Below are 57,680 nucleotides of genomic sequence, written 5' to 3' on the forward strand. Positions count from 1 at the left end.
CGTGCCGTCACTTTCTATGCATAGTTGTTAGAATAATATCTGGGGTTTAACGTCCCAAAACCACGATATGATTATGAGGTACGCAGTAGTGGAGGGCTCCGGAAATTTCGACCACCTGGGGTTCCTTGACGTGCACTGACATCACACAGTATAGTACGCGGGCCTCTACCATTTCGCCTCCACCGAAATATGCATGGTTGTTTCTTCTACGCGAGCGTATACGCTGCGCCTGACTCACGGTGCGAGTCATTTTGTGCAGATCCGTTTAGCAGAATCCCCGGAACGACTTAATCAAGTCGACATCAAACGGTGGGGACAGGCGAGAGAGATTGCAGTCCGGAAGCATATGGCAGCAATAACAATGCGCACCTGCTGGCTGTCACTTTAGAAATGGCAACGTAATTGCTTTGGCTCATTATGCTCTATCCTGTCGAGGCACAAGTGTCAAGTTGGAGTGCACATTGATGTATATATAGTCTTCTTCGCACTCCGTGTCAGAGGTCTCGCGCACGCTCAAATCTCGTCCCCACGTGCTGTGTCCCCCACACAGCGCGTTATTTGCACATCGTATTTCCCTACCTACCTGGTTCTCATTTGCACCACTAAGAAAAATGACATGAATAAGAATGTAGATTTTGGCAAAGCTATTAACAAAAATTAATATTTCTGCTCACGCTCCACACGCCACGTAAAGGTATTTGGCCTTTCCTCGAAGAATACAGTCGCTCTCACCCGATACACCGCGCCGTATTCCCACTCGGTTGGATTATGCCAATCATTACGGACATAAGCGGAACGAACGAGTGACCTTCCCGGATCTCGACTGGTCTCGTATTCCGCTCGTGTCTCGTCGACTGAGCCGCTGCCGTAAAAGAGCGTCGCGTGATACGACAGCCTCGACGAGCCGTGCAATGGAACCGCCGACCTAGTAAATGCACCTTCAGGACAGCGATTTTGCTCGCGTTCGGTTACGCTGGTGCTAAAGAGGTAAACATATTTCACTAGATCAGTACATTTCAAGGCGACAAGGGCGCCTCTCGGCATCACCGGCCTCATGAAAGGATTCGCGGTTGTTACGTAATATACGTCTATACGGGCGTTTAAATGCAAACGGAATTTAAATATAGCGGCAAGTTAAAACCATTGGCGTTTATAAAACCTCAATACAAATCGAGTAATAATAGCTATTCGATTCGTCGATATATTACTTCAGAAAAACAAAAAAAACCCCGGCGAGTTGGCATATAGGTCGGCTATTTGGGGGGAACTGTATCGCATTTAGACGTAGCTCAAGATGAGACACAGACGATCGCTAATAGCTCTCGCCTGTTTCTTCTTTTGTGCCGCGTCTTCTCGCTCTACAGTTCAAAATTCGAGTTCAGAATTCGATTCGTATTCGAAATTTCGAATATTGGGGCAGCTCTTGTTTTTACACTTGTAGAGTAAGTTCTCTTTACAATGGACCTATTTCTCTGTGTGTGCCTACTTTCAAGGCAGATCATTTGTTCCTCATTGTGTAGAACTACTGTAATTGTCCCTGTTGTTGTAAGCAGCGGAGCGAAATGGACTATATTTACAGGTACTTTACTGTAGGGACCATGAGATCGTGTCATACTTTGTAGAGTCAAACGTGAAACGAAGGTCAGGAAAGGCAGAACCGACAAGCATCTATAGACGGCTTGCATTGACGTCACTGAAACCGCCATGTTGGTGTACCAGCATGGGGGCACGAAGTTTGCGATGTCACTTTGAAGTTACCAGGACATCACATGCAGGTTCTTTCGTTATCCGTGCACAGAGGCCAATAACGTTCCGGCCTCGTCTTTGTCACATTTTTTTTATTGATGTAATGTAATTGGAGATGTTGGTGCACAAATTAGGCGCCGGCTACTCCTTAGCCCTTGAGTGGACATCGAGCATACAACACAAGAAATAACATACAAACAGTAGTACATGTAAAATAAGCGCACGAGCACACATATCAAACAACACCATCGTAACGTAAAAGAAAATGTCCAAAATGAAATTAATAATGTCACTGATAACGTATCCGGTCTTCACTGAATCGAATCGGCACATACGGGCAACATAGCAATCAACACGTCTGGTCACTATGGGGATGAATACGCACATGTGGGCAACAAAACAGTCGACGCATAATAGACTTCAGCAAACACATATAATACGTATCATATAATGATACATGTAATAAGTAGAACATACATATGATAAGTGACTTAGTGTAATATGAACATAAATTTCTTAATAACTGCCAGAAATTCCGCTGTCTTCTAAAAAGCGTTTTAACGCCTTTAAAGGACGCGTCTGTAAAGCTCTGGTTGGCCACGGGCCCAGAAGTATTTTCATACTGAATTGATTAGAAAACCAGCGCAAAACCACAAGACACACAGGAAGGGGACGCACACAGCGCTGAACTCTCAACAAATTTATTGTGAAAAACCAAATGCATCGCCTATAAATACACATGAACCACTCGCATAATAGTGCGTCACTGGACATAGCGCAGATAAGCCGCGAATAGCACAACCAAGACCGATCACATCAAACGCCTCCGTAGATACTCCATTTCCTTGGGCAATAATGCGATTGACGGGGTGCTGACACAGTTTTCACCCAACTGCGCAATCTTATACGCTTCAACAACTTCACGTGTTAGGCGGTCCCTGTGCTTGCTGACAACAATACATTTCTCAAAAATAGGTGAGCACGTGCATGACCTACAGTGGATGGCTAACCAGCCATCTTGTCCACGTTTTACATTGTTGTCATGCTCTCTCATTCTATCGTTAGCACAACGACCCGTCTGTCCTACATAATATCTACCACATGTGAGAGGAATCTGGTACACAACATTTTCAATACAATCGATATACCTAGTTCTGTGCTTCTTCTGACAACCTTCTTCCCGGTTCATTGAATTGCATGGCCTCGTCAAACGGCAAATACTGTTTAATTTTGCGGGAGCAGAAAACACCACCTTAATGTCTGCTTTTTGCGCGATTCTTTTCAAGTTATGCGATGTTCTGTGTATATATCGAATGACAGCGACTTTTTCTTTTTGCCCTTTTCAGGTTCATGATTTCCTTTATTACATGCTCGAAATTTTTTGCGCATACTCTCTGCGACAGCAACGATTACATGTTCAGGATAGCCTGCGGCTACCAGTCGCTTCACCTGTTGTCCTAACGCTTCTGAGAGATTATGAGGACATGTCCGTTCGAGCGCATTGGTCAAGCTAAGGTTAACAATACCCCGTTTTACCAGCTTTGAGTGTGCCGAGCTGAAAGGGAGAAGGGGTTACTCAGTTGTTTACAGCTACGTAACGATGCCAACAGTAACATGCATGTTACCAACACCAGACGCGGTTAGCCGATATGTAGTTCTTATAATCTTCAATACTGGATAGCGCGAATCCGAACAAGACCAAGAAGGAACACTGATAAGCAGGACAGGCGTTACTCGCAACTAAGCTGCCTAGATATATACACAGCCGAGTGGCACGCGCAGGCGAACTGCACGTACGTTACAGTCACAGTTGCAGTTGTTACAGTTGTTATGCTTATACTTGTCTGTTATGACGGAGAACGCACGCACGCGCAAACCCGTGTGCATGTGTGGAAGGGGATCTTGACAGTTCTTGAAGAAGGTCATCATCACCGTGATCAGTGAGAGCCAGCAGCTGGACTGGACTTGTTATTCCAATCCGTACGTGATCGCGGCTACGAGGGGTCTAAGTGCAGTTAAGTGCGAGGTATAGTACAGTTGGTGGAAATCCTCGTTGCCACTTACGATGAAGTGATCTACGACGCCTCCTGTCCTGGACGTGGCAGCGAGGTCTTTTGATGCCCTGTCAACATCCAAGCCGTCTTTCACGTAGTATAAGGACCAGGCGTTGTTGGATATTGATAAATCAACTTTGAAGTCACCGGTAATGATGAGAGGCCCGGTTCTCTCGGCAGATTTATTGTAGGAAGCATTAATCCCGGTTTTTGAGTGATCCACGTTGTCCACGCTGCGGACCACGTGGACGAGTGGATCGTAGTTGAGCGCCTTCCATGGCTGTTCTGTCTTCAGCTTCCTCGCTTTCCTTGCAACCGCCGTGGTGGTGTAGCGGTTACGGTGCTCGGCTGCTGACCCGAAAATCGCGGGTTCGATCCCGGCCGCGGTGGTCGAATTTCGATGGAGGCAAAATGCTAGATGCCCGTGTACTGTGCAATTTCGGCACACGTTGAGGAACGCCAGATAGTCAAAATTTCCGGATCCCTTCGCTACGGCGTCTCTCATGATTATATCATCGTTTTGGGACATAAAACCCTAAGAATTATTATATTATCACTTTACTTGAGTGTCAATGTGTGTGTTCGCGGTTACTGTGTTGGTTGAGACTCTGTATAACCTGTGGCACATACCCGCAAAACATGAACTCTGGTATGCGGGTATGTGCCACACGTGACTGAGAGAAAGGGTTTCATGATGTACGCGACAGGTATTTTGCGTTATTCATGTCATGGCCCGTGGATCTTGTTCGTCATCCACTGATCCCCTGCTGCGCCAATTTTGGTATATTACAAGTTATGGAGACGACCTGCAGAGCACCCAGACGCAGGCGGCTAGATAGATAGATAGATAGATAGATAGATAGATAGATAGATAGATACGTAGATAGAAACGGCCAAAGTGCCTGAGGTTCGCTAAGAAATGCTTCGCATTTAAAAAAAACGTGCTCTAGCTGCTTTTGGTAGGAATACACCAGGCTGGGCAGCGTTACATAAATTAAAGCTGTCGTGTTGACTCCTCGGCAGGCAACTGCACCCAACGTACACAATGTTTTCGTGTTCAAAACAAGCACGTTCTTTGTCCCACCCTTCTTCCCCGAGTCACCGCCACCGCAGTGCCATAGATCTGTCAAAGCGAGGCACACCCGTTAGAGAGCGAGCCACCGTCCTCGCTGTTCCCTGAAGATGGCTGTCTCGTCGTCTTCGTGTGACCGCCTTCGATCTTTGAAAATGTTACGCCTTAAAGCGAGACCGGACTAAGGACTTCCAAGACAACTGTCTATTAGAGCGCCGAAGTGAACCAGCCGGCGGCCTCTTTAGCGATCCCCGTCGACGTGACGTGTCGGGTGCCCGGAGCGTGATTATACAGATACGTATGATACCCGGGCCTAATACGGGCCTGGCTCAGGCCCGAGCCCGACCCGAGCCCGAAGATCACGGGCCCGAGCCCGGCCCGGGCCCGATCCAACAATCCCTTACCCGGCCCGGCCCGGCCCGCGGGCCGGGCCGGGCCCGGGCTTTCGGGCCGGCCCGGGCCCGTGCAGTGCTCTAGTTGGTACATCCAACAGATGTGATCCCTGTTGATGTGAAACAAAACATCCAGGAAACGAAGTCTCCCGTCATCAGGGAATTTGCATGTAAGCTCCAGGGGGTTAAAGAGGTTTCTAAAAACAGCGAGGGCATTGTCGGCGTTAGTCTTAAATTCGTGAGGGTCACCGTCAATGAAAATTAAAAAATCGTCCACGAACCTAAAAACTTTTACCACTCTTGTGGAATGTAAGGCGTCACATGCGGACCTGTCAAGTTGCGCTAAAACCAAGTCACTTAACACTGGGGCTAGGACACTGGGGCTGCCGACAAGGAGGGTGGCTTTACCGTACTACCTGTAGGAGTGTACAATGGTAAGGCGCAGCAAGCTGTTGACTCTGCATTTGTCCAGCATGATGTTTCCCTGAAAAAATTACGAACTAAAGCTATAGAAATCTGTAGCAATCTGAATCTTGATAATCTGCGTCGTAATATAGCAGGCAGTCCAAAGAACTGCTTGGAAATATTTTTCAGTGCCAAAACACACAAGGTGGATTTACCTTTTAGAGCTATAGTGTCCGAGAATGGCTCTTGGCAGAAATGTGTTGCAGCTTTCTTGCAAAAACATTTGAATATTCTAAATGTCAACGACCCCTTTCTAGTCAGAAGTTCTAAGGAAGTGCTGCAATTTGTGACGAGCTGTGACAAAGGTCTGACGCCTTTCTCAATAGATGTTAAGGACCTGTTTTATTCACTACCGCATGACTTGTTATTACAATGTGTGGAGAATGCCATTCAAGAATTTGGTTCCACAGCGTTTCAGAACACATCGGGCATTGCTGTGAATGCGTTTTTAGAATTGTTGACCTTCTACTTTTTAATTTTCATTGACGGTGACCCTCACGAATTTAAGACTAACGCCGACAATGCCCTCGCTGTTTTTAGAAATCTCTTTAACCCCCTGGAGCTTACATGCGAATTCCCTGATGAGGGGAGACTTCGTTTCCTGGATGTTTTGTTTCACATCAACAGGGATCACATCTGTTGGATGTACCAACCTCGGGGTGAAAAACCCCTTCTCCCTTTCAGCTCGGCACACTCAAAGCTGGTAAAACGGCGTATTGTTAACCTTAGCTTGACCAATGCGCTCGAACGGACATGTCCTCACAATCTCTCAGAAGCGTTAGGACAACAGGTGAAGCGACTGGTAGCCGCAGGCTATCCTGAACATGTAATCGTTGCTGTCGCAGAGAGCATGCGCAAAAAATTTCGAGCATGTAATAAAGAAAATCATGAACCAGAAAAGGGCAAAAAAGAAAAAGTCGCTGTCATTCCGTATATACACAGAACATCGCATAACTTGAAAAGAATCGCGCAAAAAGCAGACATTAAGGTGGTGTTTTCTGCTCCCGCAAAATTAAACAGTATTTGCCGTTTGACGAGGCCATGCAATTCAATGAACCGGGAAGAAGGTTGTCAGAAGAAGCACAGAACTAGGTATATCGATTGTATTGAAAATGTTGTGTACCAGATTCCTCTCACAAGTGGTAGATATTATGTAGGACAGACGGGTCGTTGTGCTAACGATAGAATGAGAGAGCATGACAACAATGTAAAACGTGGACAAGATGGCTGGTTAGCCATCCACTGTAGGTCGTGCACGTGCTCACCTATTTTTGAGAAATGTATTGTTGTCAGCAAGCACAGGGACCGCCTAACACGTGAAGTTGTTGAAGCGTATAAGATTGCGCAGTTGGGTGAAAACTGTGTCAGCACCCCGTCAATCGCATTATTGCCCAAGGAAATGGAGTATCTACGGAGGCGTTTGATGTGATCGGTCTTGGTTGTGCTATTCGCGGCTTATCTGCGCTATGTCCAGTGACGCACTATTATGCGAGTGGTTCATGTGTATTTATAGGCGATGCATTTGGTTTTTCACAATAAATTTGTTGAGAGTTCAGCGCTGTGTGCGTCCCCTTCCTGTGTGTCCTGTGGTTTTGCGCTGGTTTTCTAATCATGTACAACCAACAAGCCCAGCTCTCCGCACTTTTGGAATTCATACTGAACGGTCTGCGGTCTAATGCCATTAGTTCCGATTTAAGACGGCGTCTCGGTGTGTCATGATATGGGCAGTCCAGAACGAGGTGACATACAACTTCATCTACAAATCCACATTCGCATTCGGGAGTCTCAGTTATGCCTATTCTGTGTAAAAAAATGTTTCGTGCATGGGGTGCTAGCCTTAACCGGTGAATAAGTGTTTCCATCATCATCATCATCATCATCAATCATCATCATCATCATCATCATCATCATCATCATCATCATCATCATCAGCCTGTCTACGCCCACGGCAGGGCAAAGGCCTCTCCCATGTTCCGCCAATCAACCCGGTCCTGTGCTTTCTGTTGCCACGTTATACCTACAAACTTCTTAATCTCATCTACCCACCTAATTTTCTGTCTTCCCCTCACGCGTTTGCCCTCTCTTGGAATCCAGTCAGTTACCCTTAATGACCACCAGTTATCCTGCCGACGTGCTACGTGGCCGGCCCATATCCATTTCTTCTTCTTAATTTCAACTATGATATCCTTAACCCCCGTTTGTTCCCTGACCCACTCTGCTCTCTTCCTGTCTCTTAAGGTTACACCTATCATTTTCCTTTCCATCGCTCGCTGCGTCGTCCTCAATTTAAGTTGAACCCTCTTTGTAAGTCTCCAGGTTTCTGCTCCGTAGGTAAGTACCGGTAAGATGCAGCTGTTATATACCTTCCTCTTGAGAGATAGTGGTAGACTACCATTCATGATTTGATAATGCTTGCCGAATGAGCCCCATCCCATCCTTATTCTTCTAGTTATTTCACTCTCATGGTTCGGCTCCGCGGTTACTACCTGTCCTAAGTAGACGTACTCCTTTACAACTTCCAGCGTCTCGCCACCTATCGCGAAGCGCTGTTCTCTGCCAAGATTGTTCCACATTACTTTAGTTTTATGCATATTAATTTTCAGACCTACTCTTCTACTTTCCGTATCCAGTTCAGTAATCATGAGCTGTAATTCGTCTCCCGCGTTACTCATCAATGCAATGTCATCAGCGAAGCGCAGGTTACTGAGATACTCTCCATTAACTCTTATCCCTAATTCTTCCCAATCTAGGGCCCTGAAAACCTCCTGTAAACACGCGGTGAATAGCATTGGAGAGATCGTGTCTCCCTGTCGTACGCCCTTCTTTATTGGGATTCTGTCGCTTTCTTTATGAAGGACTATAGTGGCTGTGGATGCGCTGTAGATTTCTTCCATTATGTTTATATAGGCTTCGTCGATGCCCTGATTCCGCAGTGCTTGCATGACTGCTGATGTCTCCACCGAATCAAATGCCTTCTCGTAATCTATGAAGGCTATGTATAGGGGTTGGTTGTATTCCGCGCATTTCTCTATCACCTGATTGATAGTATGAATATGGTCTATTGTTGAGAAGCCTGTACGAAATCCTGCCTGGTCCCTTGGTTGATTAAACTCTAATGTCGTGTTAATTCTGTTAGCAATTACTTTTGTGAATAGCTTGTAGACAACGGACAGTAAGCTGATGGGCCTGTAATTTTTCAGGTCCTTCACGTCCCCTTTCTTATGGATCAAGATGATGTTGGCATTGTTCCATGATTCTGGTATCCTCCCTGTCGAGAGACACTTCGTATACAGGGTGGCCAGTTTCTCTAACATAATCTCTCCACCGTCTTTCAACAGGTCTGATGTTACCTGATCCTCACCAGCGGCTTTGCCTCTTTGCATTCCCTTTAGGGCTTTCTTTACTTCTCCTGTTAATACTGGTGGGATGTCAGATTCCTCTGGGATATTACTTCTTCTTACGTTATCATCCTGACTGTCTCGGCTGCTGTACAGATCTCTGTAGAACTCTTCCGCTATCTCAAGTGTTTCCATAGTTCTATTTAAAGCTAGCACAATTTTTATATTGAAGCAGGTTAACCGCAGCCGAATTATGCTGCCTTGACGTCATCAAAGCCGTAATGTCGGAGTACCAGTACGTTAAGAAGTTGCGTCCATGAAGTCACGTGCAAGCTATAAATAGTTCCCTCGCACAAAAATACTATCAAAACTATACCAGCTCGCTCAAACGTTCACGTTGCGAACAACCTGTGTTGCCCTAGATAGTCCACGCAGTGCTATCTTGCTTCTGAAAAAAACTTGGGGCATCTACGCTCTAGTAGTACGAAGACTAAGGAAGCGACGGGGCTGGTGGCGTTGTCTTCCTCCTCACTTCCCTTTCCCACCCATTGCTATACTGTACTGTACTATACTATACTATACTATACTATACTATACTTACTATACTATACTATACTATACTATACTATACTATACTATACTATACTATACTGTACTGTACTGTACTATACTATACTATACTATACTATACTATACTATACTATACTATACTATACTATACTATACTATACTATACAGCTCCACTAAAGTGAAACCTGGGGAAGTGCGAAGCACAGGTGTTTCCCATAGGGACACGTCAATAGCAATGAGAGGACAGCGTCCTCTCACTGCTACAGACAGCGTCGCACACAGCGTCCAGCGTCCATCGCAGAAACAGAGGTTTTCCTGAGCGAACGCGCCGTCTTATTTGCCACTTGCTTTACCGTGACGGGCTATACGACGACAGGAGGCGCCGAGGGCCCAAGCGCATAAGGTGCATTTTGTTTTCTACGCTTATGCTCCCCATTCGTTATGAATCATCATGCGTCCGAGAATGGCAGCAACGTTGACGGCGCAGCTGGCCTGCATCACTGGAGATAACAGCGCGAGCGTAGAGTTTCTGAGCATGGAGGAATACTGTGCGTACCTGGAAGAGGCCGTGGTCCGCACTGCCGTCCCAGTTCATGCGACCGACTGCGCTGCTGTTGAAGAGGCTCTCGTGCTCGGCGATGCATACCCCTGTGAGAAATGTTTCGAGATGATTCAATGGCGCCGCTATGTTGGACGAGCAATGTTTGCTCGATGTCACGTGGCATTTCTTTTTGCATTTCGCGGGCATCTGTACTAAGCAGAAAAACACTAATACTTATAGATATGAAGTTAGAAACGTTCTAATCGGACGTTTTGTAAACCGATGTACAACTTACTCATTGGAATTTTTTGCCCAGCTTCGTTGCTTCAAAAGTTAGTTAACCAAAGGGGTCTAATTAAGCAAGTTATCAGAACACAAATATAGTCTGACTTACTCCAGGCAAGAGTCAGCAGCATGCATTTGGTCACGTCGTCATTGAGTACGTTGGCATATTTTTAAACTCTGGCTAAAGATGGCTGGGGCACCCTCTATATCTCACCGTCGTAACGTTCCCAAAGCTGCCACTGGCCGGTATATAACGCAAGGATTATTCTGCTCTGTTCGTCTTTACGATATTCCATTCCATCTCTACCATCCACCACTCTAAACCGCTCTATTATGGTAATAACACACGGGAGTGGCTCCACTCGAGCACGCAAAGAAGCGCGAAAGGATAAGATGTTGGACTGGAGTCTTGTTTATACAAGACGACGGAAATTATTTGGTTGACAAAACCGCGCATAGAACAAAAGTGCTACGTGCACGAGTTTACGTATTGTCTTGCAATATACCGTTATTCTATAGTATTACAAGTTTGTTTTATTCTTCACACGTCGCCCTCACAGATACGTTGTAGGGACTGTTCAAAAACGACATGCGCACCCACCAATATCCGGTAGTGACACCCCACTTCTACGGCATGGCCACTTCGACACAATGGTGTCTTCGCCTGCTGGAGGTAACAACGAATCCGCCGAAAGTATTGCAGCGTTTATTCGATGTGACCACGTTTGAGAATCGCTCCTTCTGCAACTGGACTCTTTTATTATTAAAACGGGGCTTTGTTCTCACCACCATCCCGGCTATCGGCCATCGCGCATTTCCTCCGCAGCACTCGTGCATCGTGCGGAGATGAAAACAGGTGAATAAGGGTGTGAAAACAGAGAAAAACAAGAAGCGTGGACTCACACTGTGGTATCTGGTCTTCGGGGAATCCGTGCACGTAAAGAAGCTCCCGAGCCAGCTCGCATTTCTCGAACACCTTCGCCCAGGAGCAGGGAAGTGCCACCAGGGCGGCCAGGAGTGCGGCGTGGAACAGCATCTGCAAGCACTAGATGGCGACGAGCGAAGTCATGGAAAATCGCGATCAGTTACAACCGTACGCGCGTGTTTTATGAGCACGCAGGACGGAGCGCCTGTTAAACAGGTACAGACCGCGAGGGGAACGTGTGCGACGTCTTAATAAGCGCGGTGCAGGATCGGTCTTCCACGACTCATTGGTAGTCCGTGAAGGGCGCAACTCCACGCGGTCACCCCGGTAGCTGCGTGCCCAGACGACCTTATACGAGTCGCAGCCGCGAGGAGGGAAACAACACTGGACGCTGCACGCCGCGTCACTGGGGACGCCGGTGCGGCACGTCATGCGATGGTACGGCCTGCGTGCACTCGCCGAGTCAGTGCTCGGGAGTACGCGGATAAACTCGGCTTATCCTCGTTTGAACTTGTTTCTACAGAAGCTGGTTGGGACACGTTGATGTATCTGTCTTGTCGTGCGCCAAATATATGTATATCGACGCAGGAGGCCTCGAGTAAGTGACTAAGAAACGGGGAGTCCCCTGTGCGTGATCTGTGAGACAGCATATTCCCGTGGATGCGATGAATGGAGAAGTGACGGCCAAGGCGTTTGCCTGTATAGCGGGAGCACCCTGATGACCTTTGCTGGACAGGGAACAACATAATTAACCATTAATTTGCGTCACCGAGCTAAGGAATTATATCCTGCGTTCGCGATGACCGACTACGCAGATCACCAGCAGCAGTGGCTCAATGGCCGACACTGACTGAGCACGAGGTCTCGGGATCGGTTCCCAGCGGCGACGACCGCATTTTGATGGATCAAGATTGCTAAGGTGTCAATATGCGAATATATTAAAGAGGAGGTCGATATCAATGTGGCGTTCTCTATTATGGCGCTTCCCGAACAGCAGGCTACGCTACAGATGTTAAAGTGAAACGCGCTACTGAGCTTAAACGAGTAACAGAAATGCTTGTGTGATTTACACAGCTCATTCTTGGGGTTAAGTGGCATCTAGGACTTTAGAAGCATGTTGCGCTTCGTCTTCGCATAGCCTTTGGTATGTTAAACCCCAAATATCGCAGGTATTTCTAGCTCCACATTCCACAATTCTTACTTACACATGCCGCTGTTGCGCGGCCTTAATCATGCATGATTAAACGCCACGCAGGCGATTAAGTTTCAAGAGTCGCTGAACCTCATTCACTGTCGAAACTCGGGACACTTCCAGATGCATTTTTTTTCTGCCATAGAGTAGAAGTTACAAATATTACGAAAGCGAGAAAGTATAATTAAGCTAAACCGCGCCTACGACGGCAATGAACAGTCAAAAGACAAACCAACTGTTCACCCATGCAGGCTCTGAGTTTGCCAACTTTTGTCGTGTACACGCATGCGTGACTTAATTTGAAATTAAGTTTTTTGTTCTGAAGCTCTGCAATGGTCTTTGCATGCGTTACCATGCCACACTCAACTGGCGGGGGTGTCAGTTCTCGTATACTCTAAAGTGTGCCGAGACGAAGGAGGCTTAAAAATGGGGAGGTATGACCCTATCGAAATTTACATGTAGTCGCGACGAGGAACACATGCCGTACAATCAGTCACCTGGGTCTGGCCTCCGAGGGTATATAGTCTCGCAGACGATAGAAGACCCTCCCTACTGAGCACAACTCGAGAAACTGTGGCACCTTTTCTGGACTTTCGTCACTATATCGGGTTTCTTGCGGTGCAGCAAGCTCAGCTAGGCTGAGTCACTTCACCGCGAATGAAGCTGTCGCAAGTGTACACAGCGGTGAGCACCGCTGTATCTTTATTTCGACAAGTCGCTGTCAGTAAACCCCTACCTTGCGTGACAGACGCTTGTGTGGAAAGACCCGTATCACAAACAGCCACGAGGGCTTTGAAGAAAAAAACAATGGAATAAAAAAAAGGGGGGGGGGTGCCAATATAATGATTGGGGAAGTGATACGTTTGCTTTATATGTGCTTGTCACAAGAAATACTACCGAAATCGTAAGAAAAAAGGGGGATGAATGATAAATGTGAACAGTTCGGCCCACATGAACCGGCACCATCTGTGACAGAAAAATACAATTTGTCCAATACAGCCTAAGTGTAAGATATAGCCTGAGAGGTAAAAGAAAACAAGGTCACCTACGCATGAAATGGTCAGATGGTATTTTGCACGGAGGCCACAGGGAAGCGTCTAGAGGAGCTTAAAGAACTTGTATGCAAAAAGTCTCATTTTCGTTAATTCATACACTTGTGGTGTCACCAGGAGTCGTGAATGACTCGATGGTACTAAAGTTAGTGTACATGCTACCTTTAGGTAACATATACCTAAAGGTAGCATATACAACAACTCTAGATGGTACCAAACAAGAACAACAACAACAATAACAACGACAACAATCCGTTAGACCGATAGTGCGACTGAAAAATATCCACACAGAATCTCCTTTGGGAGTTGCCTAAATGATGCGTAAGCGTAAAGTTTTATTGTAGGTTGTATTCTTCCCTAGGGCGTTGTTTTCGGGTGGCCTAATAATAATAATTGTTGAGGTTATACGTCTCAAAACCACGACATGATTATGAGAGACGGCGCAGTGGAGGGCTCCGGAAATGTTGATATTTAACGTGCACCTAACGTGCACTAAACCGTTAAACTTTAACGTGCACGGGTGTCCTCTTTCATTTCGCGCCCATCGAAATCCTCTCCGTCGGCTTTACATCTTGTCCTGCAGGGGGTTTTTATTGCACGAAATTGTACGAAATTCAACGTAGCCTTGATAGAAAGCGTTCTCCTTTCACATTTGTTTTGCACCGTGGTTACAACGCAACGCATTCACGTGGTTCGACAGGTCTAGCCTTTATCGCGTTTTGCTGGACCAAATAAAAGTTCACTCACTCACTCACTCACTCACTCACTCACTCACTCACTCACTCACTCACTCACTCACTCACTCACTCACTCTCACTCTCACTCACTCACTCACTCACTCACTCACTCACTCACTCACTCTCACTCACTCACTCACTCACTCTCACTCACTCACTCACTCACTCACTCACTCACTCACTCACTCACTCACTCACTCACTCACTCACTCACTCACTCACTCACTCACTCACTCACTCACTCACTCACTCACGTGGTTCAGACATATTCACGTTTTACAATCAAGCCGGAAACCATTGAGCATGCATTTATTGAATGTTGGGATGTGATACTCTTTTGAGATGTGCTTCAAAGAACCTCTAAAAAAGACCTACCCATAACACCTATTGGCATTAGATACTTACCAGCACAAAACGAACACACTATACCACTTCATATAATTATACTTCTGGTCCTCCACAGTTTGTGAAAGACGCGTTTATCAGTGACACACGCTGACCTTAAGACGAAATCAGCAAGGGAGAACTTTATATACGTGATGCTTATAGATCTCAAACAGAACCACCTGTCCGGATTGACGTTTTGGATGGATTGGCTAAACTGAAGGAATTTTAATGCATTAATAATAATAATATCTGGGGTTTAACGTCCCAAAACCATATGATTATGAAAGACGCCGTAGTGGAGGGCTTCGGAAATTTCGACCACTTGGGGTTCTTTAACGTGCACCTAAATCTAAGTACACCAGCCTCAAACATTTTCGCCTCCATCGAAAATGCAGCCGCCGCAGCCGGGATTCGATCCCGCGACCTTCGGGTCAGCAGTCGAGCGCCATAACCACTAGACCGCCGTGGCGGGGTGGTCTAGTGCATCATGCCAACGAAAAGGCTGGCGCGTTTTAGTCACATTCCTTTATGACGATGTATTGCGAAGCCTCTTTAAAAATGTGTGTAGCCCAGTGGTTAAGACACTCGTCTTCGGAGAGTTGGGCCGGAGTTCGAAACCAGTCCTTGGAAAAGAATTTGTTTTTATTCATTTATTTCTTTATGGTGATGATCGTCTCACGTGACAGAGGAAGAGACGGACGGACGGACAGTTTTCTCTTTGAGTCGGCATAGAAATGCTTGTGCATTAAAAAAGATAATTTGACAGCTTCGAAACCGGTCTTCGAGAATGCTGTATACTTCATAGGGCTCCTTCGTTACACTTTTTTTTTGTTTTACTGAAAACATTTTCGGATAAGGCTATAGAATAGGTGTTCGTATGGTCTAGAAAATATGCCAGGGACCTCTGATAGGTTTATGCATGTGGAAATTATACAGCATAAATGAGTCAGACACGTGCAAGTCTGTAGCTCGCCACCATACCATATCGTTAACCACATCCGCCTTTTCGGCACTGGTGCGGCCTTACACTAACCGCGGCGCCATCCGAAAGGCCTAGTCGGGAATGAAATTTTAGGGCAGCGGAATAGAGGTGCAAGCTTTTGCCAAAAGTTTCGAGGTGATAAGGCCCGTTTTACTGAATCTGTGGTCAGGTCACGTATACAGGGAACCCCGTAGAGCCTCCGCCACTAGGAAAATATGAAGGTTAAGTGAGCTAGTGCTTTCTGGCAGCTTTGAGTTTCAGACCTTCATAGCTGCTATAGAAAACTCGCCGCCGGCCTCAGAGATCGTTATAATTCTGCTTGCAAAGTGCCTTCAAATCTTGTGACTCAATCAAGGTAGTGGGCCTGAAGGGCCGCTGGTGATGACGTGGTCCCTGATGAGGAGGAGAATACGGCACTATCGTTGCAGCCCTCGTGAGAGCACAGCTCAGCGCCCCGAGGACCCCGGGAGCAGGGTGTAGCCGAAAAGCGCGAAATCGTGGTAGGCTCAGCGCTTAGTACTGACATGGTCCACGTGTTTTATGAAGAAATAAGTGGCGAGGAGGAGATAGCGCCTGTAGGAAAAGTAGGGATGATGGCGAGAAAGAAAGCACTCTCTCGTTCGAAGTGGTTTAGGGGCCCTTTAAAGGTCCATGAGAGTTTGCTGAATTTACGTCGCAGAGACGCAGAGGCATTTTACGACCAGCGCTGGATGCCGTCCACAAGGGAGTAGAGGAGACGGTTACTGCAATACTTTCACAAAAGGCGGTAGACTGGTGCGTCAGAGCTCCGCTGCCCTCCTCGACACAGCTTGACCACGCTGTCGAGGGAGACCATCCTCCAAACATTCGAATCTCACTGAGCATTTACGAACATGAGATCGCTGCTCACTCATGGTCGTTTCCTTCTCGCTGAACCGAATTGGCCTTCAGTTCCAAATAAACGAATGCGCCTTTATTCTTGTCATCGTATCTTACGTTACGTTCGAGGATACAAATCGATTCGAAACATTCAGAAATAAAACCTGAAATTAACACCTTTTAACTATACCGAAAATATGAAAAAAAAAGCACCGAAACGAACATATAAATCTAGTTCGCCACCATGGCTTCTGCAAGTTACAAAGAAAAGAAGGAGAGGAGTCCCTCTGATGCAGCTCCGATATAAGAATTGTGCAAGCGTTGAGTCACACGGAAAACTCTTAAAACGTCTGGCCTCGCAAATGAACCTCACGTGTATGGAATCCCTATTGCTGGTCGAATATTAAGTGCAAAGAAGTCCCCCCCCCCCACCCTTTTTTTTTCTAACCTTTCTTTTCGTATTGATTGTGAAGGTGCATTTGCGCAAGAACGTGAAGAAATGGTCTAGTAGGTGACAAGAAATTAAGAAAGGTGTTGGTGGAAATGGGCCAAGGGCAAGAAGCATAAATATTTATTTTAGGCTTTCCCATCTGCCACCTTGTCTGCTCTTACTGTTCTCCCACCTGAATGGTCCGCACACACTACAGAGGACTTGGTCAAGGATCGGGCGAGTTAAGCCAATTATTCACGTCCAAGCTGTACCGCTAACGAGAAATCTTGGACTATTCGGAAGAACTATAACATAAACCAGTTCAAGAATTCAGAAAACAAAAATCGTCCAGATTCGTACACTTTGCGCGCTAGCTGGTCGTGCTTTCAGTCAACATTTTTTTCAGTTATGTCGCGCTCAAAAAGAATTATTGAACCGTTGCGCAAGACAATAGGCTAGTTGGACTTCATACTTGGTTGGAAGGAAAACTCAGCACTAAGTCAAGCAACGAAGAAACAAGTGCACGACACGGGCTCCAAGTATAGTGCGCGTCGCCAACCCTCGTGTCGTGCTCTTCGCTTCGTCCGCTGTCTGAACTCTGGGTCTTGTTGGTGACCACGAATAGTTAGGCGTATAGTTGCAAGAGAAATCGCAACTTATTTTGCATAAAAGTTACTTACGTTTTAGCTGCGAACGTTAAGAACAACATAAAGGGATTCGCAACATTTGCTGTCATTTTGTCGTTAAGTTTCCCTTTTCAGTGGCTGCTGACCTTAGAGAATGTCAGCTACTCAATGGCATACAGTATGCTAAAAATGTAATAAATTAACCAAGCACGCCGAAGCAGTCAGTCTTATTTAGATTAGCATTCGAGAGGCCATTCGAATAATGAGCTACATGGTGTTCTCGTGAAAGCTCTGCGGCCGTACAGAGTCTTATTTGCCAGCAGATAATGATTTTCGTCAAGTACAAAACAAAACCATTATGTCCCTGGAATAAAACTTGAGTAGCGAAGAATAGCGACCGTTTTCTTTCGTAAAGGAGAAAATATAAATATGACGGCGCCAGCAAAGAACCACATGCTTAACGGCACTCCGAATCTACGTGAATCGGCATGCAGGTAGCGCACTTCTTCCGCTCCCTTTAACACGCTTTGCACTGTTATCAAGCCGTTACAGGGTACGCCAGTAGCGCCTCAGGGTTTCCTCATATATTAGAGCACCGTCCACTGCTATTCGTCGCATTTTCCTTTTCTTTCCGAGCTGACACGAAGCCCACCTTTGCTGATAGTCTTCGAAGACGTGCGCCGAAGCCATCCTCTTGCTGCTGCTGCTGCCGGTCGCCCGTTTTATCCATCTTGGCAGAACCGGCTCGAGCGCGGGGCCAACGATGATCTAACGGCGCGGCCCGCGGGTTGTTTGCAAAGAGGCATTCATGCCCAATTCGCGTAGCGCGCGCGCGCTTTCGCAACGCGCGGGATTATCGGTTGGAATTGCGCATCACGTTCTCCGCCTTGTGGCCCATCCCCTCCAAGGCCGGGGTGCCCGAAGGCCTACCGCAGCGGCGTGGACGCCTCGGCTCACGGCCAGGATCAGTGGCCGCGGTCGGCGTGCCTCCTTTGAACGAGTCCGTTGGTGCATCGAGAACTTTCGTCTCAAGACTGTGCTTTCGCCGACCACATTTCACGGAATATGTTTGCGGCTTCAATAAATATGGAGAGCCCACCGATTGAACCCCTACCTCCGACCCACCTACCCAAGGGCCATGGAGCGCGTTGCAGAAAACGCGGAGGTTGCTTGCAATGTCAGCCCAATGGCCATGGGAGGATTCCAGTGTTGATGTTTTTTTCTTGGGGGTGGGGCTGGGTGTCAGTGTCTTTCTGAGTGGGCGGAAGGGGTATAGGAGGGTTTTTTGTGGGAGTGTTTATAAATCCCCGACACGTGGCAAAAATTTTAGTTGACTATAGAATTCTTCCTTTTTTTCCTCCTTTGCATAGCTCGTGCAAGTCAATACTGTGTTGCGTGCCTCAGAACTTTCCTACCAAGTGGCCTGACGCTTAAAAATTTCCATTGGTCTAAGAATTTGGGGCTGTAACTATAGATGTCAAAATAGCCAATCGTCATATATTTGAGGCCGTGGGCTGTACATAGCGAAATCTTATTTTTTCACAAATATTTCAACCCCTCGAGTGTTTCCACAGAACTGATTTGTTATAAACAGAGGTGCAATCCAAAAATGGAAGAAAGTGAAGACACGGGACAACGGACGAGCGGGAATATTGCACGCCAGTACTCGAGCAATGTATACATATGTCGTTCAACTATGCAGACACAATGACGCAGAACACTAGCAACTTCTAGAAGAGGGACATCTGTGGATGTAGGAAAACAACGAACGCCCCCCCCCCCCCCCTCTCATCGTGATTTATTGTCTTTCCACCCGTATACGACATCATTTCGTGTCAACACACAGCTTCTCCTCTCGGGGCACGAAAACAAGATAAGTCATGGCATGCCACACGGCGATCCTAAACCCATCATTTATCGACGGCCAGCCTGAGCAAGGATGCTAAGCGGTCTCGCGTTATTTACGACGTTCCGTCGTGCCATATTTTGGCATCCTCTTATGAGAGAGGGAGGGAGTCCTTTGAAGACATTGCGCGCGTTCTTGTTCCGTATATACATAGTCCCGGACTGCTGGGCTTGATCTCGTGCGTACATCGCTCGCTGAAAACAGTCCAAGCTTGCACAAAGCGAGATATACCGGAGTTACGCTGACCGGTTGCTCCCAGATGCGGAGAAATTGTAAATTAGGCAAGACAAGCACCCCCCGTGGAGCCTCATTTATTAAGATTAGCGGAGTCGAAATGTCGTTCAGGAAGCGATGAGCTGTCGCCCGTCGACCTGTTCGGGCGGGTTAGGCCGGCGGACGCGTGGTCGGCCCACTTGATCACAACGTCGTAGCGCGCACGCACGCGCATGGCGATCGCGGAGGGAAGCGCCTCAGCGGCAGAAGAACCAGATGCAGTAGTGCCTGTTGCAGAAGTTCTCGCCGATGTTGTTCACGCGTACCCAGAGGCTGCACACTTGAATGATCAGGGCAACGACAGCCAGTGCCAACACGGCCACGGTCACGCGGAGAACCTTGTAGGAACTGTTGGCCTCCTGCGGCAGAAGGCATGATTAAACCGCTAGGAGAAGGCCGGTACCGTTTAGGGAAGGGTGAACGTGCATTCGGTGAGGATAAACACGCTTCCCGGTTCAGGTTTTTTTAGCCTTATGTAACTCACAGTATGGAGCATCATCTTATAAATGACGTGGCGAACACGATGTGAAGCATTGGCGGAGCCAGAGGGGGGGGGGTGTTCAACCCGTCCCCCGAAATTGCTCAATCTTGCATGTGTATATGTGTGCACGCACACGTACGAACGCACGTAAGAACATGCATAAAGTATGGTTGAACAACCCCCCCCCCAAAAAAAAAATAAAAAAAAATATATATATATATATATATATATATATATATATATATATATATATATATATATATATATATATATATATATATATATATATATATATATATTCTGGCTACGCCCCTGATGTGAAGACATACATCATGCCGTTTATTTGCAGCAGGATGCCGCGCGAGTTCTCTTAATGCAATGTTCTGTTCTCTATAAATCGTTCCTTGGCCACTAAAGGAGAGATCGGTGTTGCCGTGGCGCATTTTTGCGGAGTTCGACCTCGAGACGCTCTTCGTACTCTACATGGACGAAGAGAGTGATACTCTGGCACTGTCCTGCTCTTGAATGAATCGGACGATATCCTCACATGAACCGAAGTCAGCGCTGGTCGTGCTCGGTTGTGTCTGCTGCTATACGCACCTCGACCAGGCATACTGGGACGACAGGGTTGGAAGAGACGTCCTTCGATTGCGGCCGGGCCTGTGATTTCCAGCGCTCCGGCCAATTGACCGCGGGCGCCGCCGGCCGATCCGCGTCTTCCTTGCAGTCATCCACCGGTCGTGTTGTCCGGTCTGGGGGCGTGACGCAGGGCGCTGGGGGAGGCGGCAGGAGTGGCCGCTGCCTCATTTTTTCGGGAGCCCTTAGCTGCACGGTGTGGCTGCGAAGGATAGATAGATAGATAGATAGATAGATAGATAGATAGATAGATAGATAGATAGATAGATAGATAGATAGATAGATAGATAGATAGATAGATAGATAGATAGATAGATAGATAGATCAAAACCTCGGTGATACGATCACGGCTCGTACGAATTTCGGGGTGATACGAATTTTTCTGTGGTCCCGGCCAAGGCCCATTAGCTTGCAATGTATTGGAGTACGGTTGTTGCGAACCGATTTGCACCCGCAACGTTTGATACGAACGTACGCTAGCGCACAAGTACGAACAGGTGGTGCCCGCGCTGTCCCGGAAGACGCGGCAGTCACGCGCGAGCATGTGCGCTGCGCGACCATCAACGGTGCGTCGTTGCCTCCGAGATAGTGCGCGCGAATCGTGGAGGCCTTTGGGCGCCTTCGCGTTCAGATTACAGATGACGTTGACGTCGCACTGTTTTTTTTTTTTCCCAACGTGTTGACGCGTGCTCCTGTGCTCGAGGCAGCAGCGTCTTTGTACTGTGTTAACACGTGCCTGCCACGTCGATGCAAGCCATGTCCCCGCAATCAGAGGTTCTAAGAAACAAGACTGAAACTTGGGCTGCGGGTCCGTCATGAAGTCCCATTAAAGGTGGACGAAGACCCCCAGAGGCGAAGCGGACGGTCAAAGCGCTTCTTAAGTCACTTTCACCGCAGTACTGTGGTGTAATGCAAAAAAGCCTTGTACGATTTGGAAGGGGTTACTAGCGGTCAAGCGTCACGATACATCTGGTTCATTAATTACACATGCGCGCACGCACCGTATATTTACGACTACAAGTATGATCGCGCACGTCTAAAAACTTTACTGACAATCATTCAGGGCTGTTGATGATGCGGCCCTGAGAAACACTAGATTAAAACGTATGCCAACTTTCTTTTGTCGCATACTAATTTTCCATATTTTCTGGTGATAAGAATTTCGGATGATACCAATATTTTTGATAACCCCGCGAGATTCGTATTACCGAGGTTTTACTGTAGATAGATAGATAGATAGATAGATAGATAGATAGATAGATAGATAGATAGATAGATAGATAGATAGATAGATAGATAGATAGATAGATAGATAGATAGATAGATAGATACCAAGAACGATTCCATTTCTTCCCTTCTGTTTTATGATCAGGAGCGCCGATATACTCTTATAAAATCCTCGCGCATGTGCACAGTCTGACCCACGTTTATTGCGGGGAGCTATAGTAATCGGTCCGTGGTTGTCGATTCCCCGCCACGGTGGTCTAGTGGTTATGGCGCTCGACTGCTGACCCGAAGGTCGCGGGATCGAATCCCGGCCGCGGCGGCTGCATTTTCGATGGAGGCGAAAATGTTTGAGGCCCGTGTACTTAGATTTAGGTGCACGTTAAAGAACCCCAGGTGGTCGAAATTTCCGGAGCCCTCCACTACGGCGTCTCTCATAATCATATCGTGGTTTTGGGACGTTAAATCCCAGATATTATTATTATTATTATTATTGGTTGTTGATTAACAATTAACACGCGCATCGCTCACCGGACGCGTGACACCTTGTTGGTGGGCACCAGGCGCCACTTATCCTCGATCGTCTTGTCGCAGCTCGTCGGGTTGACGCGTATCGCCAGGATCTCAACCTCGGCCTGCTCGGGTCGTCTCGTGCCTGCGTCGTGCAGCGCGCGCGCCTTCAGGTCGCGGCCCCATCTGTATAGGCGTCGTGCCAGACAGCCGTGAGCTCCACCATTAGCTGTCTTAAGCAGTATTACGTTGATCGGTATCATTCGATAACCCTGTTCGCATAGGCTGCCACGGTGGCCTAGTGGTTACGGTACTCGGCTGCCGACCCGAAAGACGCGGGTTCGATCCCGGCTGTGGCGGTCGCACTTCGATGGAGGCGAAGTGCTGTACTGTGCGATGTCAATGCACGAACCCCAGGTGGTCGAAATTTATGGGGCTGTGAAGCTATACGTTTCGTGGACATTGCACGATTGGCTAAAGCATATGAAAGGGTAACGTAAATAATGATTCAATACAGATACATCCCGCGCGGTGCTATTTGTATAACTTACAGGGAGGTGAAACATATTTTCAACGTCGAACAAACTCGATAGAGTTTGTTCAACATTAAAAAAAATATGTGTCAAAATATATGCATACGTCGAGCTTCTTGCACGTAAAAAAATTGCACTTAGCAAGGACAAAGCTTTGAAAGCACTTACAATTTGATACCTAAGCTGATCCCTAAATCCAAAACTGGCGCCATTGGCAATATCGTGACGTCATAATGCAGAGTAAAGATTACTTACGCCATGAAAAAATAGAGCTAGGTAATATGACGTTGCTCATAAAGATAACCAACAAGAGTGCTAACGCATGCGTCCTTTGTTTGCATGTGCTCATGAACTTCGGAAGTGGGGGCTCACTCATACGTGTACTTACGTATATACTTGCCCTTAAGTCATAATGCTTCGCGTATACGTGTGTATTATAAGCGTACTGCAAGGCCTGTGTTGTGTATGAATTCAATCAGCTATAGTCGGCCTTTGCATTTGTATTGTCTTTTCTTCGCTGCGTTAAACAACGATATGACCCAAGTATAGCGATATGACCCAACTAGCAAAAGCACTATAGCTTCGTATTGCTGGTCCTAAAATACTGCGTGCACCCTGATCGGTTTTCTTTGTTGCTGGATCTGACATTTTATACCGTCGTCTATTTTGCAACCTGATAATCATGTCAGTCCCATTAAAAGGGTCTCGACAGTCAATGCGGCTGCACAGCAGAGTTAGTGGTCGATAGGATATATATGCTTACTATGACCCCTATCAAAATATTCAGAAGGCAGTGATAGCGGCAGTTTTCAAATTTTTAAAACAGAAAGATTTTACCTGCACCAGGCAACGTTCACCTGAACGGTGAACCGGACATGGAGGTGGCTAATCGTATGAGCACTGCAAGAACGCGTAAGCTTCCGTAATAATAATAATAATAATAATAATAATAATAATAATAATAATAATAATAATAATAATAATAATAATAATAATAATAATAATAATAATAATAATAATAATAATAATAATAATAAAATAACGACCGAAATCGAATAAACGCACTCTGCATGAAGTCGCAAACATGTGTGCATATTCCAGTCATTTTTATATTAATTCGGAAGTTTTGGCTTCTGCCACAGTGCGAATGACGCGATGATTAAATATCTAAAGTGGTCACGAATCGGAGGTCGTCCTAATACAAGTTCGCGAAATATCGCGACTTGGAGCGGCACTTGAGATACACACAGTAATACTATTTTATTCTCCTGCATGCGGTGGGCTGCTTGTGCACTAGTGTGTCGAAATAATGCAATACATTATCCACGCCGACTGTGTGACCGTTACACAAAGGAACGAACACACTTAAACCGAGCACGATACGCTTGCCGCGTGTCAACTGTGCAACACGGATCTATTCTGTCTCATATATACTGTGAACACGCGCATCTGTTCTTTATCAGGGAGGTAGCGAGAATTTTTTTCCGGGGGGGGGGGGGGTTCAGCCATACTTTACGTATGTTCGTGCGTGTGTTTGTATGTGTGCGTGTATGTATACGCAAGGAAAATTGAAAATTTTCGGGGGGGGGAGGGTTGAACCCCCCCGACCCCCCCCCCCCTTGGCCACACCCTGTTCTTTATGTTGAATTAATTCAATACCAAAAAATTCGTAATCCTCGAAATCACGTTCCCAGAAGGATCGATTATGTGTTTCTGACTCATCGTTCGGCGTTTACATTCGCTGTCACCTAAGTCACACTCAGTTACACAGTGTCGTCCAGGATATAGGCGTGCGCACGGGGGGGGGCGAGGGGGCCCCCCCCTATTCACCTAAGAGGGGGGCCGCAAAGTCAGCCCCACGCATTGACATAATAGGGAGGGGGGGCGCAATTTCAGCGCCAGGGGCGTAGCCAGAAATTTTTTTCGGGGGGGTTCATCCATACTTTATGTATGTTCGTGCTTGCGTTTGTATGTGTGCGTGTATATATACGCAAGCAAAACTGAAAAATTTCGGGGGGGAGGTTTGAACCCCCCAACCCCCCCCTTGGCTACGCCCCTGTTCAGCACCGTACATTGACATAATTGGGAGGGGGGGCGCTGCGACGAATATTCGTCCCCCCCCCCCCCCCCCGAAGGGGAACCCTGCGCACGCCTATGGCCCAGGACCAGAGGTGTAGCTAGGGGATGGCACACCAGGCACGTGCCCCTCCAACTCCCTCCGCACTCCCCGCCCTGGCAAAAAAGAAAAAAAAATGACTAAGGCATTAACATATTTCCAGTTCTGCATTGTATTTATTTGTGCACCATTTCCTGACCATTTCCTGACATTTTTGCCAAGCAAAACTCATGCCTCCGCAAATGTTTTGAGCATCCCCCACTCGAAGACTTCCGAAGCCTCTGGAGGTCAGGTCCTCGCACTGTTGCGCCTGGTGTTTACGCTCACAGGGCTCCTGAATCGCTACGCCGAGTGGCTGACCGCTGTACTGACGGAGGTCAGTCAGCCGGCGTTCAACGGCAACCACACACAAGGTCAGGTACGTGTAGTCGATGCATGTAACGCTCTGTTGCTTGCAACGCGTCAGACCTTTATGAATACAAACATGGACTTACTTGGACGCACTTTGAACTTTAACGGGACCCTCTCGTTTGGCTTGAGAACGCCGTGGTCGGGGTTGAACTGCAGCCCGTTGGCCTTAGTGATCTTTAACGAGAAGAATGTTCCCGCGCCTGTTATGCGGTGCGAAACGCAAAGCGATATTTCACGGAAGCGCACGCACTATATGCTCTGTGGTGAGGTAACACCTTAGCGCTGTGAAGTGTTCTTTCACGGCCGCGCGTACTGAAGGAGCAAGTATATTTGCGCTTTCCTTACAATTACGTCGGGACGTTGTGTCACGCCATTTAATTGTGTTCGATCATGAACAGAGTCAAATACTTAAAGCATCCACCGCTTGAACAATTTCACTGAAAATGAAGTAAACAAGATTGCCAAACAATACAAATAATTACAGGCAAAACAAAGCGTAAAGCATAATGTCACACTGCACGTGTCTTATACACTATAAATAAGATTAATGACCACCAAGGTATTGTATATACCACCTCTTAATGACTGAGTACTTACATGGAGGCACATATATGTGCGCCTCACCATTCTATCTATCCGTCAAAAAGCTCATCAATGTATAGCGCTCGCATACCGTAATTTGTTGTATATACATAATAGCTCGAGTGAGCCTTGACTGTCAGGTATACAGAGCAACCTTCAGCCAGCGATTTCATTGACCTCGCGCGGAGGCACAGTTGCCACTTCGATATGCGTTCCCGCGCTTATCGAGCCCCATCTCGGAGGTAGTACATAAGCGAGCTACGCAAGTAATCTTGCACAGAATAACATCAGAAATGTTCACGCGCTGGAAGTTGCGCCATGCGCGCGGTGCGCACATGGGCGGTGACCTCGAATCGCACAGTGCGCTAATGTGCATGAGACGTGCGATTTCGCAGTGCGAGCCGTACTCGTGGTTATGAAGGCAAATGAAGAGAAAGAAAATTACCCTGAAGGCCACATCGTACGAGCTCCTGTTGCCGAACTCGCACGCTTCGTACAGGGCATCCGGGTCGCTCTCTTGAACTTTGATGAGAGAGGTCGGTTTGCTGTGGAGTAAAAATGACGCAATTATTAGGGAAATAAGAGAGGATATACTGGCTATTATGAAACGTTACGAAAGTTGCGGCTGTATAAGGCTGGGGTTAAGGTAATCTTTATCGCCCGTGACAAACTCAGTGGATTGCGCGAGCCTTGTTCTAAGGAGCATGCGTGTCTGATCACACTCGCAGATGCTCACGTTCATACTCACATCAAATCACTCTCGCAGGTATTCACTCACATTCATACTCACGTAGACTCACACTCCAAGCAACTTACGTTCACACTCACGTGTACTCCCCCTCATACATACTCACTCACACTCGTACATCAATTCACACGCACAGCTACTCACTCAGGTCCATGCTCACGTCTACTCACGCTCCTGGGGGCTTACTCACACTCACAATTGCACCAACTCACTCACTTTCACTCTCGTCTATTTATACTCACAGGCCCTCACTCACGTTCATACTCACGCGCTTTTACTAGCGCTCATTCTCAGCACTCCTCACACTCATGGGTACTCACGTTCATGCACAAGTTCTTTAACACCTGTTTCTCGCGTTCACTAGCTAACTCGCACTCACCGTCGGTCAGAACTCACTCATGCTTATATTCACGTTTACTAATTCTCACGGGTACTCACTCACGTTCATACTCGAGAAGTATGGACTGCCGGGCGAGTTGGTAACTCATCTTAATGCTGTGGCGCGCAAAAGAACGAAAACTTCATACTCGAGTTCGCACTCACGTCTACTCACTCTTCGATACTCACTCATGCTCCTACTCAGTCGCGTCTACTCACACTCACAGGCACTCACGTTCATATCCTGAAAGTTATTCCTGTCCACAGATATTCGCGCCCATACATCCACTCGCTTGCTTCTTCAATCACTCACACTCACGTCAACCAAACCTCAATGGTTCTCATTCACCACTGTACTCATATTAGCACTCGCACGCACTCACTCATGCTCACAGTCACGTCCACTCACACCTGCCACTTTTCGCTCACGTCCCACTGGACCAAAAAAATCTGTCAGACATGTTCATTAGATCTCAACGTGCGAACTCGCAATGGATCGTCCTGTGAAAAACACTGGAATGTTAGCTCTCGAAAGAAAGAAAGAAAGAAAGAAAGAAAGAAAGAAAGAAAGAAAGGAAGAAAGAAAGAAAGAAAGAAAGAAAGAAAGAAAGGAAGAAAGAAAGAAAGAAAGCCAGTTCCACGCCTGTGAAATCTGCGTAAACAGCGGAGCTGGCAAGCAAGCGCCAACACCTGGCGAACGCAGATTGAGTTCTTTCTTCATCTTCTTCTTTCTTTCTTTTATCTCTTTTTTACAATTTTCTACATCATTTTTCTTCATCTTCCTTCCATACTTTTTCTCTTTCTCTGTTGCCCTCTCTCTTCCTTTTTCTCCTCCTAACACTCACACCCTCCTCCTCACCTTCATTTCTCTTTCGCAACCCTTGACATACTATACTGTACATGGCTATGTTGTGGTTCACCCTCTCACCTCCTATTTTTAACACGAAAGTGTTTTATGCCGGGCTCCACCAAGGCTTTAGTGATGTATTTCCGTCACGGAAATGACGTCGAAAAAATGTACACGATCAGATAGCAAAGAAAAAAAGTTCCGTCAACGGGCCTCGAACCCACGACCGCTCGGTCCGCAACAACACATGCCGGGCGCGCTATCCACTGCGCCACGGTCACAGACTCCAGAGGCTTTACAAACGCGTCTTTTATATCTACCACTCTCCCGGTCGGCGGGGTGGTGTTGCCCTCTGGAAGCGGCAAAGTAAAGGAATTCATCATTACTGTGGCCTCCGCGATTAGTACCTGCAACGCGTTACACGTTCGTCCCATTCGGCGCGTTTTCAATAGAAATGCAATTTTGTCAATGCGTTAACACACCGCGAGGTGGCGACCTTAACCCAAGCGTCGTAAAAGCGTCGGTATCGCTCATAGCATCACGCTGATCAAACCAAAAATAGCTCTGCGACGCTCGCCTGCCTCACCTGGCTGTAACACCGCGTTCCCCGCATACGCGCTCGCCCCGAGAAAAATTGCGGCCAGGCTATCCAGGTGGCACGACGCGCTTTGCGTTTCCCTCTAGTGCGGCCGTGGTGTTCAATCACATTTTAACATGCCGCAGGATGGCGACCAAGTTCTGCGTCTAATGTGCCACGCTTTTCTGGCTATCGCACCTGGTTCTCTGATTACGCTTTCACCGTTAATTACCATAACTAATCATTTAACATGGACGTTGGTCGTCGGGATAGAGATGTACCACCAATCATCAAAGTGGGTGCATCCACGTTAAACGATGCTATAGCTGCCAGACATCAATATACATTGTGCAAACTCTCTTATATCAATGTACAGTAAACATTCAGTTACTTCTATAAGGGCACGTTTTACTTTCGTGTTATTCCGATTCCTATGACGGAGGGATCAACCATGTTTTTCCTCCTCATCCTCACATCACTCCTCCTCACCCTCACTTCCATTTCCCACCTTCTTGCATGGCTATGCTCTGCGAGGAGCTGCTTGGCACATATCCGCTGTCTGTGGCGCATACCCGCCGAGTTTTGCGCGGACGGCAACGGCGCTACACGAAGCCTAAGCGGCTCCGCTGTTAAAATGCCCTGTGTGTTTGATCTTCTGGATGTCCGACGGATATTCTCCGTGGGATATCCCGGAACGGACGTCAGCCTCGCGGTTAAGACGGAATCTTGTGGAGCATTGAGTTCGACTACATAACCTTTTCTTCAACGATTAATTACAAATTGTAGAAGGAGCTTGACGTGGGCGAGTTGTTGTAGCATACTGGAAAATTTAACGTTGCGCAAAACACACGAGGACTAGAAGGACACACGAGGACACGAGTCCTCGTGTGTTTTGCGCAACGTTAAATTTTCCAGACTGTACAAATTGTACCTTACAGTTAGTGCGATTTAAGTTGATCATGACATTCCAGGACAAAACGAGGTGCCAAACCCATTCATTTATATTAACGAGGATCATCAAGTTTCAGAATTCGTGCCGCAAGTGTGCTTACCTGCTGTATAATAATGCTTTGTTTAGTGTATGGCGTTTAACGTCCCAATGTGACACAGGCCATGAGAAACGGCATAGTAAAGGGCGCCGGATAATTCCGACCACCTTACCAGATTGTACATACATGCATGCATGACAAACATGCGATAATGAACATGTCATGACAGGAATGCCTTGATTTGCCTGAAATCCATACAGTGCGGTTTATGCAGCTCCTCGCTGACTGCTTCGTATTACACTGATGTGTGGGATCTGCCGGATTTTTTTTTCTCAACCTGAAAAACCACTTTATTCAAACTCATACGTGCACACTAAGGTTCGTCCTTTTGTTCACACTCATAGATACTCATGTTCACACTGATGTTTACCCACACTAAGGAATTCATCTACGTTAATACTCACACCTACTCACACTCATGGGCACTCACTCACTTTCACATTCAGTTTTCGCTCATAGGCAAAGACGATCATACGTCCACTCACACTCGCAGGTGTATTCGCAGGCGTCCACTCACTCGCATTCATGCTCACTTCTCATACTCAGACACGTTCATACTCACTTGTACTCACTCACAGGTACGCGCTCTCGGTCAGGCTCACGTGAACTCACGAACATGCACTCACTCATGTTCACGTACACACTCGCGTCTACTCATACTCATCGGCACGTGCACTCACGTTAATACTCATGCCCACTCACATTCATGAGTACTCACTCACGTTCATACTCACGCTTACAGTCATCATCATCATCATCATCATCATCATCATCATCATCATCATCATCATCATCATCATCATCAGCCTGTCTACGCCCACTGCAGGGCAAAGGCCTCTCCCATGTTCCGCCAATCAACCCGGTCCTGTGCTTTCTGCTGCCACGTTATACCTACAAACTTCTTAATCTCATCTACCCACCTAATTTTCTGTCTTCCCCTCACGCGTTTGCCCTCTCTTGGAATCCAGTCAGTTACCCTTAATGACCACCGGTTATCCTGCCGACGTGCTACGTGCCCGGCCCATATCAATTTCTTCTTCTTAATTTCAACTATGATATCCTTAACCCCCGTTTGTTCCCTGACCCACTCTGCTCTCTTCCTGTCTCTTAAGGTTACACCTATCATTTTCCTTTCCATCGCTCGCTGCGTCGTCCTCAATTTAAGTTGAACCCTCTTTGTAAGTCTCCAGGTTTCTTCTCCGTAGGTAAGTGCCGGTAAGATGCAGCTGTTATATACCTTCCTCTTGAGGGATAGTGGGAGATTACCATTCATGATTTGATAATGCTTGCCGAATGAGCCCCAACCCATCCTTATTCTTCTAGTTATTTCACTCTCATGGTTCGGCTCCGCGGTTATTACCTGTCCTAAGTGGACGTACTCCTTTACAACTTCCAGTGTCTCGCCACCTATCGCAAAGCGCTGTTCTCTGCCAAGATTGTTCCACATTACTTTAGTTTTATGCATATTAATTTTCAGACCTACTCTTCTACTTTCCGTATCCAGTTCAGTAATCATGAGCTGTAATTCGTCTCCCGCGTTACTCATCAATGCAATGTCATCAGCGAATCGGAGGTTACTGAGATACCCTCCATTAACTCTTATCCCTAACTCTTCCCAAACTAGGGCCCTGAAAACTTCTTGTAAACATGTGGTGAATAACATTGGAGAGATCGTCTCTCCCTGTCGTACGCCCTTCTTTATTGGGATTCTGTCGCTTTCTTTATGAAGGACTATAGTGGCTGTGGATGCGCTGTAGATTTCTTCCATTATGTTTATATAGGCTTCGTCGATGCCCTGATTCCGCAGTGCTTGCATGACTGCTGATGTCTCCACCGAATCAAACGCCGCCTTTCATCATTGTGAACAGCAGACGCCTGTCACATCCGAAGGTGGCGTTTATGTGTGTTTCAAGTGTGTTTATATCTATATTTTTTGTTTGTTTGCTTTGCTCTGCTTTTCCTGTCTGCCTATACTGCCTATACCTCCTTTCCTGCTTTTGTTTGTTACTCCTAAAGACACAGGCTCCGCGTACTGCATGAAGGTAGGGTGGCAGTCTGTCGCGAGAATAATCGTTTCGACTGAATCCTTGAAACAAAGCGTATTGGGTATTGGAGCTGTGAGCGGTGTCGAGAGGCAAATAATTGCATCAGTGGATCCGGAGGAGGAGGAGGGTGGCAGAGGAGTCGATGGTGTTCTGGTGGCTTATACATAGGCGCTGGTGACATGCGACTTACCCTAAAACCTGCATTCCACGCAAAGTTGAAATGCTTGACAGAATGTTGGTGGTCTTTAGGCTCACTTTAGCGGCTCAAGGTAGCGCAATAAGCAAAGGCGACACTATCATTGAGCGCCTATATGCCTGCCACAGAAAAATCACAGCAATCCACCGAGATATTACCGATGTCAAAAATATAAAAAAAAGCAACGATATTGTCACGTTATACTGTATAGCACAGAGCCTCTGTCTATCGGAAGGGCAGGACGTCGAGCTGAACCGATCACTGGGAACACGACTTGATCATCTTTTCCACTTCCTTTTCCCTTCTCTGTTTCGCAGTGGCACAGACCAGTCGGCCAGCAATGAAACCGCACAGCACAATCTTATCCCATGCTCGTGGCAATATTATAGGTAGCTTCTTTTAAATGCAAAGCATTTCTTAGCGAACCTCTGGCACTTTGAGCGTTTCCATCTATCTATCTATCTATCTATCTATCTATCTATCTATCTATCTATCTATCTATCTATCTATCTATCTATCTATCTATCTATCTATCTATCTATCTATCTATCTATCTATCTATCTATCTATCTATCTATCTATCTATCTATCTATCTATCTATCTATCTATCTATCTATCTATCTATCTATCTATCTATCTATCTATCTATCTATCTATCTATCTATCTATCTATCTATCTATCTATCTATCTATCTAGCCGCCTATGTCTGGGCGCTCTCATGATCGCCTCCTTAACTTGGTGTCGACCAAAATTGGCATTGGAGGGTAAGAGGTTTTGACGAATATGACTGTCGGGTCATGACATGAATAGCGTGAAAATCCTGCCGCGTACGTCGTCAAACCCTTTCCTCCAGACCCTTTCCCATACCCGTTTACCATGGGCCGCAGTGTACGGGTATGCCAGATTTTATTGACAGTTTATATCTACCCAGGAACGACGACTACAGATAATTTAAATGCGAGAGCCTTAAAGGAGTACTGACACGATTTTGAAGTGCAGCAAAACGGACGTTTTTGGTTTCCTTGGCATGTAGTGTTAACGCTCTCCCCACAGCGCGTCCGGGAAACACGTATAACTATTTAAGTTTGATTTTAAAAGTTTTCATCTCCCTGCATCTGCAAGGCAGCTTCACCGCATGGAGAGCCCTATGACGTTTCAAGTCAGCTCACTTGGTTTGCGAAATCTGGGTTCTGCATGCAGCCTAAATCACAGAAATTGCTGTCGAAGGCACTGGACGACAGTTCACTCATCATGAACCACGTTCGACTGACAGCAAAGGACAGCAGGTGCATATTTCGTGGGTTGCAGTCTGCCCGTGACGTCACGGGCAGACTTGACACGTCACTATGAAGCCGCCCTCTCGAAACCGAAACCGAAACTGCTGGTTGAAAGAAGCGGTATTAAAAATATATGCAATGCATCCCCAGGCACCACGACACTCTTTTTAGGGTTCTCGACACCCGTGCTTTCATTTAGAGCAACAACCCGAAAAATTTTAAAATTCATGTCAGTACTCCTTTAAGAAAAACTGACATCAGCAGCGTTGACCCGAGAATGGAAAGAATGAAAATTAGGATCCCAGCAGGAATCGAACCCAAGCATTCTGCGTGACATTCAGGTATTCTACCACACAGCCGCGCCCGGTATATAAACTGGTTTGGAAGAACAGCCTATGCAGTCGTAATGTCGGTGCAACGTCAATTGTGATTGTGGTGCTTGCTATCTAATTTTACAAGAAAGCATTAAACACTACATGATACTCCTACGATGTTTATAACGTCCGTGGTTCCAGTGTTGGCTCCGCTTACAGCAGTCTAATTCAGCATACGATTCAGCAAGCTATATTGAAGCATTGCGCGACCCCGGAGGAATACATTAACGAAAGTTACGTATGATATTCACATGACTGCACCATAAAGTGCACTTAGTTTCGATAATACTGACAGATACTCTAACGTGAGGGCTGACGTTACGCCGCACCATAAATTACCTTTTAAACAGCTGTGTTGTCGGCGTGCCTGGTAAGCCCACGATGTGCACACAGCTACTGCACTTACAAAAACACGTCGATCCACCTCGTAACGCTTGGCTCAAACCCATAAAATAGAGCATAGAAATACTCGCTGACTGCTTTTCTAGTTATTTACAGTATACTGCGGTCACGAAGGACCATGCAGGTGGGAAACTATACACTTGTAGATTTACAAGCACAAATGGAGCCGTAAGGCACACAAGCTCACAGAGAAGGGAAACAAAGCAAACATATCGGCATATCTATAAGTATTACAAGAAACCAACGCAGCCTGTCAAGATAACAAAATAATACAGCTCATAGAAAAGTGACGCATACCATAAGATAAAAAAAAGAAAAATAAATAAATAAGCACTCCTACCCCTATCTTCAAAAATGTTTACTCCCGTAATCGAGTGCAAGACATATAGCAAGAGGCAATCGTAGAACAAAAAAAACAAAAAATCCCGGAGGAATACATTAACGAAAGTTACGTATGATATTCACATGACTGCACCATAAAGTGCACTTAGTTTCGATAATCGATAATCGTATGAAACCGATTCCCACAACGCGTGGGATCTGTCGAATTTTTTATGTTCCGGCCCCCCAGTCCGCCCCCCTAAAAATAGTAATTGAAAGAGACAGTGTCGATACTGAAAGGTTTGAATGTTCCTGTCAACCTAGTAAGATTCATTTGTTGGTCAACTTGAGCCCTTCGAAATGAAATGTCCCCCTTAATGTGATCTGCCGTACGTGGGAAGGGAAAGGGGAGCGCAGTCAAGAAGAGCGTTAACTGTCAGCATAACACGGTGAACACCTTCCCGGATGCAGTAGTGTTTACGTACACAAAGTACCTCTCAAATGTCGCACATTGCCGTATATGACACGTTGGCACTGGTCTCCTCAAAGAGGCGGCGTTAACTCCTGTGCTCCTACAAAGAACACACACACACACACACACACACACACACACACACACACACACACACACACACACACACACACACACACACACACACACACGCACACGCACACACACACACACACACACACACACACACACACACACACACACGCACACGCACACGCACACGCACGCACACACATATATATATATTTAATGGTTCTGAATTTGCGATTGTTTTTTATTTAACAAGTGGATATACTGGACATTTTCCCCGTCTACTATTATACAGGTCCGAAGCGCATGCGCTTGTTCGACCCTGAGCGCTCTAACACACATATAGAGTTAGTAATATATAGTATGCCTCTGCTTGAGGCATCTCACGCGGAATATGTCGCGTGCACTGCGTCTTTCGTACATGCTCTCTAATGAACCACAGTAAACGTGATATGCAGTTTGCCTGAACAGGAATAAGTGCCTCAGAGAGGTTTGCAGACGTTTCAATAGGTTGACCTATCTTCGTCACAGGCGCCTCATTTTCTCTCCAGTTTCTCCTTTTACAGATGACAAGTACCGACAGCGACACCACGTGACATTACGTCACTGACTAACCCCTTTGACAAAGGCAGGTTTCTGTTCACACAACCTGTACATCATTGTGTTTCCGTCCGTCGGTTCCCCCCCTGTACTTCGGAAATCCTAGTAAAGATTCTCTCAAGCTTCGACCGGTGTGAAATTACAAGCTTTGACATGCCCTTATGCATTCCTTCTTCAAATGGCGCAGCCCGTTTGGCAATTGTATTGTATTGTGTTTATTCACAACAAGGTTGCGAGGATGACCAGGCAAAAAAGCTGCATTGAGCAGCTTGAGGGGAACCTGGCCACCTCATACCCTTTCTCGTTACCCTTAGCACGCTACTAATTAATTAATTAATTATGAAATTTTGGTGGCGCGGAATGAAAGAAAAAAAGCCGTCCGTGTCTACTGAGATATCGACGCTCATTAAAGTTACACCAAAATGAAAGAACACTAGAGCTGTGTTTGTAAATTATAATATTACACAAAAATAATAAAGGCCACGGTTACATATGAATTATAATCCAGAAAAGATGCAAAAACGAAAGTCCAGTGGATACACCATCTTGAAGTTTTCCTGATAGCTCGCCGAGACGTCGTGAATATTAAAACTATTCATCTTTCACCTTAATTTGATATTAAAATAATCAGCCAGTTGAAAAATGAGAATGGTACAGTATATTACTGTCAACGAATTCATATGTGTTTTCCTTTAGTGTCCCATAGAAGAAATTCGCGATGGCCAAAATCGTTTCGAAACCCTGCACACGTAAAACAACCTTCGTAAGTATACTCGAGTCGATGGCCTCAATTGCAGTCAGACAACGACGTCGCAGAACATAAGTGCATATGGGTGGATGGGCTTACCTTACCCACGTGTTGGGACCCTTGGGCTTCTTGTCCCTGTCCAGGATCAGCGCCTTGTACTCCCAAACGGTCTCCTCGACCCTGTCATCTGCGGACGGAGCGCGGCGGTGAGCGCCGCTGCGCGCCAGCTTGCAGGAGGCCGCCACTCACTGCCTGTCGTCATGCCGCTGACCGGGGCGCGGGCCTCCTCGAAGCGCGAAGACCGGGCGAAGCATAGCGCTGCCGCGACACCGTCCCGCCCACGTTGCCGCTGGTGGCTTCGCTCTCACGCCGTCACCCAGCCCTATTCTCCCGTTGGACGATGACGATGATGATAATGTCCTCACCCTGATGGCGCTCACTCACAAAGGGGGATGCGTCAAGAACCGGGCGGCAAGATCTTTAAGCTAAATACCTATGAAGCTAAAAACAAACACTGGTACTTTAGACTAAAAATAAAACATAGCTAATAAATGAAAACGCTAAACGAGCAAACGGTCACACTATCAGATGGGATTTATGACGAATATAATGACGGGTTCGGAACCAATAATTTGAATAAATAAATATACACTTACATGGCATTTCTTTTTGTTTCATTTATGAAATCAAACACAGCAGAGCAGACATCCCTGTGTCCATATAACCTGATGTAGTACCGCCAAATGATAAATTTACTGCATCATTCATTTCTAATCCTAACTTTTGAAGTGGAGCGACAAGGTATCTTTTTCTCTGATCAGAATATTGGCGACAGAATAAAAATAAGTGGTCTATTGTCTCTATTTTTTTTGCAAAGCTGACACAACGGTGACGCCTTGAGTCCAGCTTTGTGTAAGTAATAATTCAACTGCGGAATTGTACAGCGTAATCTGGTGTAAGTAACTTCTAACTACCGAGATACGCACCACTGTTTATTCCAGCAAAATCTTAGAAGTACGAAGTCTCTGCATTTATCCAATGACAATTTGCCTATTTCATTGTGCAAACAAGCATTTCTAAACCTTAATGCTGTCGCGTAAGCCGTATCAGGTAAAATTGAGATAAGGGGTCCACATAGAGATATTGTGCCTAATGAGTCTACCATCCCATTCAGATATATCCCGCGGTGGCCTGGTACCCATAGCAACTGGGTGTTTTCCAAGTTTGCCGCTGTTAGATGACGAAACATACTAATGAGCGTCAAATTTGTTGCCGTAGAGGGTGTAGAACATACTGAAAGAGAATCTGTTATTATAACAGCTTCTGATTCACTTGAAGGAAGTTTGCGTAGTGCTAGAACAATTGCAAATAATTCTGCAATGAATATAGGTGTACAATCTAAAAGTCGAACCGGAAAAGACCAGTGTATACAGGCGAAAAAGAAGACAAACCCTCGAAATTCACCGTGCTCATCGTAAACTTCTATTTCTAAACATATTTAGATTATAAAACAATTTCATCTCCAAAACAAGGCACCGCCCGTTTCATGGCCGATCCCCCGCGGTGGGTTGCGTCAGATTACTAAGGAACAACCAACCAACCAATACTCTGCAGTCGGCAAGCACTACGGCTTGGGGTATAATGAGAACGCAGCGTCCAAATGCTGCTGCAGGCACGCACGTATGACAACCACGCGCGTTTATTGAGAAGCAATATCTGTGAGTTACCGCATGTAACTAAACGATTAGACATGACGAGGACGCTCGTTTGCGTCGCCGCTTGTTCATTTACCTGACGAAGCACATCTACCACTGTGGCCTCGTTGGATATGAGACAGGCATGCTGAAGCAACAGCAACGATAACAACAATAACAAAGAAGTTGTGTAACTGACGTCGCCGTATATAGGTCTCCAGATATATCAAACTCACATGGTCTCCTATGCATTCGCCTAAGACGACTCGAAGGCGAGAGCCATCTTCTTTTTCTTCTCACTCGATGTATTGATCCTCCCCCGCCCCCTCCGAAAGGATTCTGCGCCTAACGTGTTTTTGCACTGCCTCCGTGATCGGCCCAGCTTTGAACAAGCGACGATGCCATGTGATGACGTCATAACGTGACGTCATGGTGACGCAAAAGAAAATTTGGCGATCTGTGACGCCATGTGACATCATATAGTGACGCCATAGCGTGATTATTTCTTGCATCACTCGGGTTGACGCCGACTGTCAATTTTCGCGTTTGATGCGGCATCTAAAGCTTTAATAATCATTCTCCTAAAACGTTTTCTTTTCTTTCGTGCTAAATGCGCAGTCTTCACGAGCAAACGTCAGAGGCCGCGCACAACTGGCTGGGACTAAGCTGGAACAATGGTTTCTGCGAACCAGTTGCGGTTGCGTTGCCCACTCACAAAGATTTACGGGGTTGCTCCATTTTTTGCCATCGCTGCATCTGCTAAATGCGAGCCCAGCAACATGGGCTTTGTAGTCATAAAATAACCAGAAAGGAAGGCGTACACGGCATGAACACAGACTAAACTGTTGGTTTTATTGAAGCCATGGTGATTTATGAGGAACATCTCTTTCAAGTGTCACCTGTCAATAAATAAATAAATAAATAAATAAATAAATAAATAAATAAATAAATAAATAAACTTCACCGACGATATGCAGAACAAACAGCTGACTTTCCCTATGTCCATCTCTCGACATCTGCAGCACAGGTGTATGCGTGCTTTATTTTTCTGTCAACAAATTAGGCGACTGACTGACTCAGGCGTCTATATACCGCCTTTTTAGTGTGAAACACTTCTATAATATCTCTGTTAATTTGATGACTGTCCTGTTAATTTGATGACTGACCGGCATGGACAGGCAAGAGCCTGTCCATGCCGGTCACCTAGAACTCCGGCAGTGATCTGTCACGTGTGCCGGATATATGCCTGGCTCCCCTTTCTCCGCACCACGTCAGACCATGGCTTCTGTGCAGCGTTTTTAGGGCAACACCTCGAGATCCCTTCGCACCGCTATTCTCGCTGTATTATTACATGTGACAACACATTCATTTCCTATAAATCCAGCCTTCTGATGCCCGTATACGTGAATGCCGTCCGATTCTTTTCTTCACGGTTTTGTTGTAGGTGATAAATGACCTCATGGGAGATATGAATGACGACCGCGTGGTCAGTCCTTCAATGCGCGAGCACCGCTTTAGAGTTTAGTGAACAATCTTGCGGGGTGGGTATTTTCGCAATGTTGCCGATTGTGTATATAGAAGTGTCCGACCTCAGTCGGTGATGCGACTGCGCATGGATGCGGGCTAAGTCCTGAAATAATCCGGAAAATGAAAGAGGCAGCACGAAACAATGCACAGTGAAAATACAGAAGGATCGAAGAAGTATTTGAAAAAAAACGATGGCGAAGAGATGACAAAAATAAACAACACCATTACCTGCATATGCATATAACAAACACTGCATCTCCCCCTTTTACAAGGCCAAACTTGGCCGCAGGTCGTATGCGGACAACAAATTTAAGCTGGTCGGAAATGCGACAAACCTATGCTTGCGGGGACGTAATACCCTTATGCAGTATACGTTTCCCGTACGATAGGATTTTTCGACTGTGAGCCGGGGCGGACAGACGCAGTTGTTTCCAGACCCTGTTATCCTTGGAGAGAGAAACGAGTGCGTCTACTGAAAGCAGAGGACCATGCAGTAGTCATCTCTGCCTATACGGGATAGCTTGAATGTTAGTTATCTGTACTGACTTCTTTGCAGCCTGTGCGTCCTCTTTCTTTCTTCCTTTCTTTCTTTCTTTCTTTCTTTCTTTCTTTCTTTCTTTCTTTCTTTCTTTCTTTCTTTCTTTCTTTAGCCCCCGAACACTTACAGAATCCCTCTCTGTTTCTCTGTATCTTTCTTTGTTTCTCTCTATTTCTCTTTTTCTTTTTGTTTGTCTTGCTCTGTTTTTTTAATCTATTTTTTATGTCTGTTTCTTTCTATCTCTTTCCATCTCTGTCTATATGATTTCTGTGTCTTTCTATCTTTTCATGTCTTTTTCCCCTTTATTTCTCTCTCTCTTTGTTTCTATCGCTCTCTATTTTTTTTTCTTTTTCGTTCTATTTCTTTCCTTCTCTCTCACTCTCCTTCACGTGTTCGACTTCGTTTAACGGTCGCACCTGCTATACTCGGTAGTGGGGCTTTCCGAATTCCCACGGAGAAAGAAGTATTTGAGGAGGAGAATCTCTCGGCCGCGGCAGCGCGCGAGGGCGGCGCGATAGCGTCACGCCGGAATGCGGTTACGCCGAAGCACGACAGATGACGCTTTCGGCCTGTTGCCATCTTTTACATGCTCTTCTATGGACGCGACGCATAAAAATCGTGATAGCGCCTCGTACATTGTAAAATTTCCAATATTTCTGTCTGTAACATCAATCGGTAAATATGACAGATATTTTAGCTGCAGTTCCTAATCGATACTGCCAGAATTATAGGCCGTACAGCGCTTGGAACGAACTGCTAGTAGTGGCCCCTGAGCAGACGACGTCTGCCGCCGCATGCACGCGCTCCTCGCTCCTCGCTCGCATGTTGTGCGCGCGCATGCGTAGGTGGCCTTGGGACGGAAAGTTCCCTTCGCTTTTGCTCGTTTCTTTCTCTTTAGCGCTCTCAGTGGCTTCCGCGCGTTGCGCCGGCGGCGCCGACTCCTCGATGTTTGCGCGCGCTTTTACGTCGCGACAAAGGAGAGTGCTCTGCAGATTTCGACCAGTGCCTCTTCAGGATGGGGCGGAAATGTGTCGTGCCGAACTGCAGCAGTGGGTACGCGTCCAGCAAGGAGAAGGTAATTACCTTCGAAGTTCCTAGTGACCCAGTGAGGTTGGAAGCGTGGGCTCGCGCCATCCCAAGAAAAGACCGACAGCTGACGCCTCGTGACTACGTTTGCGAGAAGAACTTCTCGGACAGCGACATAGACAGGCGGCGCTATTATGGCGAACTTGGTGATGAAGTTCTCTTTGACAAACCGAAACGGCCAGTGTTGTTACGAGACGCTGTGCCTTCAATCTTTCCGCGCGCTGTCCCAGATACTTGTCTGCTATTCTCAAAAAAAGACTGTGAAATTTCAACCACCTGGGGCTTTGTAACGTGCACCTAAATGTAAGCACACGGGCCTTTAGCATTTCGCCTCCATCTAAATGCGGCCGCCGCAACAACCTAAATCTGAATTGATGGCATATAGTTTAAGTCCCATCATTCGTTGAAATAAATATACCTAACTCATTGAGTTCACGTTATCAAAAATTATAGATTTCACGTTGTACAAAAAATATCACGGTGGTAATTTTCCTGCATTTGACGCCATTTTTCTCGTTAATTTACCGAAAAAACTTGGAGTGCGCTTGAGCTTCGCCTTTGAGAGTAGAACGTGATAGCGTAATCGGGCCCCGTGCGCATCGCCTTCTCAGTTGCTAGCCTCACCGACACGGACGCCGACACCGGTATTTCTGCGAAACGGGCTCTTTAACGCTGTCGCGTTAAAATATGGAGCCGGCGAGGACGCACAAAAAGAGATCCATTTGGGCGTGAAGCGCGAACGGCGAATCGGCGACAAATGGCCTTGAACCGACGAGCTTCGTTGGAGAGCGCGGTGAGAGGGACGCGCGCATTTTTCCTTCTCCGCTAGCGGACTCTCACGACAGAGGGCGCGTGAGCGCTGTGCCCAATTTCGTGACTTTATTAGGGCGCCCGAGCGAGCGCAGTTTCGCCTCCTCAAGAATTCTTGCTCCGTGCCGAATTCCTGTGGCGCATACCCGCCCGAGGTTTTTTGTCCCCGATCGCTGCAGCGGTTCGGCTAGACGGTTTCCTGTAGGTTCCCTTCAGAAACAATGGTTGTTTGTTCCGGAAATTTTTATTCCGGAAAAACTAATTCAGAACGTGTAAAAGAGCAATTTGGGATTTGACAGCAGGACGTCTTCAACCGATGTGCAATGATGCGCATATTGAGCACAAGGAAGGTGACCCGAAATTAAAACGTTCCACACGTGATGGGAGGCTCAGCGGGGTCCAAGTCGGCCTTTGCGCGGAGTTCTGTAAAGGCCCAAGCGCGCGGCAGCCGAATTTATCGCCATACGATGGCGCCCGCGTGGGCGGGGCTTACTGGGCGCTGCGGGAGCGCCCAATGACTGGATGGTGAGTGCGCGAGCGATGCGAGGCGTTGCTGCCGCTGAGTTGCGAGTCCGAGTCTGGGATCCCCTGGAAAGACAGGAACTGGCCAGATCTGCGAGAAACAAGATGTACGCTCAGTCACACGGCACGTACCGAGGCTGCGCGCATATACGGATGAAAGGTCTAGATTAACTTATGATAAAGCCAGGGTGTCGAACCGAAAAAAAAAGAAAGGAAAATACAGGTTCGGTTCGGCTCTTCATTTCGCTACGATTCATAGAGATAACAATATCTAACGGTTCGCGAGCCGGCTCAACACAGTAAAGTTAATCTTAATAATAATTGCTGGGGTTTAACGTACTAAAACCACGATATGATTATGAGAGACGCCGTAGTGGAGGGCTCCGGAAATTTCGACCACCTGGGGTTCTTTAACGTGTACGTAAATCTAAGTACACGGGCCTCAAGCATTTTCGCTTCCATCGAAAATGCGGCCGCCGCTGCCGGCATTCGATCCCGCGACCTGTGGGTCAGTAGTCGAGCACTTTAACCACTAGACCACCGTGGCGAGTAAAGTTAATCTTTATTCGGCACATCGCACAAAGGTGTTGAATGAAATGTGTTATAAGCTGAAACGCTCCAGGCAGTAGCGCTTGCTCAACTGACTGCACTTGTTAAGTTCAACAGAACTTGCATTTCGTAATTTTCCATTAGGTTTCCGTTTCGTTTCCAGTCATGTGTTGTGCCGAGTGCATGACACGCAAGTTTCCGTTAGAAGGTGGAATAAATCGGCCCATTGGCAGATTAGAAAACAGCGATCGATGTTTCGAAGCGATCATTTCGAAGAAATGCGAAAATGTTTAGATTGGTGAAATAACAAATTGGTTTGTCTAAATCGAGATAGCGAATTGTTAGGCTGCTTACGTGGGGATTGGGAGTAATTATCTTGCATCAATGACCTCCTTCGTGGGTTCGTTCAGGAACCCAACCACTTGCGCGACGACAGCAATCATAATCACTCAGATGAGTCTCCATTTCAGTCAGTCTCTGTTTATATATAGACAGAAAAGAGTGGTCTTTGAACCACTTAGCTTCAAACCGATGAATGATTATTTTTTTTTCGGTTCAGGTTACATTCGGGTTCAGGCACAATCCGAGAATATTGTTCCTATGCCGCACTTTTTTTTTTTGCTTTGAGCCAAGTCTTACGAGATGGGTCGACGTCATTGTGTAAATTGAGTAGTGTGCATATCGTGCGCTTACCAGGCACGTCGACTACACTGGCGTGTAAAGGGTGTAAAGGGCAGCTTATGGTCCGACGTAACGCCGGCACTCCCATTACAGCACATACATGGCTTTTATCGGAACGAATTGTATAAGCAGCGTTCGTTTGTGTATTCCTGCGGGGACGAGCAACGCCAGACTATAGCTTGCTGAGTCAGTACACATGTAATGTTCATAACATTGTTAAAAAGTGAATAACCAACACTGAAACCACAACTGACGCTATAGATAAGCCCCGCCACCACAGCCGTTGATGTAATGCATTTTTTTTACGATCTGTACTGCGCGGTTTCTGGCTAAGGGTCCTAGCAGCACGTTTGTGAGCGTTTGTCTGCTATACTGAAATCGCCAACTATAAACAAACGGTATGTATTTGTCTTGTTTGATCCACGCAATGTGTCTTATCAAGATTTCGCTGTTCCTCAGAATAGCACAATGTGAGTCGCGCGTGGCGCGCATCCGCATACCACGGACCGTGGTATGCGGGTATACGCCACACGTGAAGGAATGAAAAGGTTCCATGAGGTACGCGGCAAGCATGTCATTTAATTCACGTCACGACCTGTCGATTATGCTCGCCGTACAATCATGTCCTCCTATGCCACGAAGGCACCCAAACATAGATAGATAGATAGATAGATAGATAGATAGATAGATAGATAGATAGATAGATAGATAGATAGATAGATAGATAGATAGATAGATAGATAGATAGATAGATAGATAGATAGATAGATAGATAGATAGATAGATAGATAGCATCGCCGCGCGCGTCGTATTATGTGCGAATGAAATATTCTAGTTCACTACGGGGGGTTGCGTAGGTCCGGCAGATACTGCGTACTTTGAGCGGCCGGATGCGGTCGCGCGTGCCCTTTCTCGACAGGGATCAGCAGACAGCTCATACCTTTGTGCGTGCTGTGTCCTCACCGCGCGGTTTGCGTTGAAGCGATAGATAGCGATAGACAGCAGGTCGCTTCGCTGGCTGCACCGGCCGCGTTACCTTGCGATGACGTTTTGTTAAGCTGTGCCAAGTTGGGTGCAATACGAGTTCCTTACTTCGTATATACCATTCCAATTTGTCGCTATCGCATTGAATGCTTCGTCATTCTGCGACTTCCTTTTCGTTATGGAATTTCATTCCACCGTGATGTTGAATGAAGCTCCCTTCTCATCCTTTGACAACTTTGACAACGGTCACACAAGAATGAAATGCAGCATGCACCCGGCACGCGTGATGCGTCACTGATCACATATCTTGTAGATACATGGAAGCGAAGTCAGGCGAGAGTCAGTGCTCACCTGGAACCGTCCGAGCCAACGACGCTGGTCGAAGGGCCCGCATGCTCCAGCCTATTGGCATCCATGTTCTGCGAGCTGTACGCGCTGAACAGCGTGTGCGCGCTGCCAGCTGCCGGTAGCTCCTCGTTGGGCTCCAGAGGCGCCATGTCCTCCGCACCCGCGGATGGCGCCTTCTCGCTGCGCTTCTTGCCCCAGCGTTTCTGGAGGCCCGCTGGACGCAACGGGCAACCCGCGTGAAATGCGTCACAATAGACAGTTTTAGTTGAGCGTCTACAACAGTTCTGCGGACGCAGCCTGCCATTACGAATGGCTGGGAGCCTGCGTCCGCCGAGCTCTTGCGAACGCCCAACTAAAACTGTCAAATCTCGTTGCTTGCGCCCGTAGTCAGTGGGGCCGCGCTCGACCACTCGCCGTTAACTATAGGGAAGAAGCTCTAGTTGCCATGCGTAGTAGCGATTCTATTGCTACTTGTTTGTGCATGTTACGACTACGTGTAAATGTCGATAAATTAAAAAGAAAGCATTGTTTATAATAATTACAAAAAAAATGAATGCTCCACTATTTTACGTAGCAAAACAATTATGTTTGTGAACGTTTAGGTGTTCTAATCAGCAGTAACCTTCAATGCGACTAAACACACGCAACAGTGCATGCCATAACTGCATTTTCTTTCGAGACCACTGAAACTATCTCTACACCAAGAACACCTGTATCGTGTGCCGATACCGGCAGTCTGCCGATACGCTTGGACGTACTGCAGATAGTTGATTATGCTCTTATTACTTGGAACGCTCACACCTGAACTATTATCGATAAACTAGAAGAAGAGCACAAAAAAGGCGGTACATTGTTTCCTGCAGTTTCGACCACACACCATCAACTGAGTGAATGAATGAATGAATGAATGAATGAATGAATGAATGAATGAATGAATGAATGAATGAATGCACAACTTTATTTTTCCCCGGTTAGCGGGATGGGGGAAATGGGATAGAGGGTGGGGGGAGGAACTACTTGAAGTAGGCCTCCTCTACCCTCTCAGCCCACTCCAGGATGGCCTCCTGAATGTCGGACTTTGAGTGTTTGTTGAAGTCTGATCAATGCATACCACCATTAGGTAGAGAAACCGCAGCTACCGTGTGTAGTTTATCTAAAAGTTCATCAATGGGCATCGCACCTCCAAATCAGGATGCAGCGCACAAATTAGGGACGAAACTCGTGCTCGGCTAGGATACCTTGTTAATGATATACGCATGTGCAACACATTTAGTGATAATCGCGACCTCTTCGTGTTGAAATACTCTTCTATCGGTCTTCAAAAACTGGTTATTTTCTCGTCTCACGATTAGCTTCGAGCAAAGCGGTCCAGCATTGAGAACCGCCCAGCACCTCGATTAAACGGGCTTTGTTGCCGACTTTGCGCGAAGCGAACGACAATGTCGCCTAGCTAACACGCGGCTGTGTTCCGTTGCTTGCATGCATGCGGAGCGGGCGAGATCAGAGAGGCCCATCATCGCAGACCCGTATACGTGCGCGGTGTGTGCAAACAGGCGCTCTCTTCAGGAAAACTGCTGCGTGCGCCATGTTGTCTGGCGCGCTCACCGCTCTCAGTTCAAGGTGAAGATGGTGAAAGCCGCTCCTCAGCTCCTTGGCAGCAAACACAGAGGCATAATGTGCGACTGAATCGATGCCTTTTTTTTTTTTACTGTTTTTTTTTTCAAAGCGCTCTCTTTAATGTTGTGCATTAACCTTCGTCATAAAGCTAGCGTGCGTGGTCTTATTTAATTTCCCGCAAATTATTTTCTTCGGACTTGGCGCGAAATCTTTATCAATGGCTTTACTCAACAACAAAAAATAACAGCATAGACAAAACATTCTTTATTGTTCAGTAAAGCCAGCGATAAAAACGTTGATGTATGAGTTCCCCTGGCTTTTGGAACAAAACTCTGTCAGCAGTACTGAATATAATGCAAAATGTAAAACGTGGGGAGACAACAGAAGATAATTTATATCATCAGGAAAACGCCATCTCGGAAGCATATTGCGCACTTTCGAGCAGCTTCAATGTCATCCCAGTTGTTTACGGCGATGCAGACATCCTCGATCGATTTGTTTTGGAAATGAAAAAGATATCCATGCCGTGAAGTCACGCACGAGTATACCGGTACGGTCTCGACTTAAGACCATTCCTGCGAAGCTGTAAAGCGACACTCCACGGAGCGCTGACCAGCACGCGACCAGCATATATGACCAGCACGCGAGCACTGAAAAACGCGCAACGGATGCCTCGAAATAAGCTAAGAAAGAACGGCGGAAACGACTGGGTACACCCAGGAGTTTAAGAAGCGCTTTACTGAACCCTCCATGTCGAGCGCCGCACTTCGGTTTTCATTTTTCTTGAAAAACAGAAAAGAAAGAGGGGTGCAATAAAGAAAAAAAAGAGAAAACTTTAAAATGAACGAAAGGAATGAAAAGGGCACGATGCCAAGCACCTGTTCTGAAACAGGATCGCACAAGTTGCTTCAGAGGCTCGGAGCAGAGGCTGTATAAGAAAAAGCGAAGCGCATTAAATAATCTTCTTGGTGCGAGTCGTGGGACGCGCCCAGTGCGTAGATATTTGGCTTCAGGGGGTCCATATACGCCTATATGGTGGAAAATGCCTATAAACTCGTGCGAGTGTCTACACGGCTGATAATAAAGTTGTACTTCAGTACAGAGCCAAATAAGGTAGAACTGACTCACAGGTAGGCGGAGAGGAAGTGATCAATAGTGATCAGTGATGCGGCTTAGGCTGCAGCCGACGTTTTGAGAACGGGGCTTTTCTTCGCCATGCGCCATCCCCATACATTGACTTAGTAGGGGGGGGGGGGGGGGCGCTGCGATAAACTTTGCCCCCCCCCCCTGATGAGGAACCCTGCGCACGCCTATGGCCGTGGGCATATCTAGTGAAGCTAGATATAGCGCAATGATTTGCCTTATAATCAATGAAAGAGTATTGAGGAAACCAGCCCCTTATACTTCAGAATTGTGCTTGCACAAGGCGTGAAGGATACACAACACGTGTCCATCTTTGAAGAAACAACAACAGATTTTCCTAACAAAAGGTGACGAGATTTCGGGAAATATGAATTTATTCCGTAGGACCACCACACTTTTTGTTATCCTACTGTATTCGCGTCATGCTGTCTGTGCGGATGTCGCGCACGTTGCACAGCCTTCCTGTACTAAATAGGTATGAGAAGACACGATTCAGTGAGGGCTGCTCTATCTTGAGCATTTATGCCTCGATTTAAGACGCACCAACGGGAAGAACCACATCGAGCTTAATCCTCTGGCGATAATGCGCCGCCTTCCTTCAAGCAGTGTCGTCAAGCATTGTACTATCAATAGTAACGCCGAATAAACGTGCTTCCCAAGTCTCCCGTGACAACGGGTTCCGGGAAAAAGAAAAGTTTCTTCGATGTTTACGAAGTTTATTCAGACAGCGTATACAATTGACTATGCGGTCCAAACTTCACCGCACAATTATCACGATGCGCTCGCGAATTTCCATCTGTGCATATAAATAAACGAATAAATTCAGTCTCTTCGTGAAATCTCCGTACACGTTTGATCAGTGTTATATGTACATCGTTTTTGATGAACTTCATCTCAGTGCTTGCTTTATAAGGAGATCCCGGACATGGGAACGGAACACTGGCCTATAGCCACATGAAGTTTTCGATACACTGTGCGCAAGTTCTAGAGCACGACGAATTGGTTTGTACCCAATGGCACTGATATTTGTTGCGTAATCATAAGCTGAGATTGCTACTCCTCGCGATATTTGCCCATCATACCACGTCACTTACGGGATTGATATAGATCACTGACGCGTGATAGTCAGCAGGCAAGCTTACAATAACTATATAGGGCGGGAAGAATGTAGCAATTCTATTCCGATTATTTTCCTTTCCGTGCTTCGTCAGCGATCCAAGCAGCGCTCCGCCTAATGTTAGCACCATGATCTGAGAATTGTGATTGGTGAATGATGAGAAATGTATATAATCCAGCGAAATGAATGGTTACATTATACCGACCCAGCATTCGACAATTTTGTTTTTCCGTTACGTCATACACCGGAAGTATTTAGCTCACGCCAAAAAGGTGGCCTCTGATTGGATGCAATCGCGCCAATTGATTTTTTTTCTTTTACTTGAAGCTAGTACTCATGACAGCGTTCGCAAGAAAGGCAACTTTCCGGCATATTCCACACCAAATCGTTCGTTGTGCGTCACATTGTTATTTATTACAGTTACATAGCAGTGAGAGAAATCTAAAGAGGCCTTCTTTCGCATTCTCGCGGGCTCGTGTAGCGACTTAGCATCGAAGCTGCAATGACGATTGGATAATGAGAATGGCGGAAGTGAGGCGCGCACCTCGGAGGTGGCTGATTCTCTTGCGACTGAAGAAGGCGCGCAGGGACTGCGCCCAGCGGTCGATGCGCTTGCGGCGCGCCCCTTCGGACTCGGCCCTCCCGTGCGATGGGGCCTGGCCGTGTCGGTACCAGTGCTGGATCTGCCGCGCCGCACGCTCCTGCTTCATCAGCGCAGTACGCTGCGTTTCTTCCTCGACCGGCACTTCCTCGATCGACGGGCGAGTCGTTTCCAGGACCAGCTCCTCGCTGCACACTGCACGCGCAGTTTGAACGCTCCACTCAGCTCAGCCACGGTGTTCTCTTGCATACACGTGACCTCACGAGAGAGCAATGAAATGCTGAATTCATTCGGGGGCTAAGTCCTGTGGAGAGTGTTTGGACGCACCGTACTGTTCAAGAGCGTAATTAATCGGGCGAGTTGCTGATTCATCATCTTATAAAAAGAGCCTCTCTGACGGCTAAAGTGTGCAACGACATATGGCCAAAATGTTGCTCGCTTTGCTTTCTGAAGTTGCCCCAGCCCATGTCACAGTACCTGTGATGAGCTAAGCCGGTCGGCTGCCAGAATGGAAGTTTCTACGGTGCTCGCTCTGTGCAAGGACCTCGCGCAGCTCATATACATGACACACACCCATGATCGGGAACTGGAATTAGGTACATGCGGTCGCGTCACTCAACGGGGATCCCTTTGAATACTAACTGCAACACAGCTTCTTTTTCTTTATATACGCTGAATACACTTCGCTGACATTTCTTATGTGGTCTTATTTGGGAAGCTATTCTGCATTCTCGTGTTATTCTTGTGTACTCATCGAAAGGACAGGAATGTGTTTAGTAATATATGCAGACCTGATACGACTTCCTGAAAACAACAAATAAGAATTCAGCCTAAATTTTTAGATCGCTTCCAAACACTGTTTTTCTAAACTAAATCCAATATTCATGTGCTTCCACCGCATATATCGTGTTTCGTATAGAAATATTTACTATACAACTTCACGTCGGCTGCGTATTTAGGCGCAAATAGGACAATTCCAAAATGTCCAAGCTGCTGTAACCCAAGAACTGACACTGAAACGTTTCTTTCAATTGCAGTACAATTACTTCTAGCACATTCCTTGAGATATAAACGTAAGGTTCGTCTACATAATACGAAATAAAAAAGAAAAACTAACAAGAAAAAAATACCAAGACAATATTGCATCGACGCCGTTATGCACAAAAGACATCCATTAATCTACAAACTATAACCGTATAATTGAACTAATTTAGCGCTTTTATAGAACACCTTAAGAGACTTCCATCGCCTTAAATTAACGAAACCAAGTTATACTTGAAATCACCGCATGGCAATCCTCGAACAACAGAGGAACAACACAAATGAACTGTGCTGCGTGGGAAATCCCCAAACGACAGATCGCGTAAGTACGCCAACGAGCTCCGTCGTTGCAACTCGTTCGCATCGGGCAGCGTGAATGGTCTAATAATTATTCTCCTAAGCAAGCAAAAGCGCAAAGCCTGCACTGTGGAATCACGTTTTCATACCGTCACAGAGCTCAAGAGCATCGTGTGAAAGTCGTAAGCTGTGGCGCTTAAAAATAAAAAGAAGACTTAGTACGGTAAAACATTGATTATACAAATCATGTTGTATCATCCCCTACATGTTAATTATTAAGGATTATTAGGAAGCCAATTATTAAGGAGATAGTTAATAAATCTAAGAATGAAAAGCCATCTCCAACAAGAGCACAAGGTTGCAGTCGAAGCGCAATGCAGTGAAAGCGAGACATAAACCGCGAAATTTATAAGGTGAAATTATTAAGTATACAAATTATGAAATGATCAAGAAATCAGTGTTCATACTAAACAACAGTTCGAGTGATACGCAGTGGCGGAACACACAAGCTGCCCCAACCTACCGCGTACGAATATGTCCGCGTGCGAGAGCGGTTTTGCGCTCGCGCCGAGATCGCGATGTTTTACAAGCTTTATTATGCGTGAACCACATAAAGGACTTGCAGCCATGAAGCTGTCACTTTTCAACCTGAAGAACTTTACTGGGCCTCCAATTTCCATACTCTCGGCATGCATACACACAATTTGAGTTGGTGCCTCTGAATGTGTCATCGTGATTACTAACATTCACCACGCTATATGCCGCCCCTCAATCATCCTCGAAATCCCCCTTATTCTCCTCTGAACAGAACCGCCCAGTTGCCTTTACTTTTTGCGCACTGATGCATTATATTCTCGGGTGTGTTTGATAATATGCGAACTTTCGCAGGGGTACATATATGTGACTCTATTTCTACATAGCTTGTTCTTCGTACACTATCTTTACGCGCTCAGCGAAAGCGCTGATACTGCAGGGGATGATGCCGATCGACATATGAATCGATCCCGAGGCAGTCAAGCGGTCGCAAGCACTTATGTTTGTTCCATATCGTAAGCAAAATTCGCGCGAAAAATAGCGAAATAAAACGACGAAGCAATTTTGCAGCTGTACAGCGTGTTCGCGTGTTACGCTCATCATCTCTCCTCGCTTTTGGTGTCCACGATTTGGCCCTTCCGAGATTTGTCGTGACGTTATTCATCAACAGTTCGTGCACAGAAGGCGCGGACAGAGCTTGAGCTGTGACCGATTCCCTACCGAGTGGCTCGTGCGTGAAACCAGCGACGCAGTCACGACGCAGTAGCAGCTGTTGCGGGCGTGTGTTCATATCGTGGATATATAGGAATGCAAACGCGGACGCGTGCGCCTGTCGACAGCCCATCTAGAATTATTTTCCAACATAACATTCTCAATATCCCATGATGTGCTGTCTAGAATGTCATTTCGGCGCAGGAAAAAAAAAAGTGCACCGTCGAGCGTCAAAAGAAACCAGCATACAATAATTGTTGGGGTTTTACGTCCAAGAGAGAGAGAAAAACGAAGAGGAAAGGCAGGGAGGTTAACCAAGCTTTGGCTCGGTTGGCTACCCTATACTTGGGAGGGGTAATAATAGAAAGGAAAGGGTAGAGAAGAAAGAGATGGATGAACAGTCAGCCACGTCTAAAAACCACGATATAATTATGAGAGACGCTGTAATGGAGGGCTCTGGAAATTTGGACCAGCTGGGGCTCTCCAAACCTAAGGACACGGGCCTTTTTTGCATTTCGCACCCATCGAAATGCGGCCGCCGTGGCCGGGGATCGACCCCGCGACCTTCGTGTCAGCAATCGAGCACCCTAACCACTATAGACCACCCCGGCCGGTTCAATAAAAGCAAAAGAAAAATGTCCTTTCAAACCGCAAAAAAAAAAGAAAGAAAAAAAAGGAGAACGAATTGCGCTGAAACCACATTCATGCGCGCGCAGTTGGAACTTGGCAGAATGAAATATGAAACGACTGCGGAATATTCAAGAAAAAAGAAAACACAGCTTTTCTCCACTGGCTCCGCATTTTCTACGAATTTTTCTATTACCACTGTCGTGGCATTTCACTATAACTGTGTTGTGTTCTATTCTTCAAGCTGAGCAAGAAAACTCGTCAAATGAACTGACTTTTATATGCCCCAAGTCTTAAAAAAAAGTTCATACCATTTCGGGCGTATGTTCGTCCTGCAACAATATGCAGTCATCTGCTTCAAAAACGGGTTGTTTTGCGCATGCGCGAGTTCGATTCACACTCATTCACGATCATTGATTTCATTCCTCGTTTTGCATATGTTACTCCATGGGCATTAGTTGATACAACTGAGTTCCTGCTATAGGCTCATTAAACGTAATGCTATTTTCATCGCTCGCTTTCCACTGATTTAAAACACGTTATTTTCAGCATTTTGTGAAAATTAAGCCCACCCTGTTGACAGCGCCCGGTTTCGCGAAAATATTCGTTTCCGTTTCTGTAGCCTCTGATTCTTGGAAAAACCGACGGCATATCAGGCGAGAGTATATGTGGCGTTTTTTTTTTTCCTAAAAGAGCCAAATCCAGAAACCGAAATTGGGCTAAATTTCACGGGAGCGCAAAGTGCGCATAAGTATCTTTGACTTTTAAAACAATTGTAATCAAAATGGGGCAATTCCTCATTGTAACGTGAACTCTAAAAGGCAGTTTCGAATTTAAAATCAGCCAAATTTTGCATCTGTTCGAATCAAACTGAGCCATAAACATTCAACCAGCGCTGCGTCAACAATCGTGACCAAAGCCACCAACATGGCCGCATCCAATCTCTTTCATATGTGTCCTAGCTGCTTTCCTATCGGGTTTTCGTTCCACAATTAGATTTTCTTGAGCGAGTTGGTAATTACTGAAGGACATGAGGTTGTACAGGGCAAAACTCGAACAGAAAGAGTAAGAGGCCGACTCTCCCACTTCTTTCTGCCTTATCACGTCCTTCTTGCGCTCCAATACCATATATCTGAAATAGAAGGCAACTGAAATGAAGATATTCGGCACCGATCTACTCATTGAAAAACAAGAAGTGATCCGAAACGGCGTGGCATAAAACGAGCTAAGAAGGAGAAGAGCTGAAGAATTTTTGAAGGCCTTCAATAGACGCCAAGAACGAGAAAACGCTGCCGAGTGTCCAGAATGGTGCGGCTTTTGCCTGGAAGGAAGGACCACTCGCTCTACAAGTCTGGTCATCGCCATTACGCCCATGCAACAAGGACGGCACCGACGGAAGCACGGGGATGGTGTTAATTGTGTCGCAAAATATTGCTATATCGCTCATTCGCTGCGATTGAGACTTCTTTTTACGAGCTTCTTCAAGCCCAAATGAAATGTTCCAATCTGTAAGAGCCAAATCCAAATTGTACTCCTGAATACTGAGGACAGAACGTTATATAAATTTCAGCCGCAATATAGATTTAATGTATTTTGGTGACATGAGCACAGTGGCAAAAAATTGTTTGAGCATACCCGACCATATTTTAAGTAGCAAAAACGGCGTTTTTCCCAGTTTCATTTAAAGTGGACCTTGGCTTTTTTAGAAAAAAAAAAACCGCCACATATACTTAATAATATAGTGCGCCGAGTAAAAACGCAATAAGTTCCATAAGGTGTTGAGACATTAGCGAAACAGAGCGATTTCTGACACCCCTGTCCTCCTAAACAAAATTTGCAAAAAAAGACTGCAAGCAGAAAGTTAATAACGGCAGGTGTTAATATGTCTCAGAGGCAGTTACAAACTTGTTAATAGCTGGCATGATAGTAACGCTAGGGCTGTAAAGGTGCAGTCGAGGTGAGTTATTAGCAATGGCTAATACCTCGTTTGGTAGTGGTTCATTACACTCTTAGAAAAAAAAGCCGGCAGATCCCACGCATTCTGGGAATCGATGTAATGCGAAGCAGCCAGCAAAGAGCTGCATACATCGTCTTGTATGTCATTGAGGAAAATGCGTGTCATGGTTTTCATGTTAAATCCTATTATTTACGTTCGTTACACAGTCACGTCGGAAGATACCAATTTTGGTGTATACCAAGCTAGCGAAACGGCCGCCAGCGCACCATGAGCGTGGCACGTAAGTCATGCTGTACACGACATGCGTGTCATGATTTTCATGTTAACTCGTGTTTTTATGTCCGTCACACAGTCACGTCGCGCAATACCAATTCCGGGGTAGATCAAGCTAGCGAAACGGCCGCCAGCGCACTATGAGCGTGGCACGTAAGTCTTGCTGTACATGGCATGCGTGTCATGATTTTCATGTTAACTCGTGTTTTTATGTTCGTCACACAGTCACGTCGCGCAATACCAATTCCGGGGTAGATCAAGCTAGCGAAACGGCCGCCAGCGCACCGTGAGCGTGGCACGTAAGTCATGCTGTACATGACATGCGTGTCATGATTTTCATGCTAACTCGTGTTTTTATGTACGTCACACAGTCACGTCGCGCAATACCAATTCCGGGGTAGATCAAGCTAGCGAAACGGCCGCCAGCGCACCATGAGCGTGGCATGTAAATCATGCTGTACATGACATGCGTGTCATGATTTTCATGTTATGACTTGTCATTTATGTTCGTCATACAGTCATGTTACGCCATACCAATTTTGGTGTACATTCGATTAACCAAGCGACCAGGAGAGCACAAAGTCGTAGGCGGCTAGATAGATAGATAGATAGATAGATAGATAGATAGATAGATAGATAGATAGATAGATAGATAGATAGATAGATAGATAGATAGATAGATAGATACGCTCAAAGTCGCAGAAGTTCGCTAACAAATGCTTCGCATTTAAAAGTTAGTAAATGGTTAGTAAATGCTTGCATTTACTAGTTTCGAGCGTATTTTACTACCTTCGCGAAATCTGTTTACTAGCCAGCCAGCAGTTAGTAAAGGTCGTAAAGTGCTGTCTTGACTAACCAGAAAGTTTACTTGGTGTTTTTAAATAAGTAACTACTAGCCACCCACGTTGCCAGATCTTTCGTAGATGCGCAGTATACACTGCCGCAATCGTGAAGGTCTTTAGTAAAATTTAAACAAGCTTTAATTTTATTGATTACCTTGGAATTAAAGTTTCGTGCTACGTGATGGCACGCATATAAGCAAATATAAGGGCACACGATAATGTGTAGAAAACATCAATTATTCTTCTAAATTCTATGGTTGCTAACCAGCACACGGTGTGCTATCCCAAAGTAGGAGCATAAATAGTCTTCAAGCCGCTGCTAGAGTAAATATCGGCTACGTAAAAGTCTTGCTATTCTGTGTGTGCGCTTGCTTGTGTGTTCTCATTCGTGATCAATTCATGCCTCTATGTATGTTGCCGTGATGTGTACTTACCATGGTAATTACATGAAGTAATTAGCGGCCATTAGTTAATGTACGAGGACAATGCCACTTCGTTTTTTTTTTAAATCCTTAGGTACTTTTGTAATAGAATCATCTTGATATGGCAATGCACACGCACATGTAAACAAAATAGGCGTAAACCTCTAATTGGCTAAATGTAGTATAGTTAATACGGTTAGTAAGATGCTAGCGCGGTTACTAACAACTTAGTAATGGACTAGCCATTCGAGCTAGTACTATTCACTCACTAACTAGGTAGCAAGTTCCACTAACCTGCATTTTACTACCTTCACTTACTAAGAGGCTAGTGTATTTTGTCACAAGTAAATGGTTAGTATTTAGTTAGTGAATATGCCGACCTTTTTTTCTAAGAGTGTACGGTAGCATTTCGATGGAAGTCTGATCGTGCATAAGAAGACGGATCGTGTAAAATTCCTAAGATAGACAAATTTTTATACCTACACGATCAGCGAGTGTGCTTCATTTCAGCAATTATGTACGCTTCGGCGATACAGTGCTCGGCTGCAGACCCGAAAGTCGCGGGTGCGATCCCGGCCGCGGCGGACGCATTTCGACGGAGGCAAAATGATAGAGGCCCCTGTATACTACGCGAGGTCAGTGCACGTTAAAGAACACCAGATAGTCGAAATTTTGGAGCTTTCCACTACGGCGTGACGCATAATCATATCGTGGTTCTGGCATGTTGAACGCCAGGCATTATTATAACGCTTACAAAGTTTCGGAGCCGATACAGGAACACCATTACTAACAGTTACACTACATTTTAAGGTTAGTAACTGTAATCAACGTCATCGTCACTAACTAACAGGGTTGCAACATATGACTTTTTTTTTACAAGAGCGTAATCTGCATAGAGCTCCGACAACGCGGTATACGCCACTTTATCAAATACAGTCAGCCATTCGTAACACATGTCAACCACAAAACAAAATGTGCTAGATCTAATCCCACTGTGATTGCGCTTTCAAATCCAGTGCCTGTGGTTTTTCTTCACTGTAAGGATGTGACGTCGGATACCAAGGACGCAGGCATGGGGCGAGCATGTCCGTCCCCTGGCTGGGCGTGCCAACCAAACACGTGCGTTGTGCGCGTGATTCGTTATAAGCCAAAAAGGTACCGCGACAAGAAAGGAGACGGATGATCCTATTCCTTTCAGTGTGAATAATGACATAGGCGAGAGTGAAAATCACGCTCTTCTTTTTTTTCGTTTTATTTTCTTTTTCTCTCTCTCTCTCTCTCTCTATTTTTTTACGGCCCTTTATAGGAAATTTTGGTTATGCGCTTGAAA

The 57,680-nt window shown here is 46.2% G+C and overlaps 2 protein-coding genes across 2 annotated transcripts; both read right to left on the bottom strand.

Annotated features, from left to right (window-relative positions):
* Nucleotides 1–5,676: 5,676 nt before the first annotated feature.
* LOC119382142 (lysozyme 2) lies at nucleotides 5,677–18,480 on the bottom strand. Its single transcript, XM_037649876.2, has 4 exons — nucleotides 18,305–18,480; nucleotides 11,367–11,508; nucleotides 10,194–10,285; nucleotides 5,677–5,748 (listed from the first exon to the last, which is right to left on the bottom strand). Exons 1-4 carry the CDS (start codon nucleotides 18,380–18,382, stop codon nucleotides 5,677–5,679), a joined length of 384 nt encoding a protein of 127 aa, XP_037505804.2. The 5' UTR covers nucleotides 18,383–18,480.
* Nucleotides 18,481–20,028: 1,548 nt separating this feature from the next.
* LOC119382152 (uncharacterized) lies at nucleotides 20,029–36,699 on the bottom strand. The gene is made up of 7 exons (XM_037649882.2): nucleotides 36,679–36,699; nucleotides 36,529–36,616; nucleotides 26,770–26,869; nucleotides 25,826–25,916; nucleotides 22,704–22,827; nucleotides 20,913–21,150; nucleotides 20,029–20,190 (listed from the first exon to the last, which is right to left on the bottom strand). Exons 1-7 carry the CDS (start codon nucleotides 36,689–36,691, stop codon nucleotides 20,029–20,031), a joined length of 816 nt encoding a protein of 271 aa, XP_037505810.1. The 5' UTR covers nucleotides 36,692–36,699.
* Nucleotides 36,700–57,680: the final 20,981 nt, after the last annotated feature.

This window comes from Rhipicephalus sanguineus, chromosome 1, assembly GCF_013339695.2.
Source record: "Rhipicephalus sanguineus isolate Rsan-2018 chromosome 1, BIME_Rsan_1.4, whole genome shotgun sequence".
Taxonomy (NCBI): Eukaryota; Metazoa; Arthropoda; class Arachnida; order Ixodida; family Ixodidae; genus Rhipicephalus; species Rhipicephalus sanguineus.

Coding starts and splice junctions, on each gene's coding strand:
- LOC119382152 (XM_037649882.2), bottom strand. Junction 25,917..26,769: donor CGTACGATGTGGCCTTCAGG/GTAATTTTCTTT, acceptor TTCTCGTTAAAG/ATCACTAAGGCCAACGGGCT. Junction 21,151..22,703: donor AACAAGGTGTCACGCGTCCG/GTGAGCGATGCG, acceptor TATCCTTCGCAG/CCACACCGTGCAGCTAAGGG.
- LOC119382142 (XM_037649876.2), bottom strand. CDS start 18,382: ATGGATAAAACGGGCGACCGGCAGCAGCAGCAGCAAGAGGATGGCTTC. Junction 11,509..18,304: donor TTCGAAGACTATCAGCAAAG/GTGGGCTTCGTG, acceptor GTCGCCATCTAG/TGCTTGCAGATGCTGTTCCA. Junction 10,286..11,366: donor CGAAGACCAGATACCACAGT/GTGAGTCCACGC, acceptor CATTTCTCACAG/GGGTATGCATCGCCGAGCAC.